This window comes from Esox lucius, chromosome 25 (assembly GCF_011004845.1).
Source record: "Esox lucius isolate fEsoLuc1 chromosome 25, fEsoLuc1.pri, whole genome shotgun sequence".
NCBI lineage: Eukaryota > Metazoa > Chordata > Actinopteri > Esociformes > Esocidae > Esox > Esox lucius.
The window spans coordinates 2,777,242-2,849,330 of NC_047593.1; the positions used below are offsets into that span (position 1 = coordinate 2,777,242).

The following is a 72,089-nucleotide window of genomic DNA, read 5'->3' on the forward strand; positions in this document are numbered from 1 at the left end:
CAAGTCACTATAAGAGAACTTACATAGAGAAGGGAACTTACCACTTGAAAAAATGTGAATCAAGTGCAGGCAGGTAAAGTGTAAGGGCTTGTTCGCCAACCTGTCAAAACCGAGTTGTCTGCCCTTTGGAAAATTATCCTGTAACCATGGGTACAAGTAGCTCTGGACTAGTGTCATAAGCCATTTTACACCCAACAGTTTGAGTTCAAGGGCTTCAAAAGAACAGTGGAGTCTGACATTTCCCTTTCATGGTTCCTCGCAACTAGGGGGTTACCACTTCCCACTTTGATGTGGTGCGCCCCTCAAATTCCCCAAACTTGTGATTGTCCCAGTGATAGTGTAACGCATGACTGCCCCCAAATAATCCTATCTTTTTTTTTATCTCCATAGCGGTATTCCTCCCACAATCTCCATTGAACTTTCCAGAACTCTACTAAAGCCCAATTTTGAGTGACGGTATACTGGCAGCAGGATGGAGACCTACAGAATCAGAGAGCATGCTGACCTCATCATGACTGAAAAGACGTACAGAAACGTTCCCTCGTTTGCCTCAAGGAAAGTCTGTTGCACTCTAGCTCTTGACCTTTAAATTTTGACCCGTGATTTCATTATTTTTGTCACAAGAACAAAATAGTAATCCTTTATTTAACCTGATTGGTCACATTTTTCAAATAACAAGCCGGTTCATTAATCGTTCAACAAACCTGAATAACTTGAAAGGTCGTTTCTTTATTGTGCTTGTTCAAATCTTCAAAAAGTCACCTTGAGGCCGGAGTTAAGTGGACACACTGGCCCCTTCAGGACTAGGCCCCGCCCCCGTGGCGTGCTAGTGTAATGCATGTTATGAGCAGCCTGTCGCCGACCAATGAGACAGAAAGCTTCAGCAGCGACGGCAGCAGCGCCACTACCACAGCCAGCACCCCCACAAACTCTGATTCCTCCCATATGTCGGACCTCACCACCTCCCCTCCCACTGTCCCCTCCACCCCCTTCCCCAGTGAGCCCCCCTTGCACCCCGCTGCTCCACCCCACTGTGATGCCCCACCCCCACCCCCGCCCCCCAATGCCCCTCCGCCCCCTCCCCCACCACCGACTTCCCTCTCTTGCCACGGCGTGCGGAAGAAGCGGCGGGTGCGGAGCTTCTTCTGGAAACCCATCCCGGAGGAGAAGGTGCGGGGGAAGCCTAACATCTGGACAATGGCAGTGCGCTGCCAGCAACAGTATCAGATTGATGTGCGCTCCGTGGAGGAGCTTTTTGGCCAGCAGGAGGAGGTGCAGGGCCGTGGGGTTGCTCCGGCCACTGGTGGTCTCTCCTCAACCGGTATCACCAGGTCAAGATCCTTCAAAGAGAACAAGGATGAGGTGAGTATGGCTTGAGTGGTTTGAGGATGATACTACTACCTTTCTGTGCGGTTTACTCTACTTCAGTAGGAACAGTCATGAGCAGCAGAATGTGCTTAACTAATATACAGTGATTTTGGAAAGGATTCAGATCCCTTCACTTTTTCCACATTTTGGAGAAATGTATAATTGATTAAACATATATATTTTTTATTGACCAACACACAATACCCCACAATAATGCAGTGAAAACATATTTTTAGAAATGACTGCCATTTATTAAAATACAAATATATATATATATTATGTACATATTCAGACACTTTTCATGACACTTAATGGAGCGTCCCATATCTATTGATCATCCTTCAGTCTATAGAACTTCATTGGACTCTTTTAAAGAGCCTTATTCTGTATTTCCTTTGTTTTCATTATGTGGTTTTTGTTTGGAATTGTACTAACCAAATGTGGGCTCATTCAGGTGTGTCATAGCAAAGGGGTTGAATACCTATGAAATCAATTATTTTCTGTTTTGTATTTGTAATTTAGAACAGATGTTTTTCACTTTGACATTATGGACTTGTTTGTTTTGATCAGCGGCAATCGATACATATTCATTTCCTGTTGTTACACAATAAAATGTGGAAAGGGGGTGAATACCTTAGGGAGCCACGGTAACAGTGAATGAATCTGGGCTTGACCAACATTGATAATCCCGATGGTTCTTTGGTTGCACTGTATCACCGTACAATCGCATCAGTCCGAACCAGGTTTAATCCCGGGTTGTACCGAATGAGCCAGGTGTCCCACAAAGTTGGTTCAAATGAGCTCAGCACTGTCCAGTTTGTGGCAATGTATTGCCTTGTCACATTGCTATCTAGCAACTCGCTGTAGCAGGTCAGGCGCCGGAAAGCTAATAGTTTTTTCCTCCAGGCACATGATTCCCTTGAGACTTCTTCATTGAGCGAGTAGTGTGATGAAAAGCATCTTCTGTATAGACAGACAATATGCACTTAACCTGAATCCAAAGGTTATTCTTGGAAATCACTGTGCTCATCACAAAACACAAGGCTTATCCAGCTGCTTTACAGCATGTCACAATCAACTTCATCTTGAGGGATAGCAACAACACAAACTAATACAAAAGCTGGCTGTAGTGCATGCAACTTTTAGACAGGAAATGTGTTTGGTGGACATTTTGTGCCGGCAACCAGCATTGTGGAATCATTGTATATCCCTGCGAAAGGCAACAAAGGAGTTGTAAAGCTATACCTCTGTGATGCCGACATATTTCCTATCATCTTCACACAAAGGGGCAACTGCAATTTCTCTATACATTACCTGACAGTTTGAACAACATGGAGCGAAGGCTTGTTGTTATTTCATAGCAGGCATATTGCTGAAAGGAGTCCAAGTCCAACTACACACTACTCCTGAAAGCAATTTGAGTTATGTAGAGACAGATTGAGACAGCAACAATAGCAACACAAATCCCAGAGAGCAAACGTGGTATTATTCAATACTGTGGCCATTTTAGAGTCTGTTGAATGTTATATTATGCCCTTAATTTGCCAGGGACTATCAATAGTTAAGAATACATTGATGCGTTGTACCAGCTAATTGTGGAAGACTTGGATGACTGGCCTCTGCATCACATAATCAAAAACCAAACCTCAGTTTTGTCCAATATCTGAAACGCCCTTCAGGTTGGCAATTGTCAGTGTTTGTTGCCAAGTCAGTGTTTAGGCGTTTTCTGGGTGAGAGAACTGTGTGATGCCAGGGTGGAGGTTTTGTCACGGGGGCGCAGGAAGATAACGTCCGTGTCAGCATTGGTTCAGAGGTGTTGGTGTCTGGATACTGGGTACTGCTAATGGAAGTCCTGACTGCCCAATGACTGCAGCGGGGTGGTCAAAGACAGTTCAGTTCTGCGGAACCACAGGAGAGGTCATGCTTATTGGGTTCGCCCTTATCACTTATACCGGACTTCAACCTTGACTCTTTCCTGTTGCTTATGCTTTACCTGCACTAACCATCAAAGAATCTCATTGACACACACCCGCCACACAAACACAACCTGTACTTTTCATTGTCGTCATTCACATCCTCAAGCTGAATCATGTTGGTTTCTTTCCCCTGTTTTCAGATCAGTATCCTGGACTCCAAGCGGGGCATGAATGTGGGCATTTTCCTCAAGCAGTTCAAGAAGTAAGTCCTCCACTTCACTCCACCTCTTGCCCCAGATTAGTTATACTAGCTTACATGAATCCTAGTTGTGTGTTCCATGTAATTCTGCAGACCGGTTTCGTTCAAAAGCAGACTAGACTATGTTACGTAACAGGTACCATTTCTATAAGCTATTGTCTTTCAATGGAAGGGCCATGTACAGCGTGACAAGTTTGGACTGTCTGTATCCCTGTTACTCTTGTTGTTCACCTGAACACATAACCCTTTTTGAGTTTAATGCCCAACGTCTATTGTCCAACGTCTTCTTTGTGCACATGTGTGTATGCATGCAAATGTGTCTTTGTCGATCTCTGTGTGCATGCGTGTTTGAATGCGTCTGGGGGTCTGTTTCCTTGCTTCGTGTGTCTGTGAGTGTGTATAAGTGTGTTCATTTGTGTCTAGCATCGTATGTGCAGGTGTGAGTGTGCATTTGCATTATTTGTCTGTTGCACAGTCTGGAGCCATCACCACGACAGCTTGGTGCTTAGTGGGCAGTCCCTATCTTCTCCCGATTGTCCCCCAAGTAATCAGGCACAGCTTTAGGCCTCCTATCTGGCTGACTTCTCTCTTCCCAAAACAACGCAGTGGAAATGCTAATTAGTCTCAAGGGCACCTACCCAGTGCTCAGACTGAAGTGCTGCCTGATTCAGCATTTCAGGCTACAAAATCAGTATCAAAATGTATCCAAACTCCGTCCTCTCTCCTCCATCCTTAACAGAGCTTTTCCTGCTGCCACTTCTGGCCTATGGAAGGGCAAGTCCCACTCAGGCCAGTCAGAAATCTTCCCACCCTGGCTGCTTAATTCTGGAACCTAATTTTTCACCTTTAATGGATAGTTTGTCCAAAAATCATATTTGTGTGACAGTCCACTTACCCCGAGTTAAGGCACATAGAGTAATTTTTTTAAACAATCCATTATTCAGCTCTGTCCCAGTCTGAAATTAGCATTATTAGCATTGTCCAAATTAATGAATGGAAACTGCGCATCTCACTATACTAAAGCTGCACTCAATCAAACAGACTCCAACCTCTCCACAATGGCCAAGACCAGAAAGCTGTGTAAAGACATCAGGGATAGAATTGTAGACCTGCACAAGGCTGGGATGGGCTACAGGACAATAGGCATGCAGGAATGGGAATGGGAATAGAGGAGGAATGGGAGAAGGTCATGTGGTCTGATGAGACAACAATAGAGCTTTTTGGTCCACTCGCCGTGTTTGGAGGAAGAAGAAGGATGAGTACAACCCCAAGAACACCATCCCAACCGTGAAGCACAGAGGTGGAAACATCATTCTTTGGGGATCCTTTTCTGCAAAGGGGACAGGACGCCTGCATCGTATTGAGGGGAGGATGGATGGGGCCATGTATCGCGAGATCTTGGCAAACAACCTCCTTCCCTCAATAAGAGCATTGGAGATGGCTTGTGGCTAGGTCTTCCAGCATGACAACTTCCTGCATGAGTGGCCTAGCCAGTCTCCAGACCTGAAGCCAATAGAAAATCTTTGGAGGGAGCTGAAAGTCTGTATTGCCCAGCGACAGCCCCGAAACATGAAGGATCTGGAGAAGGTTTGTATGGAGGAGTGGGCCAAAAACCCTGCTGCAATGTGTGCAAACCTGGTCAAGAACTACAGGAAACTTATGATCTCTGTAATTGCAAACAAAGGTTTCTGTACCAAATATTAAGTTCTGCTTTTCTGATGTATCAAATACTTATGTCATGCAATAAAATCCTAATTAATTACTTAAAAATCAGGCTTTGTAAGTGGGAAAACCTGCAAAATCGGCAGTGTATCAAATATTTGTTCTCCCCACTGTATAATGGGAACAATTCAATTGCAAAACAAACTGAAATCTTTGAGGGGGAAAAATTGCGCAAAAGCGCTCCAAATATGTCAGATTGCGAGGACATCTCCTATGCACAGCCCTCTTCAGATCACCCCACAGATGTTCAATTGGATTCAGGTCTGGGCTCTGGCTGGGCCATTCCAAAATGTTAATCTTATTCTGGTGAAGCCATGCTTTTGTGGATTTGGATGTTCGCTTTGGGTCGTTGTCGTGCTGAAATGTGAACTTCATCTTCATCTTTCTAATGGACACCTGAAGGTTTTGTGCCAAAATTGCCTGGTATTTGGAACTGTTCTTAATTCCCTCCACCCTGACTAAGGCCCCGGTTCCAGCTGAAGAAAAACAGCCCCAAAACATGATGCTGCCACCAACATGCTTCACTGTGGGTATGGTGTTCTTTGGGTAATGTTCAGTGTTGTTTTTGCGCCAAACATACCTATTGGAATTATGGCCAAAAATGTAAACTTTGGTTTCATCAGACCATAACATATTTTCCCACGTGCTTTGGGAGACTTGATGTTTGTTTTTGCAAACTTCAGCTGGACCTGGATGTTTTTCTTTATAAGATTGTCACGTAGCACACAGCCAGTACTTGCAGTTCCTTTATTGTTGCCGTATGCCTCTTGGAAGCCTCCTTGACGGTTTTCTTCTCGTCTTTTCATTAATTTTGGAGGGACGTCCAGTTCTTGGTAATGTCTCTGTTGTGCCATATTTTCTCCACTGTCTTCACTGTGTTCCATGGTATATCTAATGCTTTGGAAATTATTTTGTACCCTTCTCTTGACTGATATCTTTCAACAATGAGATCCCTCTGATGTTTTGGAAGTTCTCTGCGGACCATGGCTTTTGCTCTGAGATGCAACTAAGAAAATGTCAGGAAAATTGAACAGCTGAACTTTATTTGTGATTAATCAGTCACTTTAAATGATGGCAGGTGTGTAATGACTTCTATTTAACATGAGTTTGAATGTGATTGGTTAATTCTGAACACAGCCACATCCCCAGTTATTAGAGGGTGTGCACACTTATTCAACCAGGTTATTGTAAGGTTTGAATTTTTCAATAGAAATTTTCACATTATGGGTCACACATGATTTATCTTTCTCTCATTCTTTTACATCACGAAAACCTGGCATTTTAACAGGGACATGTAGAATTTTTATATCCACTGTAGTTTGGAATGTTTTAGATTAGTTTTCCGCTTGCAATGCAGCTTTGCGATGTAGCGGTATGCACCGTTTCTATTCATTAATTTACGATTCTAATAACGCTAATTACTGACTGAGACAGAACTGAATAATGGAACTTTTTTAAATTACTGTGCCTGAAGAAACATCTAAGTAAGTGGACTGTCACACAAATATTATTTTTGGACAAACTATCCCTTTGAAGCCAAGACATTAGAGACTCCACTGTCGCTTGTTTAATGCTAAATCCCCACCAGCCTTCTACTTTTATAGTTGCTGTGCTAATGGCTATTTTTCTGAGTTCTTTATTGACTATTACTGGGTTGTGAGTTTGTCACACCTACCGCTCAATATGTATTAACTTACTGTATGCTGCTCTGGATAAGAGGATCTGCCAAATTACTAACATGTTAATGTAAAATTATATTCTCTACAACCTACAATTCAAACATTACATATGCAAAGCAAAGAAAATGCTTTCCTGTTTGACCTCATCCAAGATTTTTGAAGATTTCTGTCTATTGACATTGAAGTCAGTTGCCTCCAAATCCCTATGCCTTGATATGGCAGCGTTAATGAAAAAATTGTTGTTTTTCAAATTACCCAGCCTGACTGGGCATATATTATTTAGCCTGTGTGACTGGGCCTACTTTCCATTTCAGACTTATTGTTGAGTGGAGAAATGTGGTCTTCAGAACATCTGGTACTATCTGGTCGTTGCGAATCCCTGTCTGTGCCTGTGTCCTTCAAAGGCTCTTTTTGAGTAGCGGTTCTTCTTTTATTGTCCTTTGGACTCATTCCTTCATTGAGAGAGGATTATGGTGGTATTAACATCTGCAATGGACTTGTAATGCAAGGCGATAATACACCCTTTTGCACATACATACACACGCACACAAAAAAACAGTCACAGAGAGGTTTAGTTATACCACAAAACTGACCAGGATTATCCAGGTTGATAATCCAGGAGAAAAGGGACACATTGTTTAAAGGGCCAATGTTCAATTGGTGGCGGGACCCTAAGCCAATACATTCTAATCATTACGTAAGCAGTCTGGGGTGGCTAATGCTTACTGATTGGAGGGTGGTAGACTGGGAGAGTTGTAGCTGTGGATTTGCATGCCAGCACACTCTGTACACAGTAGGCTGATGTAAAACATATCTGACAAAATGGTAGCTATTCACCTGATACTTTTGTTTCACTAAGAATTGTTAAACAAATTTATGTACGGTACCATTGTGCAATGTCTTTACAATTCTTTGTGATTAGGGAACACTATTTGTTATTACAGCGGTAATGCCAACTGCTTGGTATATTGGTTATACAACGTCAGTATGTATGGGGCTAACTTCATAGCCTATTTTGCATGGCTTTCCCTTACATTTTCATACCATTTGACTCTTTATCTCAAGAGCACCTATATCAATGCTGCCTCATCCACACTAGACATGGACGCGAGGAACCATTTACTTATGTTCACAGTCACTAGTACTATATTGTCACTCACAACTGTATTTATACTCCATGCGGCTACACATCATCATCTCAAGTTATTTTTGATTAGTAGTACAGCATGTTATTATAGTTGAGAAAAGGCAATCTTTGGTTCAGAGGACAAGCAGGATTCGCTAACTACACATTCGACCCATCTCTCCCCCTTTTCTGACAACGTTATAATCATCTTAGTATGAAATGCAATTTAAAGGTAAAGACTTCACAGGGTTAAGTGTGTCCTCCTGTTTCCATTGAACCATTTACATCAAATGGAGTGGCTGCATGGTTCCACATCTTGCCAAACACTGTTCAACGTGGTATCACTCCATGACTCAAAAATCCAGGCCTGGCCATTGGATTTCAGGCTCTCCATGTAAGGAATGGCTGAATTTACTGCTCTCTGAAGGCCTTGATTTTTGGAGAGATTAGTGAAAGAAAGAGGTGATAACTGACTGCTTATAAGGCCTATAAAGGCCTTAAACTGTTTTAATCATGTCTATTGAAAAGGTGCATTTCAGGTGTTCAGTTTAAGCAATGTATAAGTCATTCAAAAGTAGTCATAACCATAAACAAGACTTTATAATGGCTTGTGGGCTATATTTAATGTCCTAGCCGCAGGTTGTCCGCTGATTACAATGGGTTTTAATTTATTAGGATGCTTATGAGATTTTAATAAAGATAATATAATGGGATCATACTGTACTTAAGTGTTGTCATGTCATTATAACTGCATTATTATGGATTATAACAGTTACCGCTGTATCCATCTCTTTCAGGTCCAATCACTCCATTGTGGAGGACATCCGCCAAGGAGACGGCAAGCTGTACGGAGCCGAGCTCCTCAAAGATCTGCTCAAACTCCTGCCTGAGTCTGAAGAGGTGTGTACATTATATGAATGCCTGTACATTTTTCATTAATTAATGCAGCGCCATAATTATTTAGCAGGACATTGTACAAGTTTTACATTGAACAACTCACATTTTTATTTTACATTTGTACAAGGTTGCATTCTTATAGTTTGTGCTTACCGGAGCACTGAAATGATGCTTCTGTAGGCGCTTTCATCAAGCGAATTACAGTCATGTGCGCATTATATGGGAACCCTGGAAATTAGCAACCTAATTCCCTAATAAAATAACTGCAGCAAAAAGATTACTGCATGACTTTGGGTTTTAACAAAGCCACAGGGTGACATCTGTTATTTCCCTATGGCCACACATTTACATTTTACCATGTAATTATATATCTTAAATGAATACAATTGTATGAGGTTTAACTGACAGTTTTAAAACCAAAACAAATTAACAATTGAGTGCATATATTAATTCTGAATAGTTAAGGTTAGAAAAGACAAGGTTAAGATAGTGGCCTGCAATTAAGAACTTGAAACACTTGATGCTGAAGTTGTTGGTAGAAACAGCCATCCATCATCCACGTCCACAACTCTCTAGTAATTTGCTAGTTTACTAATATTTTAGACTATTATGTTTCTTTTTATATCTGTAGGTAAAGAAACTGAGGGCATTTAAAGGCGACCCCAGCAAACTGACCCTGGCAGACTCCTTCATGTACCTGTTGATTCAGGTGCCACGGTAAGCTGCCTTAATTGGCATTATGGCACACACAAGGATTGGTCATAGAGGAGTTGGGTCAAATGCAGGATAAGCTGGTACATCTTAAGTGTACTGTGGACTGGTCTATTCATAAGGATCATTATTTACCTTATTGGAAAGACTTTTAAGATGCTCAAGATACTTATAAGCCTTTCAAAGAGTATTTCTATTGTAGCCACACTTCTTGGGGTCCACATGAAACATCAAACACATTATAGAGTAGAGAACAGTTAATGGCAAAGCAACATACTATTGATTATAATATACTTTTCAAATTCATTTAAAGTGGCGTAAGGGGTTTGAATCAAGCCTTTTAGTAAAAAAATATCAACACATGGCAGAGCTTATAGTCTAGCATAAGTCCTGGCAAAAGTACATGTAACCCCTCTCCCCACTCTAGACAGGATTCTGTTCCCCGCTCCAACCCTTCAATCTGTTTCTCCTACCTCCAGTGGATATCAAGTCTACACACCCTTATTGCAAATGGCATTTTAGTTTAGTTTATGTCTGAGGAGAAATGGCCTTTACATAAACAAAAGCTATATTTTTAGTAATGAATTATAGATTTTTCACATGGACATTATGGACTTTTTTGTGTTGATCAGTGTCAGAAGCTTCCATTTGATTGAATGTTGTAACACAATAATCTGGTAACATCCAAGGGTGGGGAATACTATTGAGACCCACTGTAGCTGTTTTCTTCAGATTTTCTGCTCTTTTTTAAGGTGACTATAATATTGTAGGTGACTGTGCCCCACAGGCAGCAGCTTAGACCACAGGGCCTCCCTAAGCCACAGATTACCATACTGTACTCTGTTCCAGTGAATCTGACACCCTTGTTCTTTGCTGCTCCCCCACCAGGTTTGAAGTACGCGTCGAGGCCATGGTCCTCCGCGAGGAGTTCTTCCCGTCCTGTTCCGTGATGAGCCGCGAGATCGATGTCATACGTGTGGCCACCAAAGGTAATGATGACTCATGGGGCCCGCTAGCTCGCCACTGACACCCACTGGTATTACCACACGCCATTAGCTGGCGACCTAGAAATCTGAGCTGCAGCGCTGAGATATGCTTGTCATCTGAGCTGGCATTGCATTCAGGCAGAGATATACCGTAGATGAGTGATGCAGGTAATGTTCTCAGGTTCATGACAGTAATTGGGGTTCATGCCATGAGAAATGTGCGTCACATACAGAGAATAATATGGATATATTGACAATAAAAGAGATACAGAGATAGATATGGAGATACAGAGAATGACATGGATGTATTCAGAAACAAGTATAATACAGAGAAAGAAAGACAGATTCAGAGGAACAAATGGTCATACAGAGAATGACAGTTACAGAGAGAAAGAGAATGACAGAGATACAGAAAATGACAGATACAGTGGGGAGAACAAGTATTTGATACCCTGCCGATTTTGCAGGTTTTCCCACTTTAAAAGCATGTAGAAAATTTTGTACAGAAACCTTTGTTTTCAATTACAGAGATCATAAGTTTCCTGTAGTTCTTGACCAGGTTTGCACACACTGCAGCAGGGATTTTGGCCCACACCTCCATACAGACCTTCTCCAGATCTGTCGCTGGGCATTACAGACTTTCAGCTCCCTCCAAAGATTTTCTATTGGGTTCAGGTCTGGAGACTGGCTAGGCCACTCCAGGACCTTGAGATGCTTCTTACAGAGCCACTCCTTAGTTGCCCTGGCTGTGTGTTTCGGGTTGTTGTCATGCTGGAAGACCCATCCACAACCCATCTTCAATGCTCTTACTGAGGGAAGGAGGTTGTTGGCCAAGGTCTCGCGATACATGGCCCCATCCATCCTCCCCTCAATACGATGCAGGCGTCCTGTCCCCTTTGCAGAAAAGCATCCCCAAAGAATGATGTTTCCACCTCTATACTTCACGGTTGGGATGGTGTTCTTGGGGTTGTACTCATCCTTCTTCTTCCTCCAAACACGGCGAGTGGAGTTCAGACCAAAAAGCTCTATTTTTGTCTCATCAGACCACATGACCTTCTCCCATTCCTCCCCTGCATCATCCAGATAGTCATTGGCAAACCTAAGACGGGCCTGGACATCCGCTGGCTTGAGCAGGGGGACCTTGCGAGCGCTGCAGGATTTTAATCCATGACGGCATAGTGTGTTACTAATGATTTTCTTTGAGACTGTGGTCCCAGCTCTCTTTAGGTCATTGACCAGGTCCTGCCGTTTAGTTCTGGGCTGATCCCTCACATTCCTCATAATCATTGATGCCCCACAAGGTGAGATCTTGCATGGAGCCCCAGACCGAGGGAGATTGACCGTCATCTTGAACTTTTCTAATAATTGCGCCAACAGTTGTTGCCTTCTCACCAAGCTGCTTGTCTATTGTCCTGTAGCCCATCCCAGCCTTGTGCAGATCTACCGTTTTATCCTTGATGTCTTCTCTAGTCTTGGCCATTGTGGAGAGGTTGGAGTCTGCTTGATAGTATGTGTGGACAGGTGTCTTTTATACAAGTAACAAGTTCAAACAGGTGCAGTTAATACAGGTAATGAGTGGAGAACAGGAGGGCTTCTTAAAGAAAAACTAACAGGTCTGTGAGAGCCGGAAATCTTACTGGTTGGTAGGTGATCGAATACTTATGTCATGCAATAAAATGCACATTTATTATTTAAAAATCCTACAATGTGATTTTCTGGATTTTTTTTATTCTGTCTCTCACAGTTGATGTGTACCTATGATAAAGATTACAGACTTCTACATGCTTTGTAAGTAGGAAAACCTGCAAAATCGGCAGTGTATCAAATACTTGTTCTTTCCACTGTATGGAGAATAACACTGAGACACAGAATGATACTGAGACAGAATTGAGGAAATTACAGAGAAACAGAATTACAGAGATACAGTGAAAGACTGAGGGATACATAGAGAGAGAGAGCATACAGAAATACAGAAACATTTACAGAGACAGAGAATAACAAATAAGGAGTATATACCCAGTTGTGGATGGACGGTCAGAGATTTTTTGGGGACAGTAGTTGTCAGTGAGTTAATAAACCTAGGAGACAGGAAGGACAAAACACACCACACCGATGAACGGATGAAAACAGCTTGGGGACGCCATTTGTTAGCAAATACCCCATGTGTTAGCAATTGTGTCAACCAATGCTCACAACAGCTGATTGAAAGAATGCAAAGCGTGTGCAAAATACATAAACATATCAAAATACATTTTATATTGTAGTCTTCTACTTTGATGACTACAATATAAAATGTGTTTAACCCTTTTTTTGGTTTGCTACATGATTCCATATATGTTATTTCACAGTTTAAATGTCTTTGCTATTCTACAATGTGGATAGTAGTGGAACTAAGAAATTCCTGTGAATGAGTAGGTGTGTCCAAACTGTTGACTTGCAGTGTGCCTAAATATGAATGAGTTGTTATATTGTAAATATAATTCATTAGATCATTGTGCAAGATAAAAAAATAATAATTAAAAGTGCAGAAACTGAATTAATGTTTTTTTTTGTATGTGTCCGTTAGTGATTAATTAAAGTACTAATCAACAGATTAATCCATTATTAAAAAGTAGTTTGTTGCAGCCCTAGTTTGATGCCCAGACAACCTTTTACAATTATTTTTACTCTGTGGTGTTTAAGATGTTGATATTAATGGCACTTCAGTGAGCCTACATGTTATAGGCCAGTATGCAGCTAGCGCATTCAAATGAGCTTGATAGGGTCTTGGGCACCAGCAAGGACACATAAGTATTATTATTAGTAAAAAATGGCAAAACATAAAAACACTTTTACTCAATGTAGCCATAGTCCTTTTCGGTTTTCACATGCTGGATAGCTGAATTTCCAGAACACAAAGGAGGAATGCAAACAACATGCTAACAATAAGGATTTTTGTTAGCATGTTGTTGAAGCATAATAGGATTCCAAATAAAGGAAATATATATATATATATATATATATATATATATATATATATATATATATATATATATATATATATATATATCATGAAATAATGTAATACAAATGTGATCATTATAGATATTGTCTGCTTTGCATATTTGGAGTGGGAGAACTGTTCCACATGGTTGTTTGTGGCCTGAAAAATAATAATGGGTGTCATAAACATATTGGATTGCATGCACAAAAGGTGAATTATTTTATAGTTCACATTTATTGTGATACTTGTTGTGATATTTGTCTAAGAAAAAGGGTTTGAAAATTATATTTGGAATGGGAGAACTGTTCCACATGGTTTTGTGGTCTGAATTCAATGATTAATAGAAGAATGGGTGTCAAAAACGTATTGGACTGCTTGCACAAAAGGTGAATTATTTCATTGTTCTGTTCACATTTATTGTAAAACAATACATATTTGTGTAAGAACTTGTGTATTGGGAGAAATTTTCCAAATTGTTGTGTTGTGGTCAGAATTCAATGATATAACAAATTTCACTCAAATACTACCTTATAAGTACATTAACATGCATGCTTATATTAGCTGAGGTTATTTGTAATCATTTGATGCCAAATACATGATGAGCCATAAACATTACATATTGTTTATAAGCCCAAATATAAACAATATGTAAAGTAGGGGAAAAACTACAAACAAAGCTCAGGCCCCCAAGGGCTAATTATAAAAGTATTAATTTAGCGAAGTAATTGCCCCGATTACATTTAGAATATTTAACTTGAGTTTGTGCTGCTGGAAAATCTGCTTTGTGAGGCCCTTCAGAGCATGAAGCAGCAGGGTCTTTCGATGACTTGTAAAGCAATTTATCGTGTGGACACACACTTGCACGGCTTTATACACTTTAATCTCTCTCAGCAAATTTGAGGCTCTACAAAGCATCCAATAAACAGTGGGGAAATATCTGACCCAGCTCCAGCACAACCGTTGGCTTGTAGCTGAGCATGGCTATATGTCATTTTAGCTGAGTCACAGCTTCTCATCCCTCCACTGCACTTTACTGGCGCTCTCTCAAAAAAGCCTACCGTGACGTCTTTGTTGCAGTGCCAAATTGAGTTGTGAGTCTGGGAGGACTTCCTTTTTTCATCCTTTCCCCAAATTCATTATATGCAGTTGCATCTACAGCCCTGTTTCTTCTTCAGGAGAGCTGAAGTTTGTGTCAAGCCGTCCTTCTAGGCTTCTCTCCACAACACTGCTCTTCCAACCTGGAATGTGTCAACGCCTGTGAGGGCAGGCTTATTCACCCTGATGGTATCAGTTAGCTTTGCAGGCACCCAAGCTTCCTGATGGTGTAAATAAGCCGTGATGAGACCAGGAAGTTCCTGCTGACAAAGCCTCCCCATCCCAGAGGATGTTAGCTCATTTGCATTGCCTGCAGAGGCTTCTCCAGCCACCCATCATAGTTGCCCTGTGAATCAAACGTAGACTGTGGTGGTCAGTTTTGTGCTGCGGTAGAGCGCTGTGTAATACTACACCACCTGGGTCTGAGGAGAGACAAACCAGCGACAGGGTGTTGGGTGCACGGGTTCATCGATGCGCGGGGTCAACGAAGGCTATCCTGCCTGGTCCAAACTGACAGAAGGTCTACTGTGGTCTACGTTGGTAGTCACCATTCAGGGTACACATGATTACCCCTGTTCACTGTCGAATGGGCACGCGAGAGTTGGAATTGGACCTTGGACCAGTGGTAGAAGGTCGCCTGGTCTGATGAATCACGTTTTCTTTTACATCACGTGGACAGCCGTGTACGTGTGCATCATTTACCTGGGGAAGTGATTCACCAGGATGCACTGTGGGAAGACGACACGGGGGTGTGATACTCTGGGCAATGTTCTTCTGATAGTTGCCACTGTTAGAGATCAGCCGTTTCGTATAGTGGTTGTAATAATTATCGCAAACCTGTTTGTCAAGGGAGAGAGAAAGTATATTATTTATTGCAGCATTAGAAAGTCTTGTTCATGAGGCTACGGACCTGGTCTTCCTTACACAACCTCAATCTCATCTCAGTCTATCTCTTCTCACTGTAATATTGGATACAAGCTGATATATACATTGAAGGGTGTGTCTACCTAGCAAAGATCAGGTTTCTAAGACAATAATCCCCATGCCAAATGGTCAATGTGAACATTCCTGGGGTTTGTAGAGTGCAACCTACAGAGAGATAATCTAAACAGAGATGTTTCTGTAGTTCTCATTATCTACGCACATTCACTTCCAATGAAATGTACATTCACCTTGTAATTGTTAATGCTCAGATTCCACACCACCTACCTAAACATCGTTGCAGGCCAGGTAATGGTATACCCTGATGGCAGTGGCCTCATTCAGCAGTATAATGCGCCCTGCCACACTGCGCACATTGTTTGGGAATGGTTTAAGGAACTTGATAAAGCGTTCAAGGTGTTGCCCTGGCCTGCAAATTCCAAAGATCTCAATCTGATTGAGCATCTGTGGGATGTGCTGGACCAACAAGACCAATCCATGTTGGCTCCGGCTCTCAACTTACAGGACCTGAAGGATCTGCTGCTAATGTCTTGGTGCCAGATACCACAGGACACCTTCAGGAGTCTTGTAGAGTCCAAGTCTTGGCGGGTCGGTGCTGTTTTGGAGGCACGCGGAGGACACTTATATTAGGCAGGTGGTCATAATGTTTTGGCTCATCAGTGTATACTCTACACTTGAAACAGCCACTAGCAAAACTTGTAGTTGCAACCTTTTCAGAGCTATTTTGAAAATGCCTGTATATAAATGTTTTGCCTGTACAAACTCTAGTTTTTGCTGGTGTGAGCTTTTTGACCAATACCTGTCCCTTCCTTCCTTCTCCCATTCAATACATATCCAAAATTGAAAGCCATACAATTCAGTCATGTTCAAGAATTATGGCAATCATTGCACATCGAAACAAAATGAAAATGGCACTATTATTGTTATCTGGAGATACTCAGTCCTTGGAATTGCATATAGACATTGAAAATGTGGTTTCAGTCCATCCTGGTGTTTACACTTAGCCTGTTGATTACAGTGATTGAATGTTTGATCCAGGGACTTTCCATTTCCCGTTAAACTAATGATTTACTGCCCATTTACTGCCCATCAGCAAGCAAATTGGAAAGTCACAAACTAGGTCCTTCCTCATTTCGATTGATGTGCTCACTCTCTGGGTAATAATTAGCTTAATATCTGGGCAATGATTAGCTCTATACAGTTTTATCATATGGTAGGACCTCATTTGGAATATGCCTAGAGTAGTAAAAATGAATGTGTTAGTAAAATATGTCAGACCACCTTTCATTTGATAGTTCCCTATAGATGATCTGCGGATGTTCCAACTATCAACTCTTAGATTGAGGTTAACGTTTTGCTTCAAACCAGCAATGCTGTGCTGTTGAATGCCCTGACTGAGTTTGGGAATTCACTTCTCTCGGTTTGCAGAGCTGATGACCTGTGAGGAGCTACATGCCATCCTTCACCTAGTCCTGCAGGCTGGCAACATCATGAACGCTGTGAGTCAATAATGTCTTTATTTCCTTCTACTCCTCTTAAACATGTAATCACTGCTTTTTTTCTTCTTTTATTGTCACTCATTCACTCTTTCTGTCTCATCGTCCTATACATTTGCATTTCTTACATTCTTTTGGAACATCGCTCTTACCTTTTCAGTGTCTTCTGCTGATATCCCTACTTCATCTCAAAATATTGTTTCCATTCCTTCATTGCTGTCATTCTCCCTCACTTTTTTTTATTTCATTTGGAACCTTATTTGGTTAGTATAGAACCTTTTCCACAAAGAAAGGATTTCATGTTGGAACACAATAAAATGTGGAATAGTTCAAGGGTGGTTAATACTTTTGAGAACCACTGTACCTCTCTGTTAGCTTACTTTGTTCCCCATTGGTTTCTTCAATCCCCCTTTCTCTATTTCTCTCTCCTAAAGTAATTAGAGAATCTTTGGGATAATGGTTTTTATGGCACTACTGTGACACCTCTGGTTTATCCTCCATGTCTCTCAGGGCGGCTACGCAGGCAACGCCGTAGGCTTCAAGCTTTCATCGCTCCTTTCACTGGCTGACACAAAGGCCAACAAACCAGGCATGAATCTGCTGCATTTTGTGGCTCTAGTAAGTATTACAGACAATGCTCGGAGAGTACACACTGTAGCAAACCCTTAGGAAGAGAGACACAAACACTGGATGAGGCACACACAGTGCAAAAGACACACACACACAAAGATATTTGTTGTTGTAATTTTGGGGCACATTTATGCCTTTTTGAGACCAAGTATAGAGGAGTAGGCATTTGGTAAATAGCAGTGGGACAGATTTGGTACAGGTTCATCGTAGACAGTAGTGTAGACCCTGAGCCACCACAAACATTTTCTATCATTGATGTTTCAGTTAATAGAGGACAAATTAGATTTTTTATTATATTACAGAAAGGATGGCAGAGCTCCACTTACCTATTTTAAAGCGTTATTAGGGGTTATAAGGGTTTGGGGGCGTTATTACCTGTTTATTATCCTTGTTTTTCATACTCATTTCTATCCTTTCAGGAGGCACAAAAGAAGGACGAGAAACTGCTCAAGTTCCCTGAGAAACTTGCAGACATCCAGAGTGCTTCCAGGTAAATTGTCCATCATTATACTGTGTCCATGATGTCGGAAAATCTGTTTGAACAGTTCTCCAATTTGTGATGTAGCGATTTGGTAACTTTTCATGTGATGTTTCAGATAATGGACATGACATTAGGGGGTTACAGGTACTTCACCTGAAAGTGAAGTGGCTTTTTGGTTTTCAAAATCACTGGCCGGGGCTTTAACGTCTGGCAGTGGGCTAGCAGCTCTGAAGGAAATACAAGATCAATTTATTTAATTTGAATTGCCTAACATCCATAGTAAACTGTACTGTTTGGGATTCACCACATTCCATTTGGCTGTCAACCTCTTTTACAAGGTCATCTTTGAGTGACCAAATAACTTAAGCTCAGCCTGTCTTCCAAGATCATGCTCCCGGCGGACATCAAATTGTGTTTGCTTCCAGGCTCTTTAACTGTCGAGCCTTCACCATAATCCAATCTACTGTATATCCACTATGCTAACAGAGCCATTTGTTACAAAAGTCAACAAATTCACATTTATTATAAGGTGTAATGGCATATAGCAGCGACATTTTTATCTCAAGGAACTTACAGATGTGTGCATAAATTGAGTGGGCCCAACAGGAAGCTAAACTTAGAATGTTAGCATTGTAATCCACAAAGTGTGTCTTAACAGGCACTGGATGATGTGCATATCTCCGCAGAATATCAGTGGAGAACATCGAGCTGGAGTTCTCATCCCTCTATGTCAGGACCCGATCCCTGGAGGAGAAGGTCCAAAACGATGCGGAACTCCTAGAGCAGCTGGACCCCTTCCTGCAGGTGAAAGAACATTTTGTCTTTTTCTCATTTGGGAGTTCTGTTCTGTGACTAGGATTGGTAATGCTGCACAAGGGCTTTTTTAGACCCTGGTGACCCATGCTTAGCCAGTGGTGGTACCAAGCAGATCCTGGGATGACTATTACTATGTAACAATACTGTGCTATCATGTGAGGTATTTCGGTACAAACCACTGGTCTAATTTGTGAGTACATGCCACAAGTTTTAACAATATGGCCAGTAAAACTCTAACTTCTAAAATGGAATATTCTGTTAACTAATATGTGAATTACATTGTATACATGTGCTGTAGTGTTATTTTTTGCCACAATGTAGAAAAATAAACAGTTAAGCATCAATCTCAAACAGACTGTTTAAAATTGATCTGGGGGTTTGTTTGTCAACTGTCTAGGTATGGTTGAGCTGGCCTGCTTTCATTTTGAATGTTTTATGACTGATATACATCCACACCATTCCATTGTTGGGGTTCACCAAAATCAATCCCAGACAGAAAAGCAAGTGTTTCACAAATATGGCCCAGCCATGTATACGGCTGTCAGTCTGTAATTTCAGTGTTGATCAGTGCTTAATATATATATATTGTCCTGTATTGTTTACTGACATTTTCATCAATCCACTGGTTTTTGCTTATATTTGATGGATAAATGTGATTTGTACTACTTACAGTACATTTACTCTGTCATACACTGTCTTTCCTTGCCAATAGAGCTCAACAAAAACCCTGCAGGACCTAAAGAGGCGCAGGCTGGACCTGCGGAAGGAGGGCAACGCACTCATCGACTTCTTCTGTGAAGACAAGGAAACTTTCAAACTGGATGAGTGCTTCCGTATCTTCCAGGACTTCTGTCTCAAGTTCAAAAAGGCTGTCAAGGTGAGGGATGTTTCTTTTGGCTCCATACGCCAATCAAAACAATTACTATAAGGTAATAGTATAAATGTTCAGCTTTTATATGTGGGTATTTGTATACAGATCAGATCCACAATTTACAAATAACAATACTTTTATACATAGTGCCCCTTTTTCAAGGTCCCAAAGTTTTATGTACAATTTAAGAACTTTAAGTAAGTTTTGCTGTTAAAGCGCCTAGTTATTTGGTCACATATCATTTGCCTGCACTAGCTAACTGGAGTTTATGCCCCATGTTCCTCACCAGAAATGGGTATCCACTTTGGGGATGCTCTGCTGGGCCTATCCTGCAACCATCTTCAGATGTTTATTTTTAATATACAGCTCCAGAACAAATTAAGAGACAACTGCACCTTTTTCTTTCCTTTCCAAAAAAGTTGAAAAGGAAAATTTTGACTGAGGAACAGAAGCGTTCAATTTGCAGTGATCTCTTAATTTTAACCATTCTGTTCCATACTCAAATCCTTCCTTTTCGACTTTTTCGGAAAGGAAAGAAAAAGGCATGCGTGTCCATGCCATCACACTGCCTCCACCATGTTTTACAGATTATGTGGTTTGCTTTGGATCATGAGCAGTTTGAAGCCTTCTCCATACTTTTTTCTTCACATCTTCTTCCCATTCTGGTACAGGTTGATCTTTATTCTGTCCAAAGAATGCTGTTCCAGAACTGAGCTGACTTTTAGATGTTTTTGGGCAATGTCTAATCTAGCATTTCTATTCCTGAGGCTTATGAATGGTTTGTGATGAACAATCTGTATTTGCTCTCATGAAGTCTTCTCTATGGTAGACTTGGATAATGATATGCCTACCTCCTGGAAAGTGTTCTTCACTTGGCTGGATGTTGTGAAGGGGTATTTCTTTACCATGGAAAGGATCCTACAATCATCCACCACAGTTGTCTTCCGTGGACGTCCAGGCCTTTTTGTGTTCTTTTTGTGTTCCGAATGTACCAAACTGATGTTTTGGCCACTTCTAACGTTCCCGCTATCTATTCCTGCTATTTATTTTTTTGCAGCCTAAGGATATTCTGTTTCTCTTGCACTGAGAGCTCCTTTGACCGCATGTTGTAGGTTCACAGCAATAGCTTCCATATGCGAATGCCACACCTGGAATCAACTGCATACCTTTTACCTGCTTAATTGATGAAGAAATAACAAAGGAATAGCCCACACCTGTCCATGAAACAGCTTTTGAGTCCATTGTCCATTTAATTTTGTTCCCTTGAAAAAGAGGAAGCTACATATTAAAGAGAGACTACACTTTCATTATTTAACTGTAACTTGTCAGTGTCCAATTATTTCCGGACCTAACTGTATGTACCTTATCTGTCAGTTTATTTATTATGGTGTGTATTCTTTTGTCTTCCTCTATAGAGGTATTTTTGGCCCAGCAGGCCATTTGCGATTGCTGAGTTTACCAGTGCTTTGCTTCATTTTAATTATTTTCATAACTATGTGGGCTAAAGTATGTTTCTGAAAGATCTCTTCATAGTTGTCATATATTGACTGCTCTGTTATGGCTCCACAAATGATGTGATGGAACATACCTGACTAACCAGATTTTAATTTTCTGTGCCCTGAAATGTGATTATGTATAAAAAATTGGTCAGTGCTAAAAGCACCTATATTTTAATCTCAATGTAACATCTTAAAATGTTTGGAGCATAGAGCTTAAACAATTTAAGTAATGCTTATTCATATAATAATTACAGAGGGAACTGTACATTTTACATTAAATGTTTTTGACATTGGCCCTTCCTCTGTCTTTGTCAGGATAATCTAGAGCGGGACCTGAAGGAAGCAGCCAGGCAGCGGCGTCTAAGAGAACTGGAGGAGAAACGTTTCGCCTGGGCTGCAGACAAGCAGCAGGCCACCAGCGGTGGTAACGGAAGCTTTGGCCGCAGCAGCAGTGAGAATGATGTGGATATGCTAACCAAGGAAGGCCTTCTAGACTTCCTCCAACAGCGTCCTGCCAGCCCCCACAGCCCCCTGGGCCGTTCAGCCAGTGCCCGCCGCCACCGCCACACAATGGCTGCCATGGCTGACCGCGAACTACATGGCTACCTGGAGCTGTTTGGTGGCGGAGCAGCGCTGACAGCCGACTACGCCACCAAGTTCAACAGTCTTCCACGATCAAGCCGCACCATCCAACGAAGGACCGCCGACTGGCTTGTATCGCAGAACGACAGCCTTGAGCTAGGAAGTGGGCGGCAGATCTTGGCCACATCCCCTCGTACTGAGAGTGAGCCTATCAGCCCCTTGGCCATGTACTCATCCACAGGCTTTGATGCCAATGAGGACCCATGTAAAAATATGAATCACTACACGACCGTGTCCGAGGGGAGCGTCCTGCCTCGCTCATGCCCCAACCATAACGTCTTTCAGAAAACGGCCTCTCCTGTCGTGAATGTCACGGCAAACATGAACATCAGCGTGGAGAGGCACACATTAGTCCCAGGACTTCAACCGTTTGACCTTCCCAGTCCAAATAATAACACTAATACCATGCACTTTGTCAACCACAGAGACGTGGTTCTGACAGACTTGGAAATGGAGAAGGAACCTCCAAAAACAATCATTTTGGATACCCCACCTCCTTGTTTGGAGAGAGGAACAGAGCCCAAGGCGGCATGGGAGGGTAAAATGTCTCCGTTTGTGGTGGCCTCTCTTCAAAAGGAGGAAGAGGAAGACAGCAGCACCATCTCCTCCACCACCTGCGACACACCCCTCCCTCTTGACCCCTCTGTGTCCAATAACAAACCATTGGTCTACACTTTGGACTGCACAGAAACAGATTGCTCTGTGGCGTTTGACTATTCTGAGATTGAGAGCTTGCCTTTAATGCGGGATGGGTTGGTCCCTGACGTAAATCACACTGATCGAAACAACACCCATGAGAACCTTCCAGACCCCAGCTTGCTAACCTCTAATTCCAACACTGAGTCCATATCCACCAACGATCAGTCCCATCAGTCTACCTCCACAAATGAGCTGTCAGCGCCGAAGTCTACAAATGAACGTGCCCCATCTGTGGGCTCCTTCGTAACCACAGAAGAGGGGGACACAGATAGCTGTGACACGGCTGAGGTTAGGCAGGTGGACAAAAAAGCTGTGCAGACGTATAGCTCTAAACCTGCACAAGTCAAGACCAAGAATGCATCGAAAATCTCCAAGAACAGCGGAATGGGTCGCAGCGTTCGGGCACTGACTACAACTGAGACCCAGGGCATGCGGAAGGTGGTGCCCATCTCTAAACTCACTCGAAGCCTTAGCCACATTAGGAGGCCAGAGAGACCCGCTATAGGCCATGAGGGCGCAGAGCTCAGACGGCCACTCCGCGACCAGAGTACCCCGGCTAGGGGGAGGAATGAGATGACTGGTAGGCCTGCCCGTCACTCCAGTCTGCCACCTGATGAGACCAAATCCCAGGGGAGCACTGGCCTCTCTAGCTGGGCACGGGATCCAATTCCGCGTAAGGCTTCCTTCCGCAAACCCAGCGCAAAACCCTTGAGGAACCTGCCCAAGCCTCAACCGGAGGAGAAGATGTGTCGTTCAACCATGAGAGCCCTGGCCGCCCAGGCTCAGGCCAAGGGTGTGGTTGGAGCACAATCTGAGGCTAGCACTACTGAGACACCCGCCCTTGGCCCCAAAACCTCCTCAGCTGCCCTGCCTGGTTGGGCCCGGAACACTGTGGCTTCTTCCTCCAGGACCACCAGGAAAGAACTTGCCCCAACCCTTTCCAATCCCACAACCCCCTCACGGAGCCCCTCAATGTTTTCCCGGAACAGCTCCCAGAGACAAGCACCTACTAGGGCTCCAGTAGCCACCACAACCCCACCTCCTGCCACAGGAGGGCAGCACTCACCACGGGAGGAGACAAAGGCAAAAGGGGGTGGGCTGCAAAGGGTGCAGAGTGTCAGAGCTTCAAGCCGGGCAAGTACCCAACGCAGTGACACCCCACCACCACCACCTGCCCACGAACGCTCCCGCAAGAGCAGTAGTTTCTCAGAAAAGTCTGTCCAATCAAGAGACACTATTATGTCCTGTAGGACCCATAAACCCACCTGGAAGTAGAACTAAAATACTGCATAACAGTCCAAGATTGGAGCCTGGAAGTGGAAGTGGTAGTGGGAAAAAAAATGGAGTGGAAAAAAGAAAGGAAAGTTGTCCGCAACATTTTGAATTATTTTTCCTTTAAGGCAAGATTTCCCAACCCTCTCCTTGGACATTCCTAGATGTTTAACACTTTTGTTTTAAATCAACTGGCACACCTGATTCAATTAGTTGACCAGTCATCAAGCCTCAACCGTAAAAACAAAAGATTGAAACGTCTGTGTAGACCAGAGGGGTTGTTTGAGAAACCTTGATTTAAAATAAAGGATGTTGTCCAAAGCATCGAAAACACCTTTACTTGCTTGGTGAAGCTACTCCAAAGACTTCTCACCTCATCCATATCAACTCATTGCACAGACCTCTTATTAATACTGATTTTATAAATTGCTAAAATACAAAATGCACTGTATTTCAGAAGTCTGTTGGTTGAGAGAGTATTCTTTCATGAGTCACAATTGTTCTGACATTCTTTATGGGGAGAAACAACTGACAAAGGGCAAAATACCCCTTTTTTCTGTGGAGCCTTTTATTTTGCCTGTTTTGTGGTCTTAAATTGTATATACTGTATAATTACATCAAAATAGACAAATAAATGGTAACACTTTGTTTTAGAGCTAAGTTTAAGCATGTACTGTCCTGGTATTTACCCAATGTTAACTATGATGCTGTGTAAGTAAAAATAGATTACTTTCTTGATCATACCTCAAAAAATTCTAACACATTTGGGAAGAACTATGTAGCAAATTATATAAGAAACAGCTGTGTCAATAAGCCCATTCCTATGCAATTGTTTGGTAATAACTGTTTACAAATAGGTCACTAAGACATTTCTATAAAACTACCTGGTAAACAACAACTGTAAAATGAAGTGTTACCTAAAATACATTACTGAACATTTGAACGCTGCTAATTAGCTTTAACAATTTGGAGACTGATTTAGTGTCTTCCTTCAGGGTACAAGCTTTGTCAGATTCTGCCTTGCTGCTGTAGTGATTGTGACTTTGATTTGAATGGTTTTGTTTCCTTTGCACTGCCATACTGTACACAGTAGCCTACAGTCAACACTAAATATTGCTGTTTTTCTGATGCTTCAGCCTGAGCTTCAGCCTTGGAACCGATAGGGCACACTTGAAATTAGCACAAAAAAAAACATTTAACTGACAAATGGGAAAAGACTTACCTGAGATTGTCCAACAAGGAAAAACAAAATTAAATGTCAGTTGCAAAACAATTTTCTATTTTGTTCTAATAAACTCAACACTGCTCTTGGTGGCATTGTGCTCGCTAGCATTCAGCTACTGAGTAAAGCTTCTTTCCTGCTCCACTGAAGTTACAGCTTGGTTACACTTGATTTAGCAGTAGCCTTTTACCAGAGTGACTCATCAATTTGTCTCTATGTGGCTATATTCAGTCCAACCAGGTATCCAGAGTTCCATTTAAAATACATTCTTATTGATGCACCACAGGACTGCCAATTTGGACAATACAATATGTGCAGTCAGAAACTAACAGAACTATTTGAATTCTAATGTATGTATCAAGGATAGTTAATTGTTACTTTAGTAAATACAGACAGTTAGTTATCCATCCTTTGGTATTTAACACCACTGTAAACTTCTGCCTTTACCTCCTACAATACAGTACATGCTAAATGTACTTTGTCATGCAATGTCTTTTTTATGTACCTCTGGTACTTTTGTCATATGTATTTATGTATCGATAATGTTTCTTAATGCTTTCAAAAGAACCCCTCCATTTTAGCTTGGAGTAGACGTGCACACAAAGGAAATAATTGTCCTGCTTCATGCTATAGCTAGATTGATGCTAATGCTGTGAAAAAAAAGCATTGAACATGTAGCTCTTCAGACTGAATTAACGTCTCCATGTTTCGTCAAAATCTTGTAATGCTTGATTTTTCTACTGTGAATGTCATCATGGTCTCCTGATTTTTCAGTACAACTTGACATTGTATATTTGTGGTCTTTGACCACCAACAGTCGTAATTTATGTGATACTGTAGAGACTTTTCAGCCTTGCCATTGCTGTTCACTAGCCTGTTCTCAGGTCAGTTTGTGCCCTCTTGCTAAATCTGATCGTCAAGTCAGCACACACCGATATGAAACCGGCCAGCAAGTCACACCATTTGCCTTTCAAACTGCTTTGTGCCATTGACTTGAAACAAGAACAATAGTGCATTAACTTAAAGCTTGATGTAGCAGACTATAGCTGTCCTATTATCAGTAACGTGTCCTGAATTTGTACATAAGTATAGAAAGCCTCCCTACATTTTATTGCACCTGCTGAAATTAGACCAGATTCCACTCTGTATATACTGTAAAGACATATTTTTGATTATACATAGCTCTCAATGTTTACATGTAGCAAACTGTTTATGGATGCTTGGAAGAAGTGTAAGGAAAAGTCTCATGACTAGAGTTAATGGTGAAGGTTGTTCCCAAAAAAAACAAGTCTTGAAAGTTTTGCATTGTTGTTCACAAACCACACATTGATGCCCTTCATTTCCTTAAACTCAACAATGTTAATCTACTTTACTCTAAGTCTGAGGATATCTCAGGAAAAAAACATCCGCAGTTGCTATACAATTACTATTTTAAGCTGCAGCTCTCAGAGCAGTTCTGACCGGGCCTGTGTCATTCTACAGGCCACATTCCTTCAGGAGACTGATGTTGTATCTTTTTGCTCTTTCTGCAATGCTAATTAAGTGTGGGACTGAATGGCATTAAAGACCCAGGGGCCGTATGTCACCCCAGATGGGGAATGTCCCAAATCCTACCCTATCCCCTATAGACTTTTGATCAGGAATAGGGTAACATTTATGACACTAACATACATGGCTAATGAAAGAGGGAGAAACAGAGCTCTCTTTTTTTCCCATCTAGAGACACAGTTGGACTATATGACAGATCTCCTGTCCACCAGACTTTACACAAAGTCCATAAGAGGAACCGAATAGGTCCTCTATAGTCTTTTTCAAGGTTGGCTCTTTACAAAAGCGACCTCCCATCTCCTATCCCACAATGCCTCCTGCTGCCGGGCAGGTCAATAATGGGTGGCCTTTACGTCAGAGCCGCTTACGACTGTGGGACAGAATGTTTCCCCTCGCACCCCTCTCCAGAGGATTTCTTGTTATACGATGATAACCATGACAACCCAGTCCAGCCACCTAGTCAGGACACTGTAGGACTGAACACTTGCATAAGTCTGCCTGAATAATAGCCTTTTTGTAGCAGTCAATACAGGCCTCTCTCTTCCTAATCATGACAGAGCAGGCCACATTTATTTTGCCTGGCACCGTTAAACTATTTAATCATTGTCATTTGTGCGCCTACCCAAAAAGCGGAAAGACATTACGGGTGGACATTTTGATTATTCTTTTGATTAATTGAATCTTAAATGGGTTTTTTTCAAGCCAACTTGAGAAGTCTCACTCACCAAATACAGCAAATTAATCTGTAGACTGCAGTTCATGTTCCCATCTTGATATTGACCTTAAAATATATTGGTTGAGAATGTTACTGTCAGACTTGTATTGGAACGGAATGCAAGGAGGGATGTTTTCTGAACTGATAACTGAGCTGTTTGTGCTACTGTTGTTGTCATGGCTATACAGCGCAAACAGCTCAGAGACCAGGCTTGGCGTTTGTTATTGTCTTATTGTGATTCTTTAAGGGGATCTTACTATGCATGTTTTAGCTGGAGTTCCCACAGCTCTATAGCTGCTTCACTTAATTGCCTTGGTTGTGCATTGCTTTCTTCTCCAAGAAAGTCTTTGATGTTAATAAAAAAGGTCTCCAACTTCTACAGTACCTGGAGAATATGACTGTAAACACTAGACTATACAGGGCTGAATATTATACTATAATTCTACAGCACTGATTATTATAATTTTTTTTTATTTGATGTGAAAAACAAATCACCCGATGCTGTGTCACTTTAAAGACATGAAGCTTTTTTCTCCATCTTGTTTCTTTTATTTTCAGGAATGGACATTTCTTTGACTCTTAAACTGTGTGGCTTACCATATATTAATCATGCAACGGTTTTTGTTTGCGTTCTGCAATGTGCTGCTCTAAGCAGACAGAGTCTAGAGCTGGGAGGTATCCATACAAAAATGATCTCTGTGTGATTGTCATAGTTTTTCACGCAGCAGAATTGTTTGTGCCGTGTGGAAAAAATAAAATCATAACTCCCCCAAAAAGTAATATCTCGAAACTTTTCTGTACGCAATTTATTTAAGGGAAAATATCCTAAGCTGATATGGAATATTGACACAATAGAGCATGATCTTAGAAACTTGGGAAAACCATTGGTGGACCATTGTTTCAGACGAGTCCTAGGTAGCCTATAAAAACACCACCAGAAATAGGCAGCTCAATAGCCTTTAGCTAAAGTGGCAAATTTGAACAACCACTACACTCTCCCCCTCATCTCTTGTATGCCACTGTATATATTCCCCTTGTATGGCTGTTGGATTTACTTAATATGTACACTTCAGGAGAGCATTCTGATACAGTACTTGAGGTTACGAATGTAGTATATTTTTCATGAAGGCTTTCTGAGACTTGCAGCTCTGGAAAAAAATTAAGAGACCACTGCACCAGTCGTTTCTTAATTTTTTCCGGAGCTGTAATTGATAAATACTGATATACACTCACCTAAAGGATTATTAGGAACACCTGTTCATTTTCTCATTAATGCAATTATCTAATCAACCAATCACATGGCCGTTGCTTTAATGCATTTAGGGGTGTGGTCCTGGTCAAGACAATCTCCTGAACTCTAAACTGAATGTCAGAATGGGAAAGAAAGGTGATTTAAGCAATTTTGAATGGTGTGAAAAGGGAAAAACATCCAGTATGCGGCAGTCCTGTGGACGAAAATGCCTTGTTGATGCTAGAGGTCAGAGGAGAATGGGCCGACTGATTCAAGCTGATAGAAGAGCAACTTTGACTGAAATAACCACTCGTTACAACTGAGGTATGCAGCAAAGCATTTGTGAAGCCACAACACGCACAACCTTGAGGCGGATGGGCTACAACAGCAGAAGACCCCACCGGATACCACTCATCTCCACTACAAATAGGAAAAAGAGGCTACAATTTGCACGAGCTAACCAAAATTGGACATTTGAAGACTGGAAGAATGTTGCCTGGTCTGATGAGTCTTGATTTCTGTTGAGACATTCAGAAGGTAGAGTCAGAATTTGGCGTAAACAGAATGAGAACATGGATCCATCATGCTTTGTTACCACTGTGCAGGCTGGTGGTGGTGGTGTAATGGTGTGGGGGATGTTTTCTTGGCACACTTTAGGCCCCTTAGTGCCAATTGGGCATTGTTTAAATGCCATGGCCTACCTGAGCATTGTTTCTGACCATGTCCATCCCTTTATGACCACCATGTACCCATCTTCTGATGGCTACTTCCAGCAGGATAATGCACCATGTCACAAAGCTCGAATCATTTCTAATTGGTTTCTTGAACATGACAATGAGTTCACTGTACTGAAATGGCCACCACAGTCACCAGATCTCAACCCAATAGAGCATCTTTGGGATGTGGTGGAACGGGAGCTTTGTGCCCTGGATGTGCATCCCACAAATCTCCATCAACTGCAAGATGCTATCCTATCAATATGGGCCAACATTTCTAAAGAATGCTTTCATCACCTTGTTGAATCAATGCCACGTAGAATTAAGGCAGTTCTGAAGGCGAATCTCCATTTATCACTCAACGAGAGGTGGTCTGTTCCTATCTTTAATCGCCTTCGCTGGTACATATTCCAAATGGAGAAACCACACATCTCTCATCCCTGGAGCTCTCCCCATTAGTGACCCACCCATACCTTTTATAGGAGGAGAACAGGTGATCAGTGCCTCCAGATACGCATGACTGACTCTGATCCCCTGTACTCAGAATTCCTGGCAGGGCTACTACTAGGGTGCAAAGCCCGCCCCCTGGAGGTCCTTCCAAAGTATTTTCATACATTTTTGATTTAATATTTATAAATTACAAAGTGTAAAAACACTAGTTAGCCACAAAAACATGATGGCCTAAAAGTAACCTAAAAGAGCCTAGACCAAAATGAACATGCATGATGGCATGTGATGGGAACATTTTTAAATGACCTCACAGAGCATCACCAGGAAAGATAACCAGGGTCTGGTGATGTTTGTGGGTTGCAGACTTTGGATGCAAAGGTTACGCAACCTTTTACAATGATAAAAAAATATTTTTTTTTGTTCACAAAGCCAGACAGTGCCCCTCCAGATAGAATATGTGCCCCCCCAGTTTTTAAATATGAATTAGATATGTCCCCTCATTTACAGAAAATGCCCCCTTAGTCATTTCATCCTGGATCCGGGCCTGTATGTCATACCTGAAATGTATACGCTGATAGCTCAAACAGGAGGGTTTGAAAAAAGCTAGATAAAACTCAAGAGAGTAAATGTACAGTAAAGCCAATCACTTTTATTTGTGTACTCTGTTGCCATTATGCAGTTGTCTGGTAACCATCCAGTGTCCTTTAGAGCTGCTATTTAATGACAGAAGACATTTTCCACCCAATCAACCTTACATCACCAATTCAAATGGTGAGACATTGTTGCAGATACTCCAACACAACAACCCTGTTTGCTCAAAGATGCCCATTATATGGACCATGTTCACTTACTGCTTTTACATAAGAATCCATAGTAATACGTATAGGTTGCATATAAGCGTGCATCAATCAATTACCATTTTCTGGTTTTCCTCATTCAAATTTTTTTATTAAACACACATAGCATTTATCAAATTCTCACTAAAGTGTAGATGAAATTGTGCTGAAATAAATCAAATGTGTATTATACAGCTCTTTTTACATCAACAGCTGTCATAAAGTGCTTATTTAGACAACAAGCTTAAAAGCAAACAACAACAAAATGTAAGCAAAATCTCCCTAGTAAAGCTGGAAACTTAGAAGAAACATACAGGGGGCCAGAGACAGAGTGGTGGCCAGTCCTTTTCTGGCTGTGTCGGGTGAAGATGAGTTTGTAACCTTTTAAGTCTATGTTCTTCATTAAAATATTTACACAGATGACCAGTGGGTCAATAAATACAAATGGAAACAGGTGGGTGGTGGCCAGAGTTTTAGGTAGAAACCAAATCTGCAACAAAACCATGTGGACTTTCAGCACATTCCTGTACAACAAAGCCTGAACACATTTTTCTTTAACAAGAAACCAGGGATGCCTAGTTCAGCCGTCCTGCAATAAAAAGTGTTGGTTATTGTTGCCCTCCAACACAGATCTTGAAAAGTCTTATTGTTGTATTTTGTCTTTTTGAAGGTCTTTAAAAAGTTTCAAGTACTGTTAGCATTGTGAAAAGGTCATGCAAAACATAATGTGTGGTTTGTGAACGCATTTTAGCTCTGGTTGCGTGCAATGAGAAACCACCATTTCAGTCAGCATTTTAGATGTCAGCAAGAAACTTATGACGGTTGGCTGCTTTTCTCCAAACACGATTGTTCATTAGGTAGATAGCTAGCTAGTACCAAGCTAGGTGATTTAGCTAGCTACATTGTGGACATTGGCTGTTAAAATTCCTGCAGGTACCATGGGAAAGTGGAAATTGAATTAGAAATTGTTGGACAACAAAAACTTTGCTTTGTGGTTGAAATCTGTTGAAGGGAAAGATAACTAAGCCCACTGTGTTTTTTGCAAGAAGTATTTCTAAATTGGCACTTTTATGGGAATTAAATCTGTGGAATGTTTTCTGTATTGTCTTATGTTTTGGTACATTTTTTGCTGGAATATAACTCTACAGGTGATCCTTCCGTGGTGCCATGTGGTGTGGAACAGTACTCATGTGGTGAAAGAATAGCACACCTCTGGGGTCACGCATTTAAACCCCAACATTTAACACACCCCCGCCGCATATATTAACAGAATAAGCCTTACTTATTGGTTGGAATACATCTATTCTTTTACAAAAAAACGCACCCTACCATCCTATTCACCTAATGCCGCTACGTCTAGGGGCCATATTATTATATGAAATTATGAAATCATTCATGACTTGATCAAAACCACATTATGTCTGGATTCAATTTGATCATCATACCTTTGCCGTACATAATATTACAATTCTTAATCCATATACCAACATACACTCACAGCTTTCTTAAACAATTGCCACCCCACCCCATACACACACACACAGTTGATTTGTTGGCCTATGACAGTTGTGTATACAAATTTGAATAATGCAAAGGCTTCTGGGATATTTAGTTTTTTAAGAAATTGTTCGTAGCATGTAACTACCATCAGTGTGAGCGGTGTTGTATAAACCATCATCATCATCAGACTTTGGTTTGTTGGACAAGAGATTGTTCTTTGTTTTGGCAACCATTACACTGGGCAGATCTGATCTTAAGGCCCTTTTCATGTTAAAATAATAAATGGGCAGAAACTTTCCTAAATCGTAAGTCCAGACGCCCTCTTTATATCTTACACAAGAAATGTTACACTTGTTAAAATGGCACACGTTACACCTGTATTGTAAAACAAGGTAGATCAACAACATCTGTTGTGCAAATATGTTTTAACATCGATTGCCTGTGGGATTAAACATTCCAGAACCCTGGCGCCCTTTTGTTGAACAGCAAACATCACACTACATATAGTAACATCTTATGCCTTGGGAATTTAACATTCCCAAACCCTGGCACCCTATTGTTAAACATCAGACTTATCGGAACATCGAATGTCTGGTGAATTTAACATTCCCAGAACCCTGGAGCCTTATTGTTAAACATCAAAGGCACCATAAATTACCTACCACACACCCCCATACCATATTTCATCCCCCGGACATGCATACGTCACACAGGAAGTCCCACCCCGGAAAAACATCACACCGGAAGTCCCACCCTGGAACATAAGTCACACTGGAAGCCCCACCCACAAACCAGAAGTCCCGCCTACTATCAATCAATCATCCAAGTGACACAATATGTCCTATATTAACTACTATTACTTACAATCTGTTTTGTCTCCATGGGTTGAACTGGTTAACTTGATGGAATTGCATTTGTCTTTAGTCCTCCTCTAAATGAATGTGGGCACAATCCTCTGTATTAAAATGTTTCTCGCAAAAATTGTATGTCTCGTTGGCGAAGTTGAGGCAGAGGTATTGTCCCAATAGAATTTAATTAAGTCAGGATCCACGAGCCGGCAAACAAGAAGCCAACATTGATACAAAGGAAATCCAGAAGTTCAAAGTTTATTTATAAAAGGCACCGAATAACACAGCATCATCCTGCACAATAAAATTATTGTGATATGGCACATGATATTTAAGTAGTAAGAATTAAGAAATATATAAAGCAAAAATGGAGCAGAAAATAGAGCAATAATGTAAGTGTAAATTGGCCGCAATTTTAAAAAGCTGGGCAAAGCAACCTACCTTCACATAGCTTGTTGAGGTTAAAGTTCACACTTCGATCACATCACTGCGGAATAACAGAAGCTGTGTATGGTGGCTATAGGAAATAGTTTGCTAGTGCCAGTTTGAATTCCACTAATTTGCCGGCAGTTTTGTCAGTGTGCAGTTTTAAAGATGTATGGTACAGCGACAGATTACTGAATGTGGTTTGAAGTGTTTTAGGAGTACTTTCCCGCTTGCAATGCAGCTTTGTGATAGCGGTATGAAACCTTTTCCATTCATTAATTTGGACAATGCTAATAGCGTTAATTACTGACTGGGACTGAGCTGGGGGCAATTCCATCAAGGCTGATAAAGGCTTATTTTGATAAGTCTGGCTAATTTAAGCAGGAGTCCCTGCTCAGTAACCAAGGTAACTTATACCTCTGAACTAGCCTGCTCCCTCCCAGGCTAACTGTTAGGCTTAATTTAGCTGTGTTTCAAAGAATGTTCAACAAGCGGAAGTAGAATTCCAAAAGACTGTTCTGTGTATTTCCTCAATCACTTTTGTCCTGTCTGTGTTCGGAAACATGACTTTTTTCTGTCATTGTGACCAAGCATGAATTGACATGTTTAATTTAATTCCAAAGAACATATCAATAGAAATAAACAAGTCAAGAAAAGCATGTCTTACCACTTTCACTGTCTTCAAAAGCCAACAGTTCATTGACATAAGCCTAGACTATGGCTAAATCTCAAATCGCATACTACGTACTGCAAGTACAGTATGTACTTCGCGGATGACTGTGTGTACTGTTTAGTATATAGTAAGCTAATATGCCAGTATTGGGACTGAATGGGACCTACATTATCATAATATTGTGTCTCAACATTACATTCCGTTGCACATGAATATCACGCCAAGTTTGAGTACTTTGCTAGACATCATTAAGCATATTGTATTAAACTGATCAAAATTTCTTATGAAGTTTACTTCCACCAAAAATAACATCTTTGAACTGTATGGCTTTTGCCACAGGCCATTTTGAATGCTTATAAGCCAGTAATACTAGTATCTTAGTACTTGGAATAGTCATAAGAATTGAGCAATTGCTAGCGAGACTAAAGACAAACTTTACACTGCTAAAGCTATTTCATTTCAGGGCACAAGAATGTTTGACATTGATGCAATAACTATATATAGGTGACGATAACTGACTTTTCCGTCAAGTGAAAAGATGACACAATTGTGGAAACATCTCCTCTTTCATTGCGTGGTGTATATTACCCCAGAAAGCATGCATAGGTTCATACTTAGGTGCAGAAATAGACCATCCGGGAACTTTTGGCTAACGATTTTCAGCGGACAATCATTTGAGACATACTAATCTTCTCGCATTCTATTCTGGCATACTATATAGTATGCAAGCATGCAATTTGAGATTCAGCCTATATAAGCAGTGCATAAAGACCAGCGAGTTGCAACCAAATTATGGCATGTCCATTACTCACCAACACTGTGAATGAAGGTGCTCAGATTCTATATAAAGAGTTTACACCACCAGCCCCAAGGGTCTTCAGAGACCGAAGTTCTCCACTGGCCTTCCCTGATGAGTGTCAGTGGGAGAGGTACAGGTTCAGTAGGCCCAGCAAAGTTTACCTATGCAGTCTGCTGGAACCACACATAAGGAAGCACACTCAACCTAGCCAAGCTTTGACCACTGTTCAGTCTATAAATTCCTGCACAATTTTGGTGATGCAGAAGGTTTGGCAAAGGCAACTGCATGCCGGGAAATAAGGGTATGTCTTGTTCTAAAGCAGTATGTGAATATTTTTATTCATTTCCCTGGTCATCTTGAAACAAAGTATCAAGGCAGCATTTTATTCAATTGCAGGAATGTGACAGTTAAAATAAATGTAAAGCAGCCTAAAGGTTGACAAGCCTCTGTATTAACATAATCCTATTTTTCAGGCTTTCCCAATATTATAGGCGAAATAGACTGTATCTATGTGCATGCCAGTCCCCATCTGGACAGACTTTGTCAATCGAAAAAATGTCCATAGCCTAAACGTACAGGCATCTACTGGGGGCATCTGTCCACACACTGTCAGGAAGAATAGTATTTTTGAATGAAATGTTCACATCTGTGAAAATTGATCAAATAAGTTTCGATGTCAATGCTTCTTTGGATTTAAATCCTGTTACCCTGTCAGTTGTTCACAGAAATGTCAATATCAATGTCAGCATCACACAAAGTAGTAACTGTACTATACAGAGATAATGTTTCACTTTACCTTATCAGCACAGATCCATCAGAAAATCTGTTATTTCCTTGTCATAGCACTAACATGCAGCTGCAGAAGGCCTATGCCAAACCAGATTTGAAAACTCACGTCAGACCCAAAATTTTTAATATAATTCTGGACTGTGAGCATGTTGAGATAATTCAGAACTGGAATTTACATTTTGAAAGACACCACTGCATGAACTCTTAGTCATGCTGAGCAATTTAGAATGAATGCTCTGCTAAGCAAAGTGTGCCACATCATTGGTGACCCTCTATGCTGCGAGATGGAATTTGCTTGATATCTAATAACAAAGCTGTTACCACATTCCTTTTTGGCTATTCAGTTGGCCCCTGTTGAGATGTAACCACTGAGAATGAATATAGGCCAAGGGTTACTGGGTCAGAAGGGCTTCAAGACTCACCAAATTAGGCTAATTAACAGTAAATGCATTATAGTTTTGTCAGTTCACATACAGTGGGGAGAACAATAGATGCGTCTCTCTATTTGCAAATAATCTGTTGATTGCCAAGAATTTTGCCTCTGAAATACTCTGTAGTTCCTATCAATGGAATTATCATCACACTATACTTACAAAGAGTAGACATGTTGCTACAGTGTTATATTATGTGTGAAATTCCACTTAAATGCATTTTTATCAACTGGTGTTGCTAGCAACAGCTAACCTGGCTAGTTATATGGCTCACTGAGCAAACTTCCAATCTGTCTAGAAATAGGAAAAAAGTTAATCATTATTTCAATTTTATGTTTTAAGTAGGGTGAGTTCAGCTAAGTGTGACACATTTGGTTAGATTTGTTTAAAAACGCTGTTAAAGAATTGGCGACACACCAGTTTTGTTATGTTACTCTCGAAATCGTAGCTTTGACTGACTTTTGAACATGTAGAGGTCCTGTTTGTTCAAATATAAGGTTAGGTTAAGCAATATATAAGTAAATTAATGACTGAGATATAAAATGAATGACCGAAATATAGAAATGTAAGATCTCTATCATGGTGTGATGTTAACAATGTGTGTTTTCTTTTAAGTCTATTTGGACATGAACATGGACATGTTTATGGATGCACAGAGGACTAGTCCATTTTCCGGTCTGTAATTTCAGAAAGGGTCGGACCCCACCATTTACTAACTTAATGAGGAGTTAACAGTTATGGTCAACCTGATTGAAGCTGGAGACTTAGTGTAAAAAAATTACAATATATCGTGCTGCAGAACACAAGAAACAGGACAAAGCAACCACTGTGACCCCCAAACATGGGCTCATCATAATCTCACAAATGGTAACTTTAGGAGAAAACAGAGGTGTGAGTGACACCCACCAATCGTAATATGGTAATGGGGGTTGGACATTGAGAACCGTGTCTGATGCCATGTCCAGCCCATCATCATCGCATGTGCCCATTCCAGCAAACAAGAGCTTTACAAAGGACCAAACGTTGTTTTTAATAGACCTGATGCAGCAGCACATAGAGGCTGAAGGGGAAGGTTTCCCAAAAACATCTGCAAAGGCAAACAAAAAACAACTTTAAAAGGACATACAGTAGGGAGAACAAGTATTTGATACACTGCCGATTTTGCAGGTTTTCCTTCTTACAAAGCATGTAGAGGTCTGGAATTTTACACTTGAACTGTGAGAGACGGATTCTAAAACAAAAATCCTGAAAATCCCATTGTATGATTTTTTAATAATTAATTTGAATTTTATTGCATGACAAGTATTTGATCACCTAGCAACAAGTAGGAATTCCGGCTCTCACAGACCTGTTAGTTTTTCTTTAAGGAGCCCTCCTGTCCTCCTCTCAATACCTGTATTAACTGCACCTGTTTGAACTCGTTACCTGTATAAAAGACACCTGCCCACACACTCAGTCAAACAGACTCCAACCTCTCCACAATGGCCAAGACCAGAGAGCTGTGTAAGGACATCTGGGATAGAATTGTAGACCTGCACAAGGCTGGGGTGGGCTACAGGACAATAGGCATCAGCTTGGTGAGAAGGCAACAACTGTTGGCGCAATTATTAGAAAATGGAAGAAGTTCAAGATGACGGTCAATCTCCCTCGGTCTGGGGCTCCATGCAAGATCTCACCTCGTGGTCCTCGTGGTCAATGACCTGAAGAGAGCTGGGACCACAGTCTCAAAGAAAATCATTAGTAATACACTACGCTGTCAATTCTGCAGCGCACACAGGGTCCCCCTGCTCAAGCCAGCGCATGTCCGGACCCGTCTGAAGTTTGCCATTAACCATCTGGATGATCCAGAGGAAGAATGGGAGAAGGTCATGTGGTCTGATGAGACAAAAATAGAGCTTTTTGGTCTAAACTCCACTCGCCGTGTTTGGAGGAAGAAGAAGGATGAGTACAACCCCAAGAACACCATCCCAACCGTGAAGCATGGAGGTGGAAACATAATTCTTTGGGGATGCTTTTCTGCAAAGGGGACAGGACGACTGCATCGTATTGAGGGGAGGATGGATGGGGCAGATCTTATCGCGAGATCTTGGCCAACAACTTCCTTCCCTCAGTAACAGCATTGAAGATGGGTTGTGGCTGGGTCTTCCAGCATGACAACGACCCGAAACACAACCAGGGCAACTAAGGAGTGGCTACGTAAGAAACATCTCAAGGTCCTGGAGTGGCCTAGCCAGCCTCCAGACCTGAAACCAATACAAATCTTTGGAGGGAGCTGAAAGTCTGTATTGCACAGCGACAGCCCCGAAACCTGAAGGATCTAGAGGTCTGTATGGAGGAGTGGGCCAAAATCCCTGCTGCAGTGTGTGCAAACCTGGTCAAGAACTACAGGAAACTTTTGTTCTCTGTAATTGCAAACAAAGGTTTCTGTACCAAATATTAAGTTCTGCTTTTCTGATGTATCAAATACTTATGTCATGCAATAAAATGCTAATTAATTACTTAAAAATCATACAATGTGATTTTCTGGATTTTTGTTTTAGATTCTGTCACTCACAGTTGAAGAGTACCTATGATTAAAATTACAGACTTCTACATGCTTTGTAAGTGGGAAAACCTGCAAAATCGGCAGTGTATCAAATACTTGTTCTCCCCACTGTAAGTAAGCCTAATACATTTTGATTGATCATAAATATAATCTGATAATATAGCCCGTTTTACAAATCTAGCTATTTTTAATGACATTGTGCAGGCAAAAATGGGCTTGGGCGGGTTGATTTACAGTGTTTGTTATGCTAGCCAGCTAGCTCCATCCATTGTTTAACATGCACAATGCTAGTTATCCTAACTTAGAATAAACTTTATAAACACTTTTTTGTCTTGTACACTTTCAGGCAAGGTCAGTTAGCTAGATTTATGGTCTGTTTGCCTAGTTAACGTTAGCTAATATAGATATAAATCGCCTCCTTTAGCAATGTTTGCTATACGAGCTATATTGCTCCATCCATTGGTAAATGCTATCTATGCTAGTGTAGCATGACCTTTGTAAAAGGTTGTATTTTGTATGTATCTAATTTATATACTGTTCGCAACTTTAGTCAACTAGGTTTATGATCTGTATGGTGAGCTACATATGTTTTATAATGCTACCTCAGTTGGCTGGCATAGTTATAGTGTTGGTCAACTGGACATGGAATATTTTGAAACACTTTTTCCAAATTAGATTTTGTTTATTACATTCGTCAAAAAACCTATTGCCTGGCAGACAGCCCCAATCCACTAGTGAGGAGGACAAAAAGTAATACAAAAACCATACCAAATACCGAAGTCCTGTAAAATGTTTGATCTGCATACATTTTACACAGTATTTCTGTTTTTGCATCCCTTGACACTCCCCAAAACCTGCTTTTTGATCAGTCAGACTTTCTCATTGTGTTAGCTGTATAGAAAATGTTTTTACATAATGTCACTACATGTACTGAGATCTTTAAATAACTGTTACTCAGAATTGTCATATAACTTCAATGTTATCTGACATTAGCCCTTACAATTTCAGAAATAGAGACCAGAGAATTGGCTTGGAAAGTAAAAAGTGATTGTGAGAGGAAAAACAAAGGACATCCAGATGGTCCTCCTATTGTCTGTTCCCGCACGTTCAGGGCAACTAGTGTTAATTTCTGATGTACTGGGTGTCCGGTCTGGGCTGCGAAAATCATGGCCTTAGTAACAGATGTGGGGCAAATGTTTGCCACTGTTTAACTCAACCAGGTCTAGCTGTCTGACTGAGAGAATTAGGGCATATAATCTCAACAAATACTATATGCCTATTAGGTCAAATTCAGTCTCTGATTAGAGAGGAATGAAAACAACAGAACTGGCTTTGAGGTCCAAATTTGTATTAGAGGGTTATACAAGTCATTAAATAATTTACATAAGAGACCTGATGAGAGGGGGAGAAGCGGGGAATTAGACAGTGAAGTAACCAAGGCACTGCTTTGTGAAGTAGCCCCATATGGGTCAGCTATTTAAAATGCACAGACAACTGTGAGGATGCTAGCCTAAATAAGAGCATAAATGGCAACCTCAGGGAATTGAAAGACACGTCTTTCAAACTTAGGCTGTTTAAGACAAGTAGAATGCATTGGAAGCTGATATAAACGTTTCTAAGCCCCTACTGAACCCTGCAGAGTTTTATAAATCAATGCAAAAAAATACTATTAAGGCTTTAACTTTAACATATTCAGTTCGTTTGTGGTCATTTTCAAACCTTTTCAAACTACTTCAGTATATAAATTGTAAGAATACAACACGGCCCCAGATGTTGAAGTGGTTCTCTAAGCAGAGAGTAGGTTTAATTCAGATCCAAAAAGCAGTAGTCAGGCAGGCAATGTTCGATACAGAGCGGAACAGAAAGGTGTAGGTACAAAATCAGGCAGACTCTAAACAGGGCAAGAATAAGCAGGCAGGAAGCTAGGTCGATACATAGAAAAAGTGAATGACCAAAGAGCACTTGATACAAAGAAAAAGGTGCATCACACTAAACCACTTCACACCCGCATCACTGACACAAGAGGTGTGAAATGCTGAAATGTCCGCCCTGTACACCCCTTTTGATTGTCAACAGTATTTTCTTAACATTATTCCATAGTAATGACATTAGTCCCCCTCAATTGACCATTCTGTTTAACTGATCATTAATTGCCTCCCAGACCACCCCAAGCCACTAGCTACTAACTAATGATGCAATTTGGAATTCCATGTACAGTATATTACTGTGTTTTGCATTGGGGGTTAAATAGGGTGTACAAAATATAGTTTTGCTGGATGCAGTATCACACTGCCCGATTAAATACCATAAGATTTTGAACTACAAATACTTGTCATGTACAAAGTATTTTGTACAACGCATTCACTTCAGCACTAAATAGTTTTTCCACAAAAAGTATCCTTTTTACATTTCAGTGGGGGGGTTGGATTTATAGCCCAATAATAATAACATATAACAAGCAACCATGGGACAGGGGTCTCTTCCCTATGGTGAGCATAAGGAAGCAGTCATATAAACATTGTAAGCATATGGGGACAGGAATTGTCACATGGTAACCACTTTCATATATGTTTTACTGTGGTCAGCCATATTGTCCACCATCTTGTATTATTTCACTTAGTTTTAAACACACTATAGGGAGAGATCTATTAGCCACATATACACCGCTGGCCTGCTCAAACAGAGTTATTGTTGATTTTATGTAGATTTTTATACTTGTATCCAAGATGGATAGGTCCTTGATGCTATTTTGTACATCCTGGGGAATGAGGCGTTTACACACAGAATCAGCTTCCTAGGTCAAATGGAAATGGCATAATTGTGGAAAAATGCATTAATGTGTGGCCTGTGGCGCCCCGTGGTAGATTCAGGTCAGGTGTCTGTGTGGATGATATAACTAGTCCTTATTTTCATTGTGTCATAATGTAATGCACACATGAATTGTACTGTAACGCTCACCCCAGTGCTGCAGCGTTGAATAAGGAGGCGATGACTGGCTTGCAACTTCTGTGCATTTATTTAGGGAACACAGCTTAACTCCGATCACTGTTGGCCGAGAATACGCCGTACATTCAGTCGCACAACAACGGAAGAGAGCCCCGCTCTTCCTCAACCTCAACCCCCCCCCCCAGTAGAACCACATGGACCTCTGCTGGTAACATTAGTGCATAGCACAAACACATGTAAACATCTGCATAACTGATGAACTCATAATAACAGGCACACATTAACTCAGCTCATCACACAGCTCCCCCTCCACAACGTCCTCCACAAAGTCTCTGAGATGGCCCGGCCGACGTCTGTCTCCGCAGCGGTGGACGAGTGGGGGACGCAGGCGCCACTCCCTGGTGGGGGAGGGGCTACACCCCTGTGCAGTGAAAGGTGTGTGTGGTGGGAAGGGGGAAGGAGGGGTGTGAACAGTGGGGTCTGTCACTGTCTCTGGGGAAGTATGTGCAGGGGGAATGGGGCTTTGACAGGGCTGGTGTGTGTGATTGTGCCGTCGCCCCTCCGCACTGGCGTTTGGGAAGGGAGGGAGTCTCCTCTGTATGGGGCCAATCTGTCTCTGTGAAGTGTGACCTTCTTTATTTTTCCTGTCAGCTGGACTCAGTACACTACTTCACCCAGCCGCTCCACCACCTGACAAGGCCCCACCCAATGACAGTCCAACTTGGGGCACCGTCCCTTCTTCCTACGTGGGCTGTACAACCAAACCAGCTCTCTGGCTTGGAAGTGTCTCCCATTTGACCTTATGTCGTAATTCCTTTTTTGTCTAATGCCTGCTTTCTCCAGCTGGTCTCGGGCAAAGATGTGGGCGGACTCCAACTGATCCTGGAGTTTCCTGGCGTACTCTCTCCCTGGAGGAACAGCAGAGGTGTCAGAGGGTTTGCCAAAGGCCACCTCCATAGATGTCCTTAGCTCCCTGGGCCATGGGCCAGGATGTCATTCAAATACACCAGATTTGTCGGGGGATGCCAGCCAGCACCCGGTCCATGAGTTTTTCAAACGTGGCTGCACCTGCCAGTATCCACTTCGCAGGTCGAGTGAAGAGAACCAGGAGCAGCCAGACACCAAGTCCAGTGACTCATCGACCCTGGGTAATGGATATGCGTCCTTTTTGGTCACACTGTTCAGCGGTCTGTAGTCCACGCAGAATGTCATCTTGGGGCTCCTCTTTTCGAAACCATCATCACTCCCGAGGCCCATGGGCTGTCTGATGGTTCGATAATGACAGCTCTTTGTATCTCTTCCACTGCTCTGTCTGCAGCCTCACTGTGAGCCATGGGGAGGTGACGGGAACGCGTCTGGATGGGCTGTGCATCCCCGGTGTCTATTTCGTGCTGCACCAGGTGTGTCAGGCCCACTTCATTGTCTGATAGTGCAGAAAAGTCTGTGAAGTCAGATAACACCTCTCACAGCTCCTCCTGCTGCCATTGCTCCAATTAGTCACAATTCTGTCTCCATATCTCTCTCACTGCTGTCAACCTGTCCGTCGCCTCCACCGTAGTTGACTGGGCTGGGGGAGATGAACTGGAGTGTGCAGAGATGGGCTGACCATTGCTGGGGGCATGGGACACCAGTGGCGGGGCATGGGACACCAGTGGCAGGGCAATGCGGATTGGAGAGTTGGTGCTCTCTTCTGGGTTTTTTGTGTCATGGCGGTGTGTCTCCACAGCTATCCCGACCAGGGGGTGTGGCTTTGAGGACTGTGTGAGTGGTATCATTCTGACAGTGGGGCCCCCAGGGAAGGTCAGTTTGTTCTGCCCTAGGTCCACCAGGCAGCGCGCATACCTCAAAAAGTCCAGCCCCAGTATACAGTATACACCCGCGCCACCCACACTGTGAAATCCGCTGGCCGACCTCCCACTTTCAACGTTACCCTCCCCCTACCAAGCATAGGGGCCAGGTCACCAGTCACTGGTTGGTCTCTCCTTATCTCGATGATGCAGCATGGGACATAATGCCAGGAGTCCGTACCGTCCCATCTATATGGGCCATGGTCCGTTTCCCTGGTCTTTGGAGTGCTTGGGGCACTGTCTGAGGAGATGGCCAGGCCGTCCGGATCCCCAGCGGACCAGGGGGCGTTGGCGTGGGCGTGTGGCACTTTGTGGCGAATGCATGGACACAGCCCGGATCAGTTCAGTCATTTCCGCCGCCCATGCAGGCTTTACTTGGGCTGTATCTGTGCATGCAGCGGCTCTCAACGTAGGACCACTCTCTCCAGGGCCACTTTCCAAGGTCCCGCCCTCCACAATCTCCCTTTTGAGAGCCAGCTCCAAAACCTCTTGTATGGAACGGGGATGGACGAGCTGGGTCTGAATGCGCAGCCCCCTGGGGGTTATGGCTTGGATGAACTGGTCCCTGGCAAGCTCCACCTGTACTGCAGGGGGCATTTGGGCATAAGCCCTCCAGGCTAGAGTTTCAATGTCGGTAGCTAAGACACGGAGGGGCTCCCCAGGCCGCCTGCGTCTGTCGGACAGTTCAGAGCGCAGGAGACCGGGCAGTTCAGTGTCCAAAACTTCTCTGTAGAGCCCCAACAAGAGCCATATAATCATTTCTTTCTTCTGGGCTGGGCAGTAACAGGCACGCTAGTGCATCATCTGTAAGGAATAAGGCTAACTGTAGTGCTTTATCATTCTCTGACCAGCCCGCAGCTTGTGATAGCAGTTCAAAATGGGCATGAAATGCCTGCCAGTCTGCCTTACCGGAGGACTTTGGTGTTTTACATGGGGCCCGGTAAGCATGGGAACCGCCATTTTGCCATACAGGCTGTGCGTTCTCTCTGCTGTAATGCTGTGGTGAAGCCAATGTGCCAGTGAGGAAGCCTTCCTCATGTCCTCCCATTCCCGCATCTTTGGCCATGCGCCTCGCCGCCAGCTTCAAGCGGGCTTTTGTCTCTGCAGCACGCTCAAACTCCGCCACCAGACCCTCTGCACGGGCACAACTGTAGCTCTCCTCTTCCTCCTGAATTTTCAGCTCATTACAGTATGTATCCATACGTTTTACACTGGTGAGCCATTTTGTCCACCATCTTGAAATATATGTCTTAGCCTTTACCACCTTATAGGGAGACATATAAAGCACAGGTATGACAATTGACCGATTAATCAGAGTTACTGTTGATTTTGAGTAAATTATTATAGGTTTCGTATGATGTTCACTGTACAAAAAAAACAAGATGTTGGACATCTTGGTTCTTGATGCACTGTTACACCTCCTGGGGAATTAGACATGTAGACAAAGAATCAGCATTCTAGATCAATCGGGGTGTAATTGTGAAAAAATTTATTAGGGTGTGACCTGTGGCGCCCCCTTTGGAGGAATCAGGTCCGGTGTCTGTGTGGAAGGTATACATGGTCTACATTTTCATTGTGCCATAATGTAAAGCACACAAAGTATATTCATGCATTTGTTTCACACTGGTCAGCCAGGTCATTTTATCTCGTAACTGTGAACACCCTATCGGGAGACATGTATAAGACACATGGTTGCCCCCTGCCAGGTCAATCAGGCTTATTGTTGATTTTATGTAGATTTTAATAGGTTTAAAAAAAAAATCACTGTACAAAATATTCAAGATGGCAGACTTGATAGGTCCTTGAGGCATAGTTGTAGACCTTGGGGAATGAGGCTTGTACACAAAGAATCAGCATTCTAGTTCAATCGGGTGGAATTGGCATAATTGTGGGAAAAATGCATTAAGGTGTGACCTGTGGCGCCCCCTGTGAAGGAATTGGTTTAGGTCTCTTTGAGGTAGGTAGACGTGGTCTATGTTTTCAGTTGACCAATTTATATCATTTTGCCATAATGTATTGCACACATTAAGTCCATGGATGCATTAGTTTTACACCGGTCAGCCATTTTGTCCACCATCAAGCAATGTATAACTTATTCCTTATAACCTTATAGGGAGGCATGTATAAGACACCCGTATGCCAAAGGGCAGGTAAATCGGACTTATTGTTCATTTTAAGTAAATTCATGTAGGTTTTGCCAAATTTCCACTGCACTTAAAAACCCAAAATGCTGGACTTTATGGGTTCTTGAGACCTTTTTGTTCATTGTGAGAAATTAGTCATGTACACAAAGAATCAGCATTCTAGGTCAATCGGGGTGGAAATGGCAAACATTTGGATAAACGGCATGTGGGTGTGGCCTGTGGATGCCCCCTGTGGAGGAATCGAGTTGAGTCTCTTTGTTTGTAGGTCTACATGGTCTATGTTTTCAATTTTTTTATTTTTGCCATAATATAATGCACACATCAGGTTAGTTTACACATTGTAATATACATGTGTAAATTTTGATCTGCACATTTGCAATAACTTAGAAGCAATTCTATCTCCATAACCAGAAACATTTGTGAGTCAATATTTGTGGCCAACTATCCTTGTACAACCATATCGTAGTCTGTTATTAGTCTAAATATAAGTGATTACGCATTGATTTATATATGAAGATAACAGACATTAGTTCCAATGGAAAGTGATTAAATGATGAACACTGATCTAAATAGTTTTAAATTTTGTATAGTTGTGTAATTAATAGTAACAAACACAACATTTACCACATTTCAATATTTTTTTCATACAACAGAATTTTGTTTTTGTTAACCTTGCTTTTACTTACATTTTTGAAAAATATTTCAGCTAAAAGAAAAAATCATACTGTCAGCACATTTGAGCTCTGTTTGGCTAAAACACACAAAAACCACTTAAGGGAACCAGAAAATAAAATAAACCAGGTTAGCCCTTGAACCAGACGAGCCATTGTCCTTGATCTGTATACGATCATGACCCAAGTCCCGGGCACTGGTGAATATCTTGCTGTGGTCGATATAGTAAATGCATTTTCCCTTTTGGTATTCCCTGTGCACAAGGGTTCCGATTGGCTGCCTTTTGTATTCTTTGGTAAAATATTTCGTCTTGTTAACCGATATTTTTGTTACTCTGGAAGTTTTTATGTTGCCCAGGTTTGTTTTGATTTGTTTCCATTTCAGCCGAATGGCATTCACTGCAACGTTGATGTGTTTCTCTGGCCCATTTTATCAGCCTTTGCTAAATTGAAATTGAAATTTGTACAAATGATGATTTCCTAATTTGGTTGAATATAGTCTTGTGGTTTTCTTACAGAAGTTTAAAATATTGTGTTTCTCCTTGTATGAAGTAGTTGAATGCAGAACAACATGGCGATAGTCACGTTACAAAAACATTCTGTTTCCCATGAAGACTGGATTTACATCCAATATAGTCATGGCCTTGTGGAATCTGAGCATTAATAATTACAATATTAATGTATGTTTCATTGGAAATGAATTTGCCTAAACAATGAGAACAACAGAAACCTCTCTTTTTAGATTATCTCTGTAGGTTGCGCTCTGATAACCACAGGAATGTTTACATTGACCATTTGGCATGGGGGTTACTTTCTTGGAAACCTGATCTTTGCTAGGTATACACACCTTTCAATGTATATATCAGCTTGTAACCAACATTACAGTGAAAAGAGATTGATTGAGATGAGATTGAGGTTGTGTAAGGAAGACCAGGTCTCTAACCTCATGAACAATACTATCTAATCCTGCCATAAATAATTCTCTCTCCCTTGACAACCGGGTATCATTATTTCAACCAATATACGAAACAGCTGATTTCTAACAGCTTGCAAAAGAGGGTGAAATAGCCAAAGCATGTTTGTTCCCCACGATAAAATTAGATGTCCTATTTTAAATGTTGAATTGAATTGGTTGAATACTAGTTAAATAGTTTTTTCTTTGTTTCTATTTACCAATGATAACTGAGATAATACTTGTGTTTTAAACCCAACGCCTGATGCTTGTTAATGGAGTTTACATTCTGAAATGGTAAATTGACTACTGAACAAATAGGGTTTTGATCTAACAGTGTTTACAGGCCTCGATGGAGTGTCCTTGGGATCACTCCCTGGTTGTTCCTTGATTTTAGTGACATCATGCATCTGTTTTATGTTAACATCGCCTTTCTGGAGTAATTTTTTTTTCTTCGACCTACTGTCACTGTGTTGATAAGCCAAGCACATTTTTACAAACCGCAACAATGTTAGATGGGTAGGACAATAACTGAGCCTTCAGTTAACGTAGGATATTGGCTAAGTTGCAAGCTTGACATATCTTACTACAGTTTTGTGTGTGGATTCTTATGTTTCATGAACATTTTAAACAATCCATTTTGCCTTTCTTTGGCCTTTCCGAGGGTACAGCCGGGGGATTCAGGAAGGGGGTAAGACCCCCTGGGTTGGCCCCTACCCACCTTTCCCATTAAATGAAAGGAGCCTATTAGGGTTAAATTCAAGTGTTCCGACTGGTCTCACCTGAGGTACTGTCATGGTACGGTGAGCAGCAGCGCCACCGTTCCGTACATTCTCAGTTTCCATCACCACACAAACGCATCCCGGACTTGTTGTGTCACATGTCGTCAATCATCGTTCACACCCGGTCCCTGTTTGCAAATTTGTATGTGTTTAAATGTTTCCCCTCTGCTCCCCACAGTGTGGATCATTGTTGCTGTTATGTGTAAGTTTGTTCTGCCAGTTGCCTACTTTCGTTTTGCTGCTTTAGTCAGCCCTTTTGCACCTGGTTCCTTGCTCCCGCAACACCATACATTCATTACAGGTACTTTCCCTAACTTGAGTATATTTAGTTTTGGCTTAATCAAACATTGAGTTAAGACTAAATATGTTTTCCTTGAATAGCTTTAATGTTGAAATTTATGATTTTGAAACTTAGGTAGAGACCTCAATTAATCCCCCATTGTTGATGATAGAACAATCTTAAGGTCAATAGAATCACAGACTTGGTCAGAAATTTAATTTGGGTTTGGCTGACTGCCACCATTTAGGATAAAATAGAAATGCATCAAAGTTGAGAAAATTCCCTAAACTTTAGGAGGTTAATTGAAACATTGTTTGTGTTGTCACATAGTAGTTTGGCCATTGCCTGTGAAAATGCTAATTTGGATATGCTAATTTGAGTGTTGTTTTGCTGTGTAGGACAGCTTTGTCAACAGGATATATGGGTTGTAATTCCTTTGCACAAGTGACTGTGTGGCACATTTGTTGTTTTTGATTTTGTTTGTGGATGTTTTTATCATTTTTGAATTAGTTTTTGCTAAATATTCAGTTTGCAACTCCTTATTGAAAGATTATTAGATTCATCCCTACTACCAATGTTCCTTATTTCGTGTTTGTCTTATGGTACTTCTTTCTCTTGAGTCATTTTGTGACTTTATGGCGTGAAAGCAGGGGGGAATGTATGATATGATTCATTATGATAAAAAAGAGCTGACCTTCAGAGCAAATCAAATTGGTACTTAAGGAGTTAGATGAAGAACTGGATTTTACTGTTTGCATAGTAAGAACAGAACATTTGCATCTGTTATGGCCCTTAGTGTCCATTCACAGTATGGTTATGGTTGAGTAGAAAACATCTTACCATTTTCATTTGGTTTAGCAAAGTAAGAACTAATTTGTTGGGATGAGTAGTGACTAAGAATATGACTGTTCAGTTTTTTTTATTTGATTAGAAGTAATCATGTTAATCTCATGCACTATGGAATAAGTGGGTAAAAAGGTACAGGGAGCAAATTTTTGTTATTCCTTACATGGGTACTAAGTTTTGCTATATTTTAATTGAAACTGAGAAAATAAATTACCATCAATTTCTGTTCTAGAAAACCAAGTTCAGAAGTTTATTTGGTCTAAATTGTAAAGACACAGTTGGGACAGGAGAGGGCGCCGGGGCGGCCGGGACAGGAGAGGGCGCCAGGGCGGCCGGGACAGGAGAGGGCGCCGGGGCGGCCGGGACAGGAGAGGGCGCCGGGGCGGCCGGGACAGGAGAGGGCGCCGGGGCGGCCGGGACAGGAGAGGGCGCCGGGGCGGCGGAAGGCCACGGAGCAGGAAGCGGTGCGCGCCTAATGGCCAGCCTACAGCCTGGCCAGCCTGCACGGGGTCGAGGAGGCACCGGACATAGAGGGGGCGCCGTCGGGGCTTCACTCGGGCACCCACTCAGCCCCCCCCTAAAATTTTCCTGGGGGGACCTCGGACCGAGCGTTGGGCACCTCACCCTCTTCTTCCTCCGGCCTCGCCTGCGTCCTGTCCTTCCTGCCTCCTGCAAGTCCTGCAGGAGACCCTTCACCAGCTCCCCTTGTTCTTTGGTGAGGGGCTTGACCACTCCGTACTGGTCCATACCCCACAGCGGCACCCCGGACCCGTCTTGGGGCAACCCCCAGCCTTGCTCCTCAAGGGGATCCTCCTCCACTCTTGTAGACAGCTTCGTCGTCATCCGAGGAGAGGGAGTCAGACCCCCAATCGCCCCTCCAGGTATACACCCTCTCTGGAGGGACTGCCTGCTGGCTCCAGTTGCGGTGGATCATTCTGTAACGACTGTCGTTGGTGTCGTGTTGGTTGGGAACCAGGCGCAGGCAGTAATCTCTAAAAAACAAACCAAACACGAACGGAAAAACAATACAATTACTCACTTCTAATCAGGACCTTCACACCCTGTGTCAGGACAAGCTCTGGGGAGATATGACATGAGAGGGGGGGGGTCATGATTTATGACAGGATTACAATGTATTTGATGTGCTAGGATAAATAAGAGACTTGGAGAAATTCACACTGAGTTTCATCTTGTAGCGAAATTAGGCTAAATAACAGTTGTTAGCTTACTTTCAAGATGGTGTGAAATGTCTTGATTTGCAATAAGATATTTGATCATTTATGTGAAGCAAAGGTGAATTTGATTATAGTTCACAGTCAAAACACTTAGATGTAATTATATATAATCTGAGATCTGGTTAGATGATGAACTGAGAATTATTCATGAACTACTCTTGGAGAGTGATACTTCAATGTAAACTATCTTAACTGATGAGTAATTGGAACAGTAATAGGAAATTGTGTTCTTCTGTAGTTTTGTTTTTGTAGTTTTGTTATTGGCTGGTTATTGAATTTAAACCAACTATAGAAGAGTGACATTTTTATTTTGCTACACTAGCAGAACAGAAGCACCAGAAATGTTAATGTTTTAACTATACTGTTACTGTTTACTACTGTTCTAATCTATCTAGATAAAGGAAGCAGAAAGACATTGGAAATGTAGGTTTGAGTGTTTGGTAGGACTGGGTTCTAATGCATTAACAAGATGCAACAAGCTAATGTAATGGACATATTTTTGATTGTGTACTGTGCAGTTGCAACTAATCTTTTCAAGGAGAATTCACTGACAGATACAGGACACTTGAAAGCGATTCAGTGATAGAGGACTGTTTGGAGCACAGAGAGACTGAGTTTGGCTTAAAGGACAATTGTGAGGTGGGCTGAGATGAGATGGATCTCACACACACACACAGACTGTTCTACAGCTACGAGCAGACTCTACCCTGGGGTGCCGCACGTCTACAGTAATGCCTGGTTCCTGACAGCTGGACTTATTCTAGTCCTGATGATTCTGCCATGAGATGGAGAAGGCAACCTCCAACCGAGAGGATGGAGGCGAAGGAAAGCACCAGTTCTGGACAACGTTTACGGGGGGTGCGGAAAGACCAACTGCATGACATCATGCTACGCTGATTGTGTCCATACCAGGTAACATCTCATCTGCTGTCCAGGTAGCTGAGAGAGGAACCTGGGGTCGACCACAGACGCTACAGGAGGGCTTTGGTGTTTAAATATTAGGTACAGTGAATTGAAGTCACTGAGGGAAAAGTGAATTTTCTGGTGCTAGTAACCATCATTTCCGACCCGGCCTGCAGCTATAGAGTTCTTAGATAAAACTGATCATCTTGGCATTCACAAAGGAGAACACGCAGATTCTCCTGACCTGGCTGATAAAGCAGCTTGAATGAAGACAACTAGAGCTATGTAATGGTAACCTGCATTTGAGCTATGAAGGACAACACCTTGGAGTATACATCTGACTTTTACGTTCTGTTATATCTGCCTGCCAAGAAATGGTTTATAACTGATTGTCTGATGTTTGGAGGAGCTGAACATTAGTGATTACTTTGGAAGTACATCTTATTGGAACCAAGAGAGGACTTTTCAGTGAATCAAGCAATTGGCATGAGAGGACTTTGTAACAGTGACAAATTGAAGGATGTATTCAGTGATTGGTGTTTACCAGTGGTGGGGGACTCGAGTCACATGACTTGACTCGAGTCTGACTCTAGTCACAATTTTCAGGACTTGTGACTTGCTTGATTAAAGTATGAAAATGACTTGACTTGACTTTGACTTGAGAACAAGTTACTTGAGACTTGACTTGAAGTGGAAGACTCGACAATGACTTGAACTTATAATAAACAAAGAGCAATACAATTATTTTATATGTTGTGAAATCAGCACCACTAATCAGCGTATGTGCCTTCAAACCGTGCCAAACATGGCAGACAGTAACGTTAGTTGAGCTCCACAAATAGTATCGTTTGGATACAAGGACTTTGAACTGGACCGTGTGAATTAAAAAAGATTTGCCAGATGCAAAATATGCAACACGAGTATCTGACACGACAACAACAAAGTCAAATTTCATTCGTCATTTTAAGAACCACAAGGAAAGGTAAGAAAATAATCTCTTTAAATTCAGTTTCACTAAGATCTATAACGATTAAGTTACTAATGTAATGAATTAATATCTTGTTTGTCATAATTTGGCCTTGGTTGCATATTATATTTGTTTTTTTTTTCTTGTTAGAAATGTGACCATTATCATTACTGAATATGTCTGGTAAATAGATGTAAGGGAATTTGACCAGAACAGTGGCATAGCCTGAATTTTAATGTTGATGGGCATCTTAAAATGAGCGGGCATGTATATTATTACACGTAGGCTATAATGTCTGTATTAAATGTGCGCATTTTCAAGTGTTTGTGGACTGTGTGTGGAAACTAAAAAGCATTGTGCTTACACCATAACAGTTAACTTTACTACATGAAAGGCTAACATGGAGGCGCCGATGTGATTACTAGCACCTAAACATTTTGAAAAGGTTCATTTTTTTACTCATACAGACAAGAATAATTACAGCGTAAATACATATTAGGCAGTTTTTCAGTCACAATAATTAGTATATAAGGTTGTTATTATTAGCCCTTATTACATGGATTGGCTGAATTCCAGTGCAGAATGCGTGTTATTTCTTGATAACAGACCGTTGCCTTGAAAAACAGCGCGTTGCTATGGATGCAGCAGGATTCTAACCAGAGACGGAACGGACTATTTTCTTTAGAGGAAGCAATACAATCGTTTTTTAAATCAATAAATTCCTTTTGAAATCAATATTTTGTGTCAAATTATTGATTTATTTGGTAGGTAGCCATGTAATAAGCGGGATAAGGTATAGCGAGGCGGTTGTTATAGCGAATACAACCCCTTCAGGCTGATTCAAGATCCCTCCGCTTCGTCCCCCCAAAAAATTGTACCGCGGAGGACAAACATTTTTGATTTTGAAATCGAGCTTAGCACCGAGCGCACATCAGAAACAGAGGACAGTGTGTGTGTTCATCTCTTTAGTACTGTGACTTGACTTGAAATTTATAAGGACTCGACTTGACTTGCTTAGGGTGAACCCTTGACTTGACTTGCTTGATTTATCTGAACTGTGACTTGAGACTTGACTCGAGACTTGATGGTTAAGACTTGAGACTTGCTTGGACTTGACCATGTGTGACTTGTCCCCATCTCTAGTGTTTACACACCCACGTGTCGACGCTACATACCCCACGCTGTCAGTATATGTGTCACCTGAAATTACTTCCTTTGACCAGTGATTTTAACATAAAACCTTTTGCTGTACTATGTTATAGTTCTGTGTAATGAAAATGTGTGGTCTTGGAGTTACAATGCAGGTAATGGTCCAGAAGCAAGTAAAAGCTTCAAATTTGTTCAGTTCTCTAATCATTAAGGGTAATGATATTGACTGGGTCATGTTGTTAAAGAGTACTGATGTTGTGGTCTATAACCTAATGAGTAAATTTTTTAAGGATTGATACCAAGGGTTGATTTGGTATCAAGAGGATGGATTGTTATGGACATTTTTGAACTGATGCATACTTAGTCTTATACTTGTATAAATGGGTTACTAGTTAAAGGTACTGAGTCCCCATGTTTAGATATGAAAAGGAATGTAGGAGAGGGGGATCTGGTATTTGTTTATGGTTGTCATTGAATGGTGTCAGAAGATCACTGGGTTATCCTTTCATTCTATCAATTTAAACCATTAGTTTATCTGTTTTTTGTCCAGATGCTGTGAGTCCCTTAGAGTTGAAAAGGTTACCCACAAGGTCCTTGGTTTAATGTTGGGGAGGACAGCCTGGCCCTTGGTTAAAGCCTAGGTATTGACAGAACAAAGGGAATGTGTATTATTGACATGGGACAGCCCGCCCTTTGTGACAACTGCTGTTGTAAAAAGGGCTTTATAAATACATTTGATTGATTGAAATATAGGGTTAGGTTAAGCAATATATATAAGTAAATTAATGACTGAGATATAGAATGAATGACCGAAATATAGAAATGTAAGATCTCTATCATGGTGTGATGTTAACAATATGTGTTTTGTTTTAAGTCTATTTGGACATGAACATGGACATGTTTATGGATGCACAGAGGATTAGTCCATTTTCCAGTCTGTAATTTCATAAAGCGTCGGACCCCACCATTTACTAACTTAATGAGGAGTTAACAGTCATGGTCAACCTGATTGAAGCTGGAGACACAGGTTAGTGTAAAAAATTTAAATATATCGTGCTGCAGAACACAAGCAACAGGACAAAGCAGCCACTATGACCCCCAAACATGGGCTCATGATAATCTCACAAATGGTAACTTTAGGAGAAAACAGAGGTGTGAGTGAAACCCACCAATCGTAATATGGGAATGGGGGTAGGACATTGAGAACCAGGCCAGGCAAATTATCATAAGAACAACAAAAGGTTGCTAGACCTGTTTGCATTAGAAAACAGTATATATGGCTAGAACTTGAGAGGCTTTCTAACCTGTGACTTGTTATTGTGTTTTAGACAACCGCACTGATGCCTTGTCCAGCTCCTCAACATCCAGCCCATCATCATAGCCTGTGCCCATTCCAGCAAACGAGGGCTTCACAAAGGACCAATCGTGGTTTTTAATAGACCTGATGCAGCAGCACATAGAGGCTGAAGGGGAAGGTCTCCCAAGAACACTGAAATCTGCAAAGGCAAACAAAAAACAACTTCAAAATGACATATAGTGGGGAGAACAAGTATTTCATACTATTTATCATAGGTACACTTCAAAAATCCAGAAAATCACATTATGATTTTTTTTATAATTTATTTGCATTTTATTGCATGACATAAGTATTTGATCACCTACCAACCAGTAAGAATTCCGTCTCTCACAGACCTGTTAGTTTTTCTTTAAGAAGCCCTCCTGTTCTCCGCTCATTACCTGCATTAACTGCACCTGTTTGAACTCATTACCTGTATAAAAGACACCTGTCCACACACTCAATAGAAACAGACTCCAACCTCTCCACAATGTCCAAGGCCAGAGAGCTGTGTAAGGACATTAGGGATAAAATTGTAGACCTGCACAAGGCTAGGATGGGCTACGGGACAATAGGCAAGCAGCCTGGTGAGAAGGCAACAACTGTTGGCGCAATTATCAGAAAATGGAAGAAGTTCAAGATGACGTCAATCTCCCTCGGTCTGGGGCTCCATTGAAGATCTCACATCGTGGGGCATCAATGATCATGAGGAAGGTGAGGGATCAGCCCAGAATTACATGGCAGGACCTGGTCAGTGACCTGAAGAGAGCTGGGATCACGGTCTCAAAGAAAACCATTAGTAACACACTACGCCGTCATGGATTAATCCTGCAGAGCATGCAATGTCCCTCTGCTCAAGCCAGCGCATGTCCAGGCCCGTCTGAAGTTTGCCAATGACCATCTGGAAGATCCAGAGGAATGGGAGAAGGTCATGTGGTCTGATGAGACAAAAATAGAGCTTTTTGGTCTAAACTCCACTCGCCGTGTTTGGAGGAAGAAGAAGGATGAGTACAACCCCAAAAACAACATCCCAACCGTGAAGCATGGAGGTGGAAACATCATTCTTTGGGGATGCTTTTCTGCAAAGGGGACAGGACGACTGCTCCATATTGGGGGGAGGATGGATGGGGCCATGTATCGCGAGAAAAGAGCATTGAAGATGGGTCGTGGATGGGTCTTCCAGCATGACAACGACCCGAAACACACAACCAGGGCAACTAAGGAGTTGCTCCGTAAGAAGCATCTCAAGGTCCTGGAGTGGCCTAGCCAGTCTCCAGACCTAAACCCAATAGAAAATCTTTGGATGGAGTTGAAAGTCTGTATTGCCCAGCGACAGCCCCGAAACTTGAAGGATCTGGAGAAGGTTTGTATGGAGGAGTGGGCCAAAATCCCTGCTGCAGTGTGTGCAAACCTGGTCAAGAACTACAGGAAATGTATGTTCTCTGTAATTACAAACACAGGTTTCTGTACCAAATATTAAGTTCTGCAATAAAATGCTAATTAATTACTTAAAAATCATACAATGATTTACCTATGATAAAAATTACAGACTTCTACATGCTTTGTGGGAAAGTGGGAAAACCTGCAAAATCGGCAGTGTATCAAATATTTGTTCTCCCCACTGTATATATATATATATTTTTTTTTTTTAAATAAACAGTCAAAGACAGTTATAAAAACAACAATATGTACAATGAGTAAGAATTACAAAATATGAACAACCAAGAATGGGGTTCTAGGGTTTATCAAGAATGGTGTGAATAGGGTAAACCATCCAGTATGCGGCAGTCCTGTGGGCGAAAATGCCTTGTTGATGCTAGAGGTCAGAGGAGAATGGGCCGACTGATTCAAGCTGATAGAAGAGCAACTTTGACTGAAATAACCACTCGTTACAACCGAGGTATGCAGCAAAGCATTTGTGAAGCCACAACACGCACAACCTTGAGGGGGATGGGCTACAACAGCAGAAGACCCCACCGGATACCACTCATCTCCACTACAAATAGGAAAAAGAGGCTACAATTTGCACGAGCTAACCAAAATTGGACATTTGAAGACTGGAAGAATGTTGCCTGATCTGATGAGTCTCGATTTCTGTTGAGAAATTCAGATGGTAGAGTCAGAATTTGCCGTAAACAGAATGAGAACATGGATCCACCATGCCTTGTTACCACTGTGCGTGCTGGTGGTGGTGGTGTAATGGTGTGGGGGATGTTTTCTTGGCACACTTTAGGCCCCTTAGTGCCAATTGGGCATCATTTAAATGCCACGGCCTACCTGAGCATTGTTTCTGACCATGTCCATCCCTTTATGACCACCATGTACCCATCCTCTGATGGCTACTTCCAGCAGGATAATGCACCATGTCATAAAGCTCGAATCATTTCAAATTGGTTTCTTGAACATGACAATGAGTTCACTGTACTGAAATGGCCCCCACAGTCACCAGATCTCAACCCAGTAGAGCATCTTTGGGATGTGGTGGAACGGGAGCTTCATGCCCTGGATGTGCATCCCACAAATCTCCATCAACTGCAAGATGCTATCCTATCAATATGGGCCAACATTTCTAAAGAATGCTTTCAGCACCTTGTTGAATCAATGCCACGTAGAATTAAGGCAGTTCTGAAGGAGAAAGGGGGTCAAACACAGTATTAGTATGGTGTTCCTAATAATCCTTTAGGTGAGTGTATATGTACAATAATATAATTTTGGCTTTGGTTGCATTGCTTTTCAGCTATCTAGTTAATTATCTTAATCTTAGCCTGTTAGCTACAACGAATAGGTGCTGTGGAGAAATATTCAGGGGATACAATAAAAACATTTCTGGAATTAAAGTTCATACGGTTACAAATAAGTTGCTAGGAAGTTCTCTCTGGGGACATGTTTTTTGAAACACAAAGACCCAAACTGAGCTTTTTTGACCGGGTAGCCTATCTATCTATTTATATACAACGCCTAGGATGTAAAAAAAAACAGGAGAACTGAAACATTGTTTGAGCCTGCTGGTTGACCAATGGATATGTATCATCTCTGCATCTTTCTAAACCCTGTTTACACAGAACAAATTGAGAGCCAATGCCTGGGTTAAGTAACCAGCATTATTCCTTGAAAAAAACAAGAAGGATTTTGTTTATTTGCAATAATTGATTATTGTACTTTGTGTTTGATGTTTTCATTCAATATCACTTTTTTTTTTTGCGGTACTAAGAATTTTGTTTTTATTGACTCAAAAATATTTCCATAATAGAGACCATCAGTCCAATAGATGGCAATGTTGCACTGTGGTGGTTTTGGAAACAAGTTCTTGATTGTTTCTCTTTATAACTATGCAACCCCAGATTTAATCTGCGGTTGGTCACATAATGTATGGAACATTGTTGCTATCAAACCATTGTTTCTATTTAGCCAATTAGTATCTTTCCTGTGCATCTTTTCTTGCAATAACTGCAATAATTGGCCTATAACTACACTCCATCAAAATGGACTAAAAGAACAAGTTAATTTACGCTTCCTGCTAAATACATGTTTTTCATTGCAAAGTTACACACTTCATGAAGCCATGAATCCAAAGTAATCTATGATCCCCATGTTTACTCCATGTCACCTTGGGTCTTAAGTCCAAGATACTGAGCCAATCAAAATGGTGGGAGAGGTGACGTATGTTAGTAACTTTGTCTAAGACCTAAAGGCTTGGATAAGATCACCATATTTTACCCCAGTCAGTTGCTCTAACACAGATGCTGTATTACTGGTAGGTACCTAATTTGAAACTCAACTAGACCCGTGACTTGGCACGTTTATCTTTACAGCCTGGGATTACTTTTCTTTTAGTCCATCCCAATCCCTCTTTATCCCCTGGCTTAGCTCCACCACACCTGTGTAGAGACATCTCCACTTTCACTTTGAGTCTCCAAGGGACTATCTTATCAGAAATGTAATGGGAAGCAGTTGTAAACACTAAGAATGCGGATAAGTCAATATATTTTAACTCAGTTTATCAAACGGATCACTTAACCAACTCTAACTCTAACTGCAGGTAAGTGCCATTTCTCCTTATTTCAATGATTCTCAAAATGTGGGTCTCATCAGCAGCTGTAGATTTGGTGCAGAGTTTTTACCACAGAGAAGACCTCCTAGTCTTCAGATAAGTTTCATTTTGGTCTTCATCAGCGTGGATAGTGCAGTGTTTTTTAGGATGCAGTAAAATATCCAATATACTTACATGTAAAAATATTACTTGTCATACATGCCCACTGAAAAAATTTATATTTATACAGCCTAGGGTTGCATCCACAGTCTACATTGTATCAATCTCCAATGTGACATGTATTTCCTAAATACAAGACGCGTACATATTTGACACAATGTGGATAACCAAATAATCAGATAAGAAGCACAACGCTCTTATACCTCCTTGCTGAATTAAAAACGGAAACAGTATATTTTAAAACAGAAATAGTTAAAAGATCAATGAAAAATAAGTAATTTTAAAAATAGGCCTATATATAAAAAGAACAAAAAAATCTATCCGACTCTAAATTTTTGGATGAGCAGGGCTTTCCCGGGCTCAGAATGGGGCTTTGGGGACAGTAAGCATGACAGTAAGCATGATCATTCCGTGTGACCATTTCTGACCATTTGATAGAGATTAACAAAACCCCTTTAACAAAACTAGTTAAAAAAATTACAACATTGGAAGGGAGTGAATTTGAAGGACAGATTTCACCCTCCTCTTTTTATTAACTAAATAAAAGTATCTGACAAGGTCATGGTTGTCTATAGTTATGGTAGTCTATAGGACTGGACGATATGACCTAAAATCAAAATCACTATTAATTGAACATTTTACCTCAATTACAATTAATGAACGATTATTTTGATTTTTGTTTAGTTTTTTTGCTTTATTTTATAATGTGAAGTTTACATTGTAACACTGTAATATCAAACACATTGTAACATGAGAAAGGTGATATATGAACATTTTTTTTTTTTATTGTTGTCATGGTATTTATTTAGTGTGCTGAAGTAAAATATTATTTATATAGCACATTCTTAAACACGTGACAAAGTGCAAAACAAGAAGATTAGCACAGAAAAGGAGAACAAAAAAGTCATATAAAACATTACACATTATTATTTATGACACATACAAACACTGAAATAATATAGCAGATAGTTAGCACCCAGATATCCCCAATTAGATAACTGAATATTATAGCATTCTGTCTGTTAAGCTGATGTGCACTTACCCAAGTTCAGTCCGTGACCAAAGAAGTCTGTCCTGGTCGCGGAACAACCGACCAGCTCTTTACCCTTGCAAGGATCCTGGAGGGGGCCTGGGAATATGCCCATCCAGTCTACATGTGTTTTGTGGATCTGGAGAAGGCGTATGACCGTGTCCCCCGGGAGATACTGTTGGAGGTGCTGCGTGAGTATGGGGTGAGGAGGTCCCTTCTGAGGGCTATCCAATCCCTGTACGTCCAAAGTGAGAGCTGTGTTTGGGTTCTCGGTAGTAAGTCGTACTCGTTCCAGGTGGGGGTTGGCCTCCGCCAGGGCTGCGCTTTGTCACCAATCCTGTTTGTAACCTTTATGGACAGGATATCGAGGCATAGTCGGGGTGGGGAGGGGTTGCAGTTCGGTGGGCTGGGGATCTCATCACTGCTTTTTGCGGATGATGTGGTCCTGATGGCATCAACAGTCTGTGACCTTCAGCACTCACTGGACCGGTTCGCAGCCGAGTGCGAAGCGGTTGGGATGAGGATTAGCACCTCTAAATCTGAGGCCATGGTTCTCAGCAGGAAACCAATGGAGTGCCTCCTCCGGGTAGGGAATGAGGCGTTACCCCAAGGAAAGGAGTTCAAGTATCTCGGGGTCTTGTTCATGAATGAGTGGACAATGGAGCGGGAGATTGGCCGGAGAATCAGAGCAGCGGGGGCGGTATTGCATTCGCTTTACCGCACCGTTGTGACGAAAAGAGAGCTGAGCCGAAAGGCAAAGTGGGTCAGCAGAGTGGCAGCTGAAATCATCAGGTATCGTCTTGATCTGCAACACAACCAGGAGGACTTTGGACAGGCACAGCAGCAAGTCTTTCAAGCCTGGTACTCCTCAGGTATGGGACAAGTCCTCATGTCCTCCTAAGTTTAAAACGGCAGGAGACAGGGAACATTTTGAAAATGCATTTCTTAGATCTACAAGGATTTACAGTGGAGAAGGAGAACTGACCCTACTCCTCCAGCACAATAATATAGCAGCGTAAGACCTTGGGGCTGAAACAGGGGGGTCCCAGACAGGACTCAACAGGCACGAAATAAATCCACCCACATTGCCAAGCATCAACCAAAGGGGCACACACCAACCGCAACCACCCTAAATGAGGGCCAAGTATTGCCAGCAGAGTACAGCCCAATTGCACAAGTGCGCAACAGAGAGACAACAACAAGCCAGTGACTGCGCCCCCAAATGGCATTGGAGAGAGGGCATCCCAGTGGCAATTAGGGCCCACCTGGCAAGACAGCAAGGGTGGACACTATCAAGCCTTTCTGGTCATCTTCATGTCCCTGGGCCAGAGTACACTTTATCATAGACCATGCTGTTGAGAAAGGTCAATCTTGTTATCATTCTTGATAACGCGACTGCGTTAAAACGATTGTCTTCGGCTGCAGTTTTTTCTATCTTTGGTTATGTGACCCTAGATTTTTCTCTCTTTCTTTTTTTGCGGTTGTGAGTTTTTCACGGTGGGCGGGTTTAAGAGAGGAAATGCATCTCCATTGGTCAACCAGACTGGGCAACATCAACAGCTTCAGTTTATTTACAATGTAGGCTTGTTACATTAATAAGTAGACATGCTATTGTGTATTGAACTTATTTTGGGTTTCTGCAAGTAAAAAATATACACCCAATCGTGCTTTCTGATACAAATTGCTAGTTGTTTATTTGTTACTCTATGCATAATATGAAGTTGCTTTATCAAATTCCATATACAAGTTGTGTCGATTGTATTCACTGAACAATCGTGCAACTATGTTAGATACCTAACAGGCTAAGATGAAGCTGGCTAGAAAGCTGATACCTACAAATGACAGTGTGTTATAATTAAGCTAGTTAGCTGTGGAACAGAACTAACCCAAAATCATAATGTAAACATAGCTATTCAGCATGGCCAGTATGCGTCAATTGAAGTTATACAATTTTAAGAGGCACAGCAGACAACATTTGCCAAGTAAATCTGTGGTAAAACAGCTTACAAAACATGAGCATATATTGAGTCTTGAAATAACAGTGCTTCATTTATTGATTGATTTGTCATGTCATGGCAACCAATCTGCACAACTAACCATTACACTATCTTCAAATGTTGCACTCAAACTCATTATTAATGTTACATTTACACACAAGGTTATTCCTACAGTATACCTGGATATCTATGAATGAGACTTTCCTACAGGTAACACAGTTCTTGTGTTCAAGAAAAAAGCTACAAAGTGTTCAAATTGGCTTCCTCAATAACAATTTCCAACACTTATGCATTTAACTCATTGAGATAAAAATCTGTTTTTAATGAGCATCCTTGCCAAGATGGGCAGCAGCAAGTTTAAGCCTTAAGAATAACAAGTTGACAACATAAAACATAAGCAGTCATAATTAAAAATGACAATGGAATAACCTTTAAGAGCAGAAAAAATCTGTATAGTAATTACATTTGCAGCAAACCTTATTGAACTTGTTACTAGGGGATTGTTACAAAAGGGACTGTCTATTCAACACAGTTCAGTGATAATAGATCATTCTTCCCACCCCTTCCTCATCAATACAATTAGAAATATACTATACATAATAATATTGGAAACAAAGTTCCTCCTGCTGCTGAGTTTTTCCACAGCCATGGAGCCACATGTGATTAAAAAATATATATATTTTAAAAGGGTACCATGGAAGTGGAAACCTAAAACAGAGGGTCAATGTAAAAATAATACTGTTTCCCTGTTCAGATGAACAGTATGCCGCAATTTGTAGTCATTTTGAGTGGTTGAATGACTTGTCATAACACAGGAACAGATGTCCATTTGCTGTCCATCAAAACTAGTCCACATTTTGACAGGGTGATGAATCAGGACACAACTCATAATCCTAAACCAAAATATGCATTCATACAATCCCTCTCTGAAGGTAGTAATACAGACCATTTCAAAAAGGGGGCTCAGGGCAACACAGTTGTTTTTGCCATAGCTGTCCCACTCCGGTCTGATAGTTTTCTGAGAGTTTGAATACTAAATAGATGCACAATGTCTGGTATGAAGCAAATAATAAAATAAATAATCTGTCTAATACTGTAGATCACCAACCCCCTTAATGAAACTTGTATTTTTGCACTGGCACAATTTATTTGGTCTAGGTTCAGCTACTGCAGCTAGCCTACCTGTTACCTTCTACTCATGTTCCTCTTCAGCATCAATCATATCCCATTAACATGGTGGTTATATTTTTTAAATAAGTCTGAGTTAACTCAGTTTGTTTTCTGCCTTATATTCCTACATTCCTCAATGTTCCTGTTGATTGTACAAGTACATACCAATATAATCTCCTGGTCTTTTTAAAGCACAAACCACATAATCAACCCTACTAGATATTTTGCTCATGTAGTCATTTCCCTGCAAACAATATTGCATTGTCACGGCGTACTGACAAGGTAACTTACATTTGGAACCAGTTAGATAATTATCTTACATAAATACAACCTGAAATGACATTTATTTAAAGTAACCCATTTGTAATTTGTGAAACAATATTTTGTACCAGGTATTTTAATATGTCATAATTATTTGCACTAGTATACCTACAGCTAGAATAGGTAGATAAGTTAATTTCTGTCCAGTCAACATATCTCACAACACTTCTCTCAAACTTTGTGTTTATCCACTCCAACTGTCCCATGCTCTCTTAAAGTGCGCAACACAATTCAGCAGGGCTCTAAACAGACTTTAGTTTAACAGTGAGTATGTGAGGTATTATGTATACATTTATTCTATCAACCCCTTTCCAGATATAATTATATCAATGCTGTTAGATAATCAGTCCAGGTATTTTCTCCTAACAAAGTACATGACATAAAATAGAAGAGCCCCGTATTTTTAAACTATAAACTGATCAAACAAGAAGAAATATTATCCAACCATCAAAATACAATAACAAGCAAAAATATCAATTCTATCTTCACCTTCCTTTGTTGTTGGGACCCAGAACTGCACCTGATCATGGACAATCAAAACAAGTTTAAAAAGAGTATTTGTCCAAAATCACTTTTACATTATCAAATGTCTTGTTGAATCATGCTTTGTGTGAACTCTGTAAATATCTTTACATTTGAGTACTAATGAGGGGACTCAATGGGAAAAAATTAAGAGACCACTCTTAATTTTTCTTAAATTAGCATCTCTACATGTATGGCAGCCATTCCATTCCAGTGTCTATTCCAACACAGGCACACCTCATTTTACTTAATGAGGTACTGATTAGGTGATTACCTGAACCAAATCTAATGACTCCTAACCATTAGACGACGAAGTATTGACTAGTCAGAGAAGATGACCTAGGGGATGACCTACTCCATTCTTCTATGGTCCAATCCTTATGGTTTTTTGCAAACTTCAGCCTGGGTCTTTTTTGCTTCTCCTTGATGAAGGGGTTTTTTCTAGCTTTGCACGACTTTAGCCCTGCCCCTGGGAGCCTGTTTCAAGCCCTCCTCGCCGTGCACTTCACCCCAGCTGCTGTTTGCTATTCTTTTTGTAGGTCACTTGATGTCAACCTACGGTTGTTGAGTGGCATTCGAATGAGCTGACAGTCTTTTCGAAAACATGGCGGGTTAAAATTCGGCCTTAGGGAGTTTTTCCTAGCCACTGAAATTCAACACTACTGTTGTTTGCCCCTCCATGAACTGCCACCTTAACGTGGTGGAGGGGTTTGAGTACCCGAGTGACCCTAGGAGCTATGTTGTCTGGGGCTATATGCCCCTGGTAGGGTCTCCCAAGGCAAACAGGTCTTAGGCGACGGGTTAGACTAAGAGCGGTTCAAAACCCCCTTAATGATGCGTAAGATTTTGAGTTCCGTGACGTCGCCCGGTATGGCGCAGCCGGGGCCCCACCCTGGAGCCAGGCCGGGGTTGGGGCTCGTATGCGAGCGCCTGGTGGCCGGGCCTTTCCCCATGGGGCCCGGCTGGGCTCACCCCGAACGGGCGACGTGGGGCCGCCTTCCCGTGGGCTCACCACCCACAGGAGGGACCATAAGGGGCTGGTGCGAAGAGGATCGGGCGGCAGTCAAAGGCAGGGGCCTAGACAACCTGATCTCTGGACACGGAAACTGGCTCTAGGGATGTGGAATGTCACCTCGCTGGCTGGGAAGGAGCCTGAGATCGTGGGTGAGGTTGAGAGGTTCCGATTAGAGGTAGTCGGGATCACCTCTACGCATGGCTTGGGCTCTGGAACCACACTCCTTGAGAGAGGATGGACTCTTCACCACTCTGGAGTTGCCCATGGTGAGAGGCGGCGAGCTGGTGTGGGTTTGCTTATAGCTCCCCAGCTCTGCCGCCATGTGTTGGAGTTTACCCCGGTGAACGAGAGGGTCGTTTCCCTGCGCCTACGGGTCGGGATAGGTCTCTCATTGTTGTTTGTGCCTATGGGCCGAATGGCAGTGCAGAGTACCCGACCCTCTTGGAGTCTCTGGGAGGGGTGCTGGAAAGTGCTCCAACTGGGGACTCTATCGTTCTACTGGGGGACTTCAACGCCCACGTGGGCAACGACAGTGACACCTGGAGGGGCGTGATTGGGAGGAACGGCCCCCCTGATCTGAACCCGAGTGGTGTTCAGTTATTGGACTTCTGTGCTAGTCACAGTTTGTCCATAACAAACACCATGTTCATGCATAAGGGTGTCCATCAGTGCACGTGGCACCAGGACACCCTAGGCCGCAGGTCGACTTTGTTGTCATCTCATCTGACCTGCGGCCGTATGTCTTGGACACTCGGGTGAAGAGAGGGGCGGAGCTGTCAACTGATCACCACCTGGTGGTGAGTTGGATCCGATGGCCGGGGAGGAAGCTGGACAGACTCGGCAGGCCCAAGCGTACTGTAAGGGTCTGCTGGGAACGTCTGGCCGAGTCTCCTGTCAGAGAGATCTTTAACTCCCACCTCCGGCAGAGTTTCGACTGGATCCCGAGGGAGGCTGGAGATATTGAGTCTGAGCGGACCATGTTCTCCACCGCCATTGTCGAAGCGGCCGCTCGGAGCTGTGGCCGTAAGGTCTCCGGTGCCTGTCGAGGCGGCAATCCCCGAACCCGGTGGTGGACACCGGAAGTAAGGGATGCCGTCAAGCTGAAGAAGGAGTCCTATCAGGCCTGGTTGGCTTGTGGGACTCCAGAGGCAGCTGACGGGTACTGGCAGGCCAAGCGGACGGCAGCCCGGATGGTTGTGGAGGCAAAAACTTAAAATTAAGAGACCACTCCAAATTGAATGCTTCTGTTACTCACTCAAAACTTTCCTTTTCAACTTTTTTGAAAAGGAAAGAAAAATGCAGTGGTCTCTTAATTTTTTCCGGAGCTGTATATAGTTAGGCCTATATTGTTTAAGATAAATGCTCATATCAAAAAGTAAACTTATTGTGAAAGTCGGAACAAAAATACCTAAGTAAAATAAGTAGACAAATATAACTAAAATGAACTAAACATTTTAATCCTTTACTGCAATGTTGCGATCCACTTTGTTCTTTTTTGATAGCACATGCACATTTTCCACAATGATTCTTTAGTTGTGGTTATTACATCACCACACTCCCTCTTCTGCATGTCCTTGGTTCTCCTAATTTCTGGGGTAGTGTGACAACTGCGACCTCTGCTGGTTCACCTCCCCCTGCAGTGGGCGGGCCCCAGCGGTCGACGTCACCGGCCTTCTGACACCACCGTCTCATCATACATTTCACCTGTGTCTCGTTTAGTGCACCTGTTCCTCATCATCGCTGTTTCCCCCGGTATATATGTTCCCTCTGCTCCCCCTGTCTTTGTGTGTGATTGTCTCTGACTACTAAAGAGCTGTACGACGCTTCGTCACCTGTATATACACATATCTTGTATTGGTTCGTGAGGATACCATTAAAAAGATCCTTCCACCACGCCTTCTCCTGCTCCTCCTTGTCCAAACCCCGAAGCCGTGACAGGTAGTTACCTTTTATTTTTCACCAGTGGGTTTTTTCAGCTTTCTTAATAAATTATTGAGTAAACTTCATGAAAGCTTAAGCAACAAGGTTTATATTGTATGTATATCTATGTAGGATTTATAGTTTTCACGTGTCTTCACGGCATATGGGAATGCCCACTTGGCGGTCAAAACAAAGTCTCCTTCCATTGCCCACCATTGACAACTTTTACTAGTTATACTTCAAAATGGCAGATAGTCAAATTTTTGTTCATAAGAATTTATAGGGTGCCAATAATTGTGTCACAGATGGTTTTGTTAGAAATAATAATTTCTTGATGACATATTTATTTTTTTCAAAATACATTTTCTTCAATTAAAGGTTGGATTTTTCGTTTTTTTTTTCAGTGTGACATTAAGCTAATTAACCAAAGGGATATTTTTTATAACCCTTTTTTAAATAGGGTGGCAATAATTGTGTAGGGCACTCTATATACATTTCATGCACATGCAGTGGCGTCGTTAGGCCTGGGCATCCGGGGCTATAGTCACGGTTCCTTTATGAATAGCCCCCGATCTCAAATTGACCAAAAAAATTATAATAAAGAAATAGCCCCTGATGTATTCATCTATAATTCCGATCGCTTATTATGACAATGTAGACGTGTAGGCCGCTAGCGTGTACACCGAAGTTTTCAGCATGTACATTCAACACCCTGAACTTTCTGGAATGTATTGTGATCCTAGCAACGCCTCTGTTTACATGAATGGACTGTTTTAGACAAAGAATGGTGAATAAAGCAAGAAACATCACCTGCAACCCCAACCCACTAACTTCCTAACCCACCCAACCTCCTAAATGTTGCTGCAAGAAGAGATACAGTGATACACATAGCTTCAATTAGTGATGGCCATTCAAGGCTTCATTACCTTTCTTCCAGCAGCAGAATATTATGCCGGCAGGACAAATACTATTAGGTACTTGGTCACCTCCATGAGCAAGGGCCTTTTCACCCGGTTACTCAGTTTAGCCATGAGGCCAGGAATATTGTTGGTGATTCCAAACTTCTCCCTTTTAACAATAATGAAAACTACTGTGTTCTTTAATGCTGCGGAAATATTTCGGGTCTCCTTACCCAGATCTAGTCATGGCCATTTGATGCTTCATTACCATTCTTCTAGCAGCAGGATATTATGCTTGCTGCACTAACTTAGATATTCTTTTTCAAAATTAAAGCCATCATTGAAATATATAAGGCAATATAGTTAACAATCTAGTCGGTACATTTTATGTTTAATGGCCGTTCCAATGTTGTTCTTGTCTGTTCTCTTTTGCAGACTAGATTGTTAACTATATTGCCTTATATAGTTCAATGATGGCTTTTATTGTGATAAAGAAAGTCTGAGTGCTGCCAGCATAATATCCTGCTGCTAAAATAACGCTAATGAAGCCTTGTTTGGCCATCAGTTGTTTCAATAGACAATGTTCTTATTTTATAACAATGTTCTCTAAGCTTAAGCCAAAAACACAAAATCTTAAAAAGAAAAGGTATTTAAAAATGAAAAATAAAATCTAGTAGTAAATGTGGTGTGCTTGTTTGCGTTAAAAAGGTTTAAGACTTTAAAGTTGGAATTTTAGGATAAATGGAAATCATTTTAATCAATATATTGATATACAATAAAGTTAAGAGGTTTACATGATAGCCTAAACATATAAAACAAATGTTGATTGAACCTGAACGGTTCAAGAGATATTGCTTTGGAAAACATGTACATAAATCAAAGTTGGTTTGGTGTCTAGCTTGAACGGTACTAGAAATAATTTTATAGAGTTATTTATAACAAATTGCTTATTATTATATTCATTAGTGAGTAATAAAAGATTCATTTCAATGTTAGGATAGCCATAACATTTTTATGTTGGTACTATAGCTTGATTAACTAAGAATCATTTTTATTAATATTAACCTCTGTGGCTCTCATTTAAACATGTTAATAACTTACACAAATCTTAAATGCTTATTATTAAATTAGCAAAAACGTATAGCTAATTTCAAAAGTCAACATAGTATAAAAATCTGATTGTAACCAACTCAAGTTGGAGCAGTTAGCCTTAAAACAGGATCTCTTGAACTGTTCAAGCTAGAAAAATCAAACCAACTTTGTTTCAAATGTTTAAATGTATTTTTTTACATGTTATATGCACATAAACTATGACAATATAACTAAATATAACTAAAAGAGAAGGGGAGGAAGTCAGGGATAAATAAAAGCAATGGTCAAACCACTTCTAAGTGGAGGCAGGTTTGTCTTCTGATGCGGGTTTGTGTGGAATGGGTGCTGGCATTCGTGTGTTTAGTGCTGATAAATAATGTAAAAAAAAAAAGAAAAAGAACACTATGAAAGAAATCTAGAGTCGCGCTTTGCCTTTTGGCAAGCACTCTTAATAATACTCAGACACTAATGTTATGCTCTTCCTGCTTCCGCAGATCCTTTCATGATGTGAACTGAAGGAACTGTTGTATCAAATCCCAACACACCAAAGTACTTCGTAGAAAGCAACTGTCTGAGACAGAAGAGAGACAAGAAAAAGTGGCCATGGGGTAAGGATCTTAATAACATCAATATAATTGTTTAAAATTGTTAAATTGTAACTTTTTGTATAAAATGTTTTTTGTGTGTGTAAGTAGATGTTTTTTTTATTAAAGCCAGCAGATTTCTCCCCAGTAGTCAGGGAGATATCAAATATGGAACAGGAACTGATTTCAACATTAGACAACTTATGGCATCTTTAGAGAGACCCATGTTGCTCAGTTGTTAGAGCATTGAGAATGCAAAGGCTGGGTTGTAGGTTCAATTCCCACATAAAGCTAAGATGAAAGTTACGGAAAGGTATGCAAATCATTCTGAATTAGAGCATATTCTAAATGAATTAAAGGGTAATGTAAGCATATCCGAAAGATTTAAATTAGTGGGGATTACAACTTAATAAAAAAAATAGAATTTATGTTCATGCCAATCAAGGTGACTTATTTTTATTTTCCTAAAATGTATTTGAATCCTGTGCCTATAGTCACTAATTGTTCCACTGAGATCAAACTTGTAAATGCCCTGCGAATCTAGATCTACTCAGATGTGTTCAAATTCAGCACTATTAGTTCTGATTACCCCCTACCAAGGCATATTAGGAAATCTGGGTCTTTAAAGATATATGCTATTATGTTTTGCAATCTTTGCTTGCAATACATAGAAAAGTGTCATACAATTAGCGATCAGATTAGTTTTTCTTCGGTAGTAATCTACAGTTTAATTTGGGGGCCATTAGTTGGTAGAACAGAGTACTTAAAATGCCAGGGTTGCAGGATAGAATCTCACGGCGTGCAAGTACAATAAACTGAAAAAATACAAGTATGTCTGTCATACTGCATACACGTATCTGCTAAATAACATTCAATACAGTTTTTTGATTCATCAGCTGAGCAAGAAAACATTTGTTTTCATTGCCAAAGTGGAAAATAACAATAGGTAAAATACAATAATAAATCGAAGTTAACATTACACTGACAGTGTTCTAGAGAACAAAGACATTATAGTCACAACAAGGCAAACCCAGTCATTTTCCTCCCTTCCCATTTCAGGCCTCTGTGCTTTAATTTTGCATTGCATTATACTGCTGCTCATTCCAAACACTATGAATCTTGTTGTTTTTTGGCATGAGTGACATTGCTTGCAGAAACTGATCTAGGACAGTTTGGTATCTTTCTCATTATAAAGCTTATGTTGTTACTAGCTTTTCTAGCCACACATTGATTATCCACCCATGGACAAGACTGTCTTCTAAATGCCATAACATTTAAATGCCTACAACCTTAGTGTAGAACACAAATCTATTTCTGACTGGCTATATATATTCAGTTGTACTTTGCATGCTGGTCATATGATCAACCATCTGAAATCCCTTTCCAGTTAAGTCCTACCTTGAAAACAAATAATAGGTTTAGAAGACTACATAAGAATGACATATGATTCGAGCCTAATTAAACAGAAGTAGCAGTGCTTCCTCCTCTCCAAATGTCCCGCTGGATTTTGATTGGTAGTAACTTTTAAAACTGGGTGGTTTCATACGAGCTTGGCAAATTGTGTCCAGACAACACCCTTAAGGTTTAGAAAAGGGAGAAGAGCAGCTGTTTCAATATCAATATAATATAACGTTATCAAGGGTACATGCAAAATAATCATGCACTGCTGAACTGATGGTGGTAGCAAGTGCAGTAAGAGTGCAGTGTCCCTAGTTGCTGATTTGCGGTCAGTCTCCTGTAATGGTTCAGGTTAAAACTGGGGAGTGCAAGTTGACCCTAGATTTGTGTTCCGAGGCAATTGGAACTGAGTAGGGCAATACCAGTAGGAAATGTGTGAGGGAGTGTAAAGGAAATATAGAAAGAAAGAAGATGGGGTGACAAAGAAAGGGTGTAATACAGGCTTACACTAATGTGATATTGGGACCATAGACACGTACTCTGGGCACCTCATGTTTATTTCTTCAGTGTTCTGCCAACACAGTAAACAATGCGTTTGTAAAGTTTTTATCAGTTCAGGGAGGTTAGGGAAGATACCATTTACAGACACACACCCACTCTAATCCAGCCTTGCTCCTTCTTTTTTGTTCACTATAAAATAATTCTGAAATAAAAAAGGAATGCAAATAATATTTTTTTCCTCCGTTTTTTTCTTGACATTTTTACATCTGAAAGGGTCTTTCAATGACCGCTGCATAGTATAGTTGTCATAGCAACATTCTCCCTCCAGGAAGGGGGGAATTTAACAGTGATCCACTTAGTAATCGAGGCCACGCTGTCAGTAGAGCGCGCGGGATGCTGCCGATTTAAAACGAAGAACATGTTATAAAAAAAAAAGGCTAGGTAGATTTACGAGTTTGCGACTTGGATATGATTATAATCGTTTTAAAGTTGAACATAGTTTAAAACATAACCGTTTTAAAGTTTAACAAGTGAACAAAACTGCACAATTGGA

General features: G+C 41.4%; 2 protein-coding genes across 2 annotated transcripts in view; both read left to right on the top strand.

The window, feature by feature from the left end:
• The first annotated feature begins 834 nt into the window (after positions 1-834).
• Positions 835-26,597, top strand: fhdc1 (FH2 domain containing 1). Its single transcript, XM_029118106.2, has 11 exons — positions 835-1,362; positions 3,485-3,546; positions 8,868-8,970; positions 9,599-9,684; positions 10,567-10,667; positions 17,113-17,183; positions 17,691-17,798; positions 18,230-18,300; positions 18,978-19,095; positions 19,820-19,984; positions 21,793-26,597. Exons 1-11 carry the CDS (start codon positions 835-837, stop codon positions 24,091-24,093), a joined length of 3,714 nt encoding a protein of 1,237 aa, XP_028973939.2. The 3' UTR covers positions 24,094-26,597.
• Positions 26,598-58,786: 32,189 nt separating this feature from the next.
• The window catches only part of trim2a (tripartite motif containing 2a), a 72,659-nt gene continuing 59,356 nt past the window's right edge, over positions 58,787-72,089 (top strand). The window contains exons 1-2 of the mRNA XM_034291136.1: positions 58,787-58,916; positions 69,548-69,661. The gene's annotated coding sequence lies outside the window, so the exon portion shown is untranslated. The remainder of the gene's footprint in view (positions 58,917-69,547; positions 69,662-72,089) is intronic.

Coding starts and splice junctions, on each gene's coding strand:
- fhdc1 (XM_029118106.2), top strand. CDS start 835: ATGCATGTTATGAGCAGCCTGTCGCCGACCAATGAGACAGAAAGCTTC. Junction 17,799..18,229: donor TGCTGCATTTTGTGGCTCTA/GTAAGTATTACA, acceptor CTATCCTTTCAG/GAGGCACAAAAGAAGGACGA. Junction 19,985..21,792: donor AGTTCAAAAAGGCTGTCAAG/GTGAGGGATGTT, acceptor TGTCTTTGTCAG/GATAATCTAGAGCGGGACCT.